The 64082-nt window shown below is 36.3% G+C and overlaps 1 protein-coding gene across 3 annotated transcripts; it reads left to right on the forward strand.

The window, feature by feature from the left end:
• On the forward strand, positions 30295-60729 carry LOC109821585 (protein DETOXIFICATION 46, chloroplastic). Of its 3 annotated transcripts, XM_020387768.1 has the most exons (16): positions 30295-30750; positions 30846-30913; positions 30984-31010; positions 31999-32107; positions 32408-32463; positions 43631-43686; positions 45277-45415; positions 45840-45977; positions 46065-46133; positions 46247-46357; positions 47614-47742; positions 56369-56446; positions 58744-58815; positions 59962-60024; positions 60178-60286; positions 60410-60729. In XM_020387768.1, the coding sequence occupies exons 1-15, from the start codon at positions 30369-30371 to the stop codon at positions 60277-60279; spliced, it is 1599 nt and encodes a 532-aa protein (XP_020243357.1). In that variant the 5' UTR covers positions 30295-30368; the 3' UTR covers positions 60280-60286; positions 60410-60729. The 3 variants fall into 3 exon arrangements, with proteins under 3 accessions (XP_020243357.1, XP_020243352.1, XP_020243363.1); XM_020387763.1 differs by having other exon boundaries at positions 30296-30750; positions 60178-60729; XM_020387774.1 differs by lacking the exons at positions 30295-30750; positions 30846-30913; positions 30984-31010 and adding an exon at positions 31020-31080 and having other exon boundaries at positions 60178-60729.

A 64082-nucleotide genomic window follows, 5' to 3' on the forward strand; every position in this document is an offset into this window, starting at 1 on the left:
CCGGCGAGGAGAAAGCGTGCTTGGCGAGCTCGCTGGGGAGGATGAGGCTGACGGAGGTCTGGATCTCGCGGACAGAGGCCTCCTTCTTTCGACGGCAGCCTCTTCTCGGCCTTGGGCTTCTTGCCGGTGGGGGCCTTCTCCGCCTTCTTCAGCTCCTCCTCCTCCTCCAACAGGTTTATCAGGGCAAAAAGGGGAGCCTGTGGGGTATTTGATTTCGGTCGCTTGGATGAGTAGAGGACGAGGCTCGAGGAGCTGGTACTTTATACAGGAAGGGGATAGGTTTTGATTTGAGGGCTGTAGTCGCGGATCGATGAGCTGGACGTCTTGTGGCCGTTGGCTCTCATTGGGATAGGGCTAAGAAATTAATTAATTAAAAAAACCCCTAAATCACGACGCCGTCTCCGCCAACGCGATCTCTCTTCTTTGCTGCCTTCTCCCCGTCGATTCTTCTTCTTCTTCTTAGTTGTCTCCACCCTCCAACTCCAAGCCAGCCTCCCGTCTCTTCTTCTTGCTCACCGCTTCGAAGCTCCACCGCTGTCAAGGCCCTATCACCATATTAGAAGCTTAAAAAAATTTTGGGGCCCCCAATTTCAGGGGACCCTGTGCGGTCGAATAGCTCGCACGCCCTCAGAACCGGCCCTGCTTGGATCTTCTCTCCATTGTTTCTTTGTGGCTTTCGTCACTGCAAGTTTTATGTTATATTACTTGCACAACAAAATATTTAACCACTCGTAAATCAAACATAGTATATATAAGGATAATTTTTCAAAACCAACCTGTTTAAAAATTTAAATGCAAAAACCAATCTATTTCCAATTTATTTACCAAATTCGACCCGGTTTCAGCCAGTTGGTTGAAACTTGGTCGAATGGCGAAAAATGTTAAGTTTCGTGAAGTTTTAGCGCGCCATAACGAAGTTGATTAGTGGCCCAAAACTTCACGGGACATGAAGTCTCGTGAAGTTTTGTGGCTTTGCCAACTTGACAGGACTTGAAAAACGTAACAAAACTTCATGAGACTTGAAGTCTCGTGAAGTTTTGTGGCTTCGCCAACTTCACGGGACTTCAACTCCTGTGAAGCTTAAGGCACAATAACACACCTCACGGTATAAAACATAATAAGGCAAGAAAAAGCCAATGATAGTAGAAGCACACTAAACATTTGATAGGAAATTTGGAAGGGGAGTTTATGGAAAGAATGGCAAAAGGGGTGGGTGGGGTTAGGCACCAGAGAAGACATCATGGGGAAATTCATGGAGGAACTATAGGCTCCATCCTTGAGTGATAGTGCGTGGGATTTGCATAGGATCCTCAACAAGCTTCTCGGTCCTGTGGCCTTGTTTGTGGTCCACGATGGTGACCAGATTCTCCTTTGCCACAACCTCCATTGTTGGCTGCGCCGCAACAAGGTTGTACCTACCCTGTGATTTAATAAGCAGAGTTTCTGATCATCGATTTATTAGTTTATTGGTTGATGGAAGCGAAGAAGAAGAGAAGGAATAGGAATAAGAATGAAAGGAGGAGGAGGAATCTTATGACATTGGTTCCATGAGAGGCCTGCTCAACAGACTCAAAGAGGAAGTTTGGAGCATCGCGATCATCCATGAGAGGTCATGCCCTCTGGAAATTACGCCTTAATCTTCACAGGACTTGAAGTCCTGTGAAGTTGGTGAAGCCACAAAACTTCACGGGACTTGAAGTCCCGTGAAGTTTTGGGCCACTAATCATCTTCGTTATGGCGCACTTCAACTTTACGGGACTTGAAGTCCCGTGAAGTTTTGTAACTTTTTTCGTCAAATTCGACCCAGTTTTAACCGACTGGCTGAAATTGTGTCGAATTTGGTAAATAAATTCTAAACATGTCATTTTTTGTAATTAAGTTTCTAAATAGGTTAGTTTTGAAATTGTCTTATATATAAATTAATAAAGATTAGTATACACTACATTGGATGTCAGATTTGGGTTTTCTATATGTAGGGTTGTCCAAACTGGTCCGAGGCCTAGACCCGACCTGGTGTTCGGACCGAACCCAACCGGGCCGGAGCCTAGCCTGGACCCGGGCAAAGCTCGATTTTCCGAGCCAAACTGGGCTTCAGGCCAAGGCTCGGGTCACCTCGGCAAAACCCGCACCGGGCCCGGCCCGGCCATGAAAATGGCCTGGTCGGGGTGCCCGGGTTCGGGTTTAGCCCGGATCAAGGCCCTGACGGATAGGTCCGGCCCGGACCCGGCACGGTACAACTGTAATATTTTTGACCGTTGCACCGGGACGGGTCCGGACAAGACCGGCCTGGACCCGGTCAGGTCTGCCAAAATAGCCTATAATGGCTTTTTTGGTTAATTGATCAAAATACTCCCAAAAAGATCACCCAAATTTGAGAATATTTTGGTCATTTAGCTAGGGGTTGCCTCTATAAATTGAAGGGTTTTTATTTATGTTTTATTCAAAACTCATCTATTTCTCTCTAATACTCTCTTATACTCTCTAATACTCTCTTATTCTTTCTTATAGTCTCTAATTCTCCAATCAAATAACTTCCTCCTCCGATTATGAAGAGCAACTTCCAACTCCCGATATTGAAATGAGTCTACTCCTACTACAGCTACAGGAGCTACTACTACTGATTTTGATCTCGAATCCAATAGCGATGATGCCGCACCTAGAGCTCTTAAAAGGATGAGATCCGATGTGTGGAATTTTTTCAAAAAGATAGAAGTCACCAAGGATCAACACGATAAATTTCTCACTGTCACGCCTCGCTTCCCAAAATACACGGGAACCGGAACGTGAACAAGCCCGCGACGTATTAGATCAAGAAGAATAAATAAAAATAAATATTTCTCCTCAACCTAATACGCTAAGCTTCTGAAAATAAGTACAATGCGAAGTCACAGGTCCCCGATCACAATCAGCAAGAATATAATAGACAAACTCAGAATAAAATAATATATATCACAAATGAATATCATTCAAGACATAATATTCGGGTCAAACATGCCCTTATACATCTCTGAACAAATGAATACTGGAGAAATGTAAAATACAATGATCAAGCAGAAAAGAAATGCTACAAAAGTAAACTAAGATCATCGAACAACTAGAGGGAATAACTAAACTTTGGCTTCTTCTGCTCGGTCTGCAAGGCACTCCTGCTGAGAATCCTCTGGCTCCTGGTGATCTCCCAGCTGAACCTGTTCTTCCTCTAAGTCTGACGTACACCAGAGAAAATAGGTGTACGTCAGCGTGTATGGCACACGTCAAGACCCTACAAAAGAAAGAACGAACGAAAACCCAATGCGAAAAAATGATACAATAATAAAAATGACAAAGCAACGTGCAACTGGAAATCCAACAAAATCAACCAAGTAACAAGTCGATCATGCAGCAAGCGATCAGAGTAATCATCCAAGTCACAAGGGCATACAATAGATGGAATTAATACCTAAAAATCTACAACATGAGACGTAGTACGTCAAGCGAAATAATCCAAACAATGAAACCCTCATGTATATACCTAATCATCTTCGTTATGGCGCACTTCAACTTTACGGGACTTGAAGTCCCGTGAAGTTTTGTAACTTTTTTCGTCAAATTCGACCCAGTTTTAACCGACTGGCTGAAATTGTGTCGAATTTGGTAAATAAATTCTAAACATGTCATTTTTTGTAATTAAGTTTCTAAATAGGTTAGTTTTGAAATTGTCTTATATATAAATTAATAAAGATTAGTATACACTACATTGGATGTCAGATTTGGGTTTTCTATATGTAGGGTTGTCCAAACTGGTCCGAGGCCTAGACCCGACCTGGTGTTCGGACCGAACCCAACCGGGCCGGAGCCTAGCCTGGACCCGGGCAAAGCTCGATTTTCCGAGCCAAACTGGGCTTCAGGCCAAGGCTCGGGTCACCTCGGCAAAACCCGCACCGGGCCCGGCCCGGCCATGAAAATGGCCTGGTCGGGGTGCCCGGGTTCGGGTTTAGCCCGGATCAAGGCCCTGACGGATAGGTCCGGCCCGGACCCGGCACGGTACAACTGTAATATTTTTGACCGTTGCACCGGGACGGGTCCGGACAAGACCGGCCTGGACCCGGTCAGGTCTGCCAAAATAGCCTATAATGGCTTTTTTGGTTAATTGATCAAAATACTCCCAAAAAGATCACCCAAATTTGAGAATATTTTGGTCATTTAGCTAGGGGTTGCCTCTATAAATTGAAGGGTTTTTATTTATGTTTTATTCAAAACTCATCTATTTCTCTCTAATACTCTCTTATACTCTCTAATACTCTCTTATTCTTTCTTATAGTCTCTAATTCTCCAATCAAATAACTTCCTCCTCCGATTATGAAGAGCAACTTCCAACTCCCGATATTGAAATGAGTCTACTCCTACTACAGCTACAGGAGCTACTACTACTGATTTTGATCTCGAATCCAATAGCGATGATGCCGCACCTAGAGCTCTTAAAAGGATGAGATCCGATGTGTGGAATTTTTTCAAAAAGATAGAAGTCACCAAGGATCAACACGATAAATTTCTCACTGTCACGCCTCGCTTCCCAAAATACACGGGAACCGGAACGTGAACAAGCCCGCGACGTATTAGATCAAGAAGAATAAATAAAAATAAATATTTCTCCTCAACCTAATACGCTAAGCTTCTGAAAATAAGTACAATGCGAAGTCACAGGTCCCCGATCACAATCAGCAAGAATATAATAGACAAACTCAGAATAAAATAATATATATCACAAATGAATATCATTCAAGACATAATATTCGGGTCAAACATGCCCTTATACATCTCTGAACAAATGAATACTGGAGAAATGTAAAATACAATGATCAAGCAGAAAAGAAATGCTACAAAAGTAAACTAAGATCATCGAACAACTAGAGGGAATAACTAAACTTTGGCTTCTTCTGCTCGGTCTGCAAGGCACTCCTGCTGAGAATCCTCTGGCTCCTGGTGATCTCCCAGCTGAACCTGTTCTTCCTCTAAGTCTGACGTACACCAGAGAAAATAGGTGTACGTCAGCGTGTATGGCACACGTCAAGACCCTACAAAAGAAAGAACGAACGAAAACCCAATGCGAAAAAATGATACAATAATAAAAATGACAAAGCAACGTGCAACTGGAAATCCAACAAAATCAACCAAGTAACAAGTCGATCATGCAGCAAGCGATCAGAGTAATCATCCAAGTCACAAGGGCATACAATAGATGGAATTAATACCTAAAAATCTACAACATGAGACGTAGTACGTCAAGCGAAATAATCCAAACAATGAAACCCTCATGTATATACCATATGTCTCAAATTATAGACAATTAAATATTAACCTCAATCTATGTATGAAAAGAAACACAACTAGCCTACATATCACAAGAAATCATACCTAGCCAAGAAAAAAGGTCATGTAACTTAGCCATTCTATAATAGGTCACTGGTCACATCTCACACAGAGCCAATGCTCATATCACCGGATAATTGACTGTTCACAAATCCCCTACGTGTATCCAAACCCGCAAAACGGTTCGGTGAGAGGACTACACGCAATCCGATTTTGTCCTGGTTCGAACTCAACCAAAACTCGGGTGACGAAACGATTTCACTAACCAAGTGCAAAATGGTTCACTTGGCCCAACAAACTAACCCCAGTGCAAAACGGTTCACTGGTTATAGTCTGGAAGATACATCAACAGTCTTATCTGATCACATGAACCATGACTTCCTCATCCTAACTCTCTTGTATTTTCTAAGTCAAACATAATCTACCTTGAAACTCGGGTTCACCACCTAAACTCAATCAACACACTCACACATGTTACTAAGTCTGTTCATGACACACAAGGCCACTAAGTCACGAGCTACTAATGGTTCTCAATCACAAGATGGACAATACATAGCAGACATGTCAAATACACTAAATAAATACAAAACGTGAAATGTGATCATAAACAGTAACTATGTAATTCAGAAAATAATTCTTTTTCCAAAACAATTTCTTTTAAAATTATTTCTCATTATTAATCTAAAATAATTTCCTTTTCAAAATAAATTCCTTTAAGTTATTATAATTATCAAAAAATGATTCTTTTGCCGAATTAAATTCTTTTAACTTATTATAATTTTCCTAAAATGATTCCATTGCCAAATAAATTCCTTTAAAATTATTTATTAATAATTCAAATAATCTTTTTACAAAACAATTTCCTTTAAAATTCTTTAATATCATTCAACGATAAATCCACACATGATATCACAATATTCACATTATAACTAATCTATGCACGTACTTAATTAACAGTATATCTAAAAAATTATAAAGACGAGTCAATAAGTAGCGGGATCTTGCACATAATTAATTTACGACAAAACTAAGAATTAAATAAAAATAATTGAGGTTCGGGATCTTGCCTTGGCGCGTCGAACAAATCGACGTCGGCAGCACGGGTCGGATCCGACGCGAGGGCACGGCGTCGGGAAGAGCTCCGGTGAGGGGCTGTCCAGCGACGGCCAGCGGCGTTCGACGAGAAGGGGGGGTCTCAAGGCCACGGCGGATGGGAACGGGGCCTGTAGGCGGATCTAGCGGGCTCGGCGGGGGCTGCTGCGCTGGCGTTTGTCCGCGTGCAGCGGGGCGACTAGAGGAGGACCAAGGAGGCGCTGTCCGACGTGGCGTCGGACTTAGGGGAGGGCTGTTCGTTGCTGGTGTTCGCGGAAAAATCATAGCTTTCTTCATTGAAGTCATTGATTACTTTGTTAATAGTTTATCGGTTACAAAGATCCGGTCTTTTTATAAGATCCGGTTACAACGAGATCAAAAGAAAAAGAAAAAGTTACAATCTTCCTTATTTGTTGAACGAATCGCGAGCTCCTGTTTTGCGGTCACTCGCTTTTATGGGTTCTTTGCCTGCGCTGGGGTTAATCCGTGAACCACCGCGCGATCTAGATCCGGTCGGATCTACACGATATGACAGGTATTATTTCGCGAAGGAAATAATAGCCGGGGGGATTAATTCACCAAGGAAATAATCGTTCTAGTAATCGAAATCGACCAAGCGAAATCGAGACTCTTCTCGGGATCAAAAACCAAGTTTTGATCCGGAGGATAACCGTGTAGATCTCAGATCTGATCTCTCTCGAACTCCTGCCTTATTTGGCGTGGATGATCGCCAAAAACCAGATCTGATATGTCCAAGTCTTCAAAGTTCCAAAGCTTCAATCTTTTTAAGTTTTGAGCCTTCAATCCAGCAGAGCTTCGCCTCCAAAAGTTCTAACCCTTCAAAATGAGCCACCTCTATCCTATTTATAGGCACTCTTCACTGTGCCCTGGCACAGGTGGCCGAGGCACCGAGCCACCAAGAGGTGGCTCGGCTTTGGCCGAGCCACCAGGTGGTGGCTCGACCACCGAGCCACCAGGAGGTGGCATCGGGCTTTGCCAGTAGGGCCACCTAGGTGGCTTGGCTTTGGCCGAGCCAGCCTGGAGAGTGGCTCGGTTTTGACAGACGAGCCCTCCAGGTGTTTGTCGTTTTGCCGTCTTTCCGCGGTTTTCGGCTGTTGATTTGGACTCTGATTTGTTGATCTGAACTGCCTGATTTGGCAGTATCCGCTTGCGGTGTTTCGAGTATCGAATCGCGTTCTATGAGTTGGATGACTCGTTGACTCCCCGAACCGTTGGCTTGATTCCGCAGCAGCGAATGAATGCCTATCCGTTGCTCGCGTGCAGATTGTTAACGGACTCGTCGCCTTCGTTAATCGCTTCGTTGCGTGTCACGTGGGCTTCGGCGTTGTGGACTGACAGCTCGGGTGTTTGGATATGTCGCCCGATGGGTCGTTGGTTTGTCGAATCACCGTGCCGAGCTGTGTTAAGGGACCTATAAGCAATTTTATACGCCTAGAGATACCCCCTCCAAAGTATTTCAGCCTCGTTCTTTTATAGAAGAGTCTGGAATACTTTGGATATGATTGTCCCAATCTTCAGTCGGTGTAACAGGACCTTAGAATGGCTTCTGTTCTTGATTCCTTCAATCCTTCAGGCTATTCGGTGCTTTGTCGAATGTCTGTACGGGTTCCGGTGCTGTATTTATTATCTGACCGTTGTCGGAATTTTGGACTTGATGTCGATTCCTGATTTTCTGATCTTTAGCTCGTGCTTGTTGGTTCAACATAGAACTGATTGTTGGCGTTGAGTCTCTATTCGCGACGCGTTGTCCGGCGTAGTGTTGTTGAGTTATCCTTAAGAATATTTTTAGAAAAATATTCTCCAGAAACTTCTCAACCAAAAAATAGGGAATAGTTTATACTCGTATACCTTATTAGAGTATTTTTCATGTCCGAATGGACCGAACCGGCCTAATAATGACCCAAAAAAGGTAGTGATTAGGCTCAAAAAATTTTCCGACCCTTCCGAATGTGTGGGAGAGGAAAGAATAAACAAAGGACTGAACCATCGGTCGATTTGAAGTTGTTTCGATGCTCGTGTGGGAGAGGAAAGAATAAACAAAGGACTGAACCATCGGTCGATTTGAAGTTGTTTCGATGCTCGGTTCAGCTTCAATTTGAATAAGGACTGAACCATCGGTCGATTTGAAGTTGTTTCGATGCTCGGTTCAGCTTCAATTTGAATTCTGGTTTAAATCTGGTTCAAACTGGTTCAACCTGGTTCAAGACTGGTTCAACCTGGTTCAAAGCTAGTTCAGAACTGGTTCAAGACTGGTTCAGACTGGTTCATCCTGGTCTGGTCTGGTACAGTCTGGTTTGGCCTGGTTCAGCCTGGTTTAGCCTCTCTTAAACTGATTTGGACTGGTCTGGTCTGGTTCAAGCTGGTCCGGTCTGATTCAGGGCTGGTTCAGATTATAAAAGGGGTTCTTTTCTTCTTTCTTTTCCTCCTCCTAGGGCCGGCCCCCCCTTGTCCCTCTTTTTGGATTTTCTCCTCCCTCGAGCATCCGTTCTCCTTCAAATCTTCATATTTATCTTAGATCTAGCCTTCCTTTGGATCTTAGACTGAAAAATCTCTCAAAAATCTCCATATAAAAATTTCTCTCAGGCCCCTCGAGCACGTGGTTCGAGCCTCTTTCAAGATCTGATTTTTGTCGGATCGTGGTTCGAGCCTCTTTCGAGATCTGATTTTTGTCGGACCCTCGAGCTTTCTTTCAGGTATACCCTCCATAATTTTAGCATATTTCATGCTTAATTTAGTACATGAATTTGCGGTATTGCATATGAGGGTTAGGGTTTATGATTTGGCGCCTCGAGCTCCTCTTTCAGGGTGTAGAATTTAGAGATTTGAGGGGCTTAATTGTAATAAATAAGGATTTTTTTTTTGGATCTGATCCTCTGATTTATTTTGCAGGTCACCATGTCTAGGAAGATGGTGAGACCCGAAATCATCCTAATATCCGACGATGAAGGGGAAGAGGATCCCATTGCTGCAATTATGCCTGGCCAAGAATCTGTCCTCCTGGTCTCCGAATCCGTGCAGGGCATCCTCCAAAAATTAGAGAAAGTTATGCAACAAACGCCCACCGCCATTAGTTTTGGACGGGGAAGATTTTATGATTTGATCCCTTTCATAGCAGATAGTCTTAAAAACATTCTGCGTATATGTGGCATCCGGCTAGCTAGACGATGTGAGTTAAGGTTGACTTGTTTAGAGGAACTCGTGTATCGTTTGGAAGAGCTAGTATACTCCGACCCACATGATGAGGCCACGTCGCTCATGATCGATGCTCAGATTCAGAGGATGCACGAGCGTAAGGCCCGAGCGAGACGCATATCGGAGCAAGAAATCATCATTGCGAACTTGTACGAACGGCAACGTCATCTACGGACTAAGATAGATGCTTATAACAACATTGCTGATAGTACGGGGATTAGGACCGTCCAAGGGGAGAGGACTCTAAAAGATTTTGAGCTCGAGAGCACCAGAGTTCAAAATGTTTATAGAGGAGAGCTGGAGGCTCTTCACGCGTTGCTGACGCTGCCGCCGTTCTTGCTTATGCCAAGCTTCAGAAGGAAGAAGAGGAGAAGGTTCGAGCGGAACACGCAGAGAAACTTGCCGCTGTTAAGGCTAAAATTGCTTCCTTCAGTTTGTTAGATCTGATTTGAGACGTCTTCTTGTATCTCCACTTGGTCTGATTTTATTAATGAAATAAAGTCTTTTCTTTAGCGCACTCCTCTTTTTATCATTATGTTTCTCTGTTGATTGTGAACCCAACGGTCATAATACTTACAGGATTTTTGGCAAATCCTCAGCCATCAACGGGTTTGATAAACCTTTACTGACTACCGTTTGAGTCGGGCTATCATGCGGATTGTCTAAATCCGTTCCGCATGTCACGTTGTGCTAAGAGAGTGAATTCTCTGAGACTTTGTGCTATGATGTTGAATACATAGACTTCGCCATTGTTACGGGAATAGGCTACCCGGCGACACGTGTTAGGTGTTGACTTTAGAATTTTTGGCTAACCCCCAGTCTTCAACGGGTTTGATAAGCCTTTACCGACTACCGTTTGAGTCGGGCTAGCATGCGGATTGTCTAAATCCGTTCCGCATGTAACGTTGTGCTAAGAGAGTTAACACTCTTAGTGCTACGATATTGAATACGTAGGCTTCGTCTTTCTCACGGGAATAGACCACCCGGCGACGCGTGTTAGGCGTCGCCATTGTTACGGGAATAGGCTACCCGGCAACACGTGTTAGGTGTTGACTTTATCCCTACTTAGGTTTCGGGATAAAATACCCCAGACTGGTCTTCTGGTGTCTTTTTCTACGGCGAAAGACTAAACCGGCGACGCGTGTTAGGCGTCGGCATATCCTTTCTTAGGATTCAGGATGAAATTCCCCATGCGTGTAAGGCATGGATTTTGGTGTTATTAATAACGACCTGCCACAATGTTGAATATGTGGATGGGTGTTCTTTTTAACGGTTAAGAACTAACCGGCAGCGCAGGTTAAGCGCAGACTTATCATTGCTTAGGTTTCAGGATAGAATACCCCAGAATCGAACTCTGGTATCTTTTTCTACGGAAAAAGACTAAACCGGCAGCGCGTGTTAGGCGCAGACTTATCCCTGCTTAGGATTCAGGATAAACTTCCTAGGATGAATCCTAAATTAACAAATTCTTGGAAAAGGTTAACGTGAGAAAGGAAGAATTTTATATTCTATTTCCCGGTCTTCTTTTAGGGTGAAGGCGAACCCGAGCACAAGGAATGAAGAATTTTATATTCTATTCCCTGATTCTGGAAAGGAAGAATTTTATATTCTATTTCCAGTTGGAAAGGAGTCTCGAGGTAGGATCTCCACCCCCAGAATCCGGAATGGTGAAACTAGGAGTGGGACCTCCATTCCGAGAATCGAAAGATTCGGATAATCCTAACTGTCAGAAGGTTTGATTACCGAACTAAAAGTGAATTTCTCGTTTATCGAGAGTGAATTATGGTTTTGACCCTAACTGTAGGAAGGTTTGGCCAAATGGGAGTTTGAGGTGACCCTAACTGTAGGAAGGTTTGATCACTCGATTTGAAAGTGGACCTCTCGTTCATTGGAGGAATCGAGAGGGGAATTTGACTGTGGTCCTAACTGTAAGAACGGACCAATTGGGAGGTTTGAGACGATCCTAACTGTAGGAATGTTTGATCGCTCGATCAGTGGACCTCTCGTTCATTGGAGGAATCGAGAGGGGGATTTTGGTTGTGGTCCTAACTGTAGAAAGGTTTGACCAGGTGACAGATCAAGATTTATTATATCCGGACTCTAACTATGAAAGTGTTGAGTGCACGAACATAGCGTAAGTTTGATTGGATTAAACTTGATCGAATTTGGTGGTCCCACCGTCAATTAGTCTGATCGGTGGCTCCCACTGTGGTCGCCAGATTGTTCGCGGGAAAAATCGTAGCTTTCTTCATTAAAGTCATTGATTACTTTGTTAACAGTTTATCGGTTACAAAGATCCGGTCTTTTTATAAGATCCGGTTACAACGAGATCAAAAGAAAAAGAAAAAGTTACAATCTTCCTTGTTTGTTGAACGAATCGCGAGCTCCTGTTTTGCGGTCACTCGCTTTTGTGGGTTCTTTGCCTGCGCCGGGGTTAATCCGTGGACCACCGCGTGATCTTGATCCGGTTGGACCTACACGGTATGACGGGTATTATTTCGCGAAGGAAATAATAGCCGGCGGGATTAATTCACAAGGAAAATATCGCCTAGTAATCGCAATCGACGACAAGCAAGAATGCGAGATCTTCTCGGGATCAAAAACCAAGTTTTGATCCGGAGGATATAACCGTGTAGATCTTAGATCTGATCTTCTCCGAACTCCTGCTTATTTTACGTGGATGGATCGCCAAGAACAGATCTGATGTTATGTCAAGTCTTTATAATTCCAAAGCTTCAATCTTTTTAAGGTTTTTGAGCCTTTCAATCCAGCAGAGCTTCGGCTCCAAAGTTCCAAGCCTTCAAATGAGCCACCTCTAAGCCTATTTATAGGCATCTCTTTTCAGATATGGCCCTGGCAACAGGTGGCCGAGGTACCGAGCACCAAGAGGTGGCTCGGCCACGCGAGCCCCTCCCTGGTGGCTCGGCTTTGGCCGAGGCCACCAGGTGGTTGGTCGGCGCCCACCGAGTGCCACTCCTAAGGTGGCTTGGCTGTTGGCCGCAGCCACCTTGGGAGTGGCCTCGCGTTTTTGACCCGGCCATCAGGTGTTTGTTCGTTTTTCCATCTTCCTGTTTCGCTGTTGATTTGGAGCTCCGATTTGTTGATCTGAATCCTGATTTGGCAGTCCGGATCCCGATATGGCAGTAAATCCGTTTCGGTGATTGAGTTCAAATCCGTTCCGTAGTTGGATGACTCGTTAACTCATCGACCCGTTGGCTTGATTCCGCACGCGAATGGATGCATTCCGTTGCTTGCGTGCGATTCGTTAACCTCGTCGCCTCGTTAATCCGCTTCGTTGCGTGTCACTTGGCTTCGGCGTTGTGGACTGACACTCGTGTTTGGATATGTCGCCCGATGGTTCATTGGTTTGTTGAATCACCGTGCCGAGCTGTGTTAAGGGACCTATAAGCAAGTTTGTATAACGGCCTACCAGGTACGGGGGTGCGGGCCTGGTGGTCAGGCCAGCTGGTTGGGGTAGGAGGAGGAGATGGCAGGCGGGGCGGTGTAAGGTGTTTGAGGGGGTTTTAAGGCGTCGGAGCTGCAAGTGGAGGGGATGGCGGTCCAGTCGGGTGTGGAAGGGCTGCTGGCGGGTGTTCAGGAAGTGAGGGCTTGTTCGGCGACGGGAAGAGGTGCCATGGTGTTGCGGCCAGCGACCGATGGAGCGGCGGCCAAGCAGCGGAGAAGGGCGGCTCGGGCGCGGGATCCTGGCGGGAGGCCTGGCTGGTGATTGGGGGCCGGGTGTGGTGGGCTTGGTCACTGAGAAGCTCGAGATCGTGGTGCGAATTGGCGAAGGCTGGCCAAGGGAGGAGATGGTGGTGGTTTGTTGAAGGTTGGGGCGAGTGTATGGAGGCGAAGGGGGGAAGAAGGAGGCGGGTAGGGGAGGGGCGCATAGTGGCTGGTCGGGTTTGGGTTCGGGCGAAGAAGGAGAAGAAAAGGATAGAGAGGGAGTAAGGCGACATGGAGAAGATGGTGGAGGTGGTGGGCGTGGGCTGAGGAGGCGGAGAACGTGGGTGGAAGAGAGAGAGCGAAGAAGAAAAAGATATGTTGGGGGCGGCGTGAACAGGAGAGGAAAAAACGAAAAACATAAAAAGAAAATATAAATATATAGGGTTAGGTTTTAGGTATTTAACAAAAATTAATTAAAAATAAATAATTATTGATGTTTAAAAATTAAGATAATTACAGAATAATTATCTACAAATAAAAACGTACATGTTGTGCTAATACAACAGTTGATACGAAATAGTCAAAATATACACATATTGTACAATTAAACGAGAATAATTAATAATAAAAATATATTTACTTATATTTAAAATCAAATAATTATGTGACAATTATCTACACGATAAAACGTACTAGTTGTGCTAATACGACAGCTAATACGCAATAATTAAAATAATACAATAATTTACACAAATAATACGTAATTAATAATTCAACATAATATAAGAATTAATACGTAATAGTAACAATAATACGACATATTATTTAAAATAATACGTAATAGTATCAGTAACATAACGGATAATTCTAGAAATTTTCACTACACTAAATAAATTTATAAATATTTAAATCATTTAAATAAATATAAAACCTTGACTTTAAATTATAGAAAATTATAGAAATTCAAGAAAAATATAAATACTCTTTTAAAAATCATAATTACATATTTTAAAATACTAAAAAATTTATTTTAACTAGTATTAAAATTCATGGTCCTTATACTCACTCAGAAAACTGAATGTGCGTTATGCAGCCATATTTTTCAAGCTCATCGTATCAGTGGTACCAACCACCTCAAACGTCATTTGGAAAAACACAACAGAGTTCAAGTGGCAATGTTGTAGGAGACATTCGTCAATCTCTACTCTCTTAATCATCCACCTCCGTTAGCCTCAGTTCCTAGAACTACGACACAATTAAAGCTAGGAAATGCGTCATCAGTTTTATTATTCTTAAAAACCTTCCTTTTAAATTAGTTAAAGATGGTGAATTTGAAGATATGATTAGAGATGGTTTTTATCATGCATTTAAAAAAAATTTCGTCAATCTTGTCAACGAGATATTTTAAAATATTATCACGAGGAACAAATAAAAATAATTTTTTATTTTTAAGGCTTGAACAGTTAATTTTCTCTAACTTCTGATATTTGGACATCTAAAGCTCAAACTGGCTATTTATCTATCACAACACACTGGATTGATGATATTGGCAAATGTTTAAAAGAGTTGCTTTTTATTGCATTTAAAGATTCACACACTGAACTTAATGTTGCAAATTTAATAATGGAAGAACTTTCTAAATTAGAAATTTTTGAAAAAATATTTTCTCTTTCACTAGATAATATAAGTAATAATAATGTAACTGTAGATCATATCAAATCATCTTTGCTATTGTCATGCGATAGTGAAAATTTTCATATTAGATGCATGTTTCATATTTTAAATTTAATTGTTCAAAGTTCATTTAATGAAATTAAACCCATGATAGAAAAAGTTAGGGTTATAGTTTATGTTCATAATGCTTCTGAATAGAGATTTAAAAGATGGAAATAATCATGTAAAAGAAAAAAATTTAAACCCAAGTTAACTCTAAAAGATGTAGACCACAGGTGGAATTTCATTTATACAATGTTAAACGTAGACAGTTATATGTAGTGTAAAAGAGATGCTACAAGTTTTTTATGAAGCTACTATTGCTATTAGTTGGTTGTTATTATCTAACTATTACTCAAGCTACTATACAAATTTTAAGTATTTCAAACTTTTTTTTACTAATTATCATTTGGATAATTATTTTGGAAATATGATTTTTCAAATGGAAAGTAAATTTAATAAGTATTTTAGACCTAATCCTATTATTTTTGTTTTTAGAGTTCTTATTGATCCATGTTTGAAGGATGTTGGCCTTTAAAATTTATTAAATTCTATATATGAGAACATGATAATAATTACTGATGATGGTCAGACTTTTACTGTTCTTACTAATTGTAACACTATTAAATATTATTTTTAAAAATTATATGAGGAATATGCAGGTAGATATGGTATAAGCACACATTAACCTACAGCTCTGCTTTTACGAGTTCAAGTCGGGGCAAAGATAAGAGTTTTGATAGGCAATTAATGATAGCGAGGCTAACTGGTAGCCGTGAATCTTGATTTGGATCATCATCGAGGAAAGTTTCTGAAATTGAACAATATTTATCCGTACATTTAGTTAATGCTCAAAATAATGATTTTGATATTTTGCAACGATGGAGAGTATACTGAATAGTTTCATATCCTATACTTTCCATCATAGCTTGTGACTTACTGATAGTGCAGGTTTCTATAGTAGCTTTGGAATATGCCTTCAGCACATCGGGATGTTTGATTGATGACCACAGAATAGGTTTCTACAGTAGCTTTGGAATATGCCTTCGGCACATCGGGACGTTTGATTGACGACCACAGAATGTCGCTAGATCTATCTACTGTACCGACGGTAATATGCCTATAAGATTTGTGGAGGTTCGAGAAAAGAACTCAAAGCATCGATCGGATATGTAATATTGAAGATAGAGTTGATGAATTGACAATATGACATAAAGATAGAGATTAGAAATTACTGATTAGTTTGTAATTTTTATTTCTTAGCTGTAAATTTGTGATAAATTATTTTGGAAAGAATTGCAAATGATAGTGATATAAATAAGTAAGTGTCAACCTAGTTGGGATGTATTCATCTATTGTGATGCGATAATTCCCAAAAAATTGTAATTGTTAGTGATTAATAATAAAGAATTTATTTTCTTATCATTTTAATTTCTATGATATTTGTATTTGTAAATTGTATAATTACAAGTGATTAATAATATGCTTGATTTTTTTTCAAAATTTTGTATTTTTTAATTACTCTTGAAATTTCATTTTTTTTGTTAAAAAACTAATTTTTTTTAAAAAAAAAAAAAACAAGCCAGCCCGGTCTAGCCCGGTGCCCGAACCCGAACCCGGCCTGGGCCCACCCGGGCCCTGGGTCCGGGTCTCCCTTTTTGCCCGACCTGGAACCCGGGCTAGCCTGTTTGGATAGCCCTGTCTATATGGATCTGAACTAGTCAGGATTCATTTTAGTTTATGATAATTACGAAGCATGGATCTAATTACTTTATACAATAGGTTCTGGATTCAATATCATTTTACTAATCCGAAAAGTCTACGTATGTTGTGTGATTTTCGCTGTCCATCATGGAAGTTTCTCCACATATGAGTCCTTTTTTTCAGACCATCATCTTTAGATCTATTAAGAGTATCCAAATCATTAGATTTTAATGTATATAAGCTAACAATGAAAATAAATATGAGCATCATAGACCACCCAACAAGTAATTGAAGAATTTTTCTCTCTCCATACCTTATATATCCATTATTTTCTATAAAGAATCAAAATAAGTACCATTATACTCAAATAGAGAACTTCATACGGAAAAAGAATAAGAAAGGAGAATAGAGAGAAAAAAAGAGAAGTTCGTAAGATTTTGCTCCCGAATATCAATCTTTGAAAGTCACTTTAATTAGTAACTGGGGCAAGGTGACCAAGAACTCTATTAACTAATTAACTAATAATTCCAAGTAAAATTTACCTATGAAGATAAAAGAGAACAAGGAGAAAATAGAGAATTGTATGAGTGGAATCATAAAGATTAGAAAAAATAAAAAGATTAATCTAAAATCTTAATCTAAATGTCACATTGCACCGCGATAGTGTTTTACTCTGGCGTAGGATAATATTGTCATCGAAAAAGAACATGATCATATAATCAAGTGAAGAAGAGGGTTTATCATGAACAACCTCTCATCCATATTCATTCGAAGGATGAGATATAATGGATTTTCTGACACCAAAGATCCCAAAGTACTGCGGTAGATGATGATAGAAGTGGTTTGGAGTAATAGCCCCCCGGAATATGATTCCAAATGTTTACAGTGTAAAACAGTAAAAGCAATGACGCGCGAATTTGACACTCTTCTATAAGATTTAAGTTGTCTCGTATTCTATTCTTCCATATTGGACGGAGTAGTGACCTGAATTCTTAACAATTGTTGTACCATCAACTATATGGATTTGTCATGGCCGGAGTTGAAGCTCGCAAAAAGAAAATTTGTTATACTTTTGGCAAAGCAGTGAAGCCTGGTAAACATATTATTTTTGCTAGTGAGTTATGTGATAATTGTTAGATCTGAATAATAAAACTTGAGATCTAAATCATAAAACCATGATTTAATTCAAAGAGATTAACAAGAATCAAAAGGTGCGGAAGCATATACCTGAATCCATTGAAGAAAACTTGATTAGGGTTTTGATGATCTTCTAACCTTAGGGTTTCTCTCTTATGGATCTCTTTAGATGGGGATAAGAGAATGAGAGTGACTAACCCTAGATTAGGGACCATAACTGGGGATAAGAGAATGAGAGTGACTAACCCTAGATTAGGGACCATAACCCCATATATATAGGTATTGTACATTTGTAATTTAGCCCCTCATCAAATTACAGTTACAACCTGGTATCTGCACATATAACCCCATGACTTATTTAAAAACTCATTAACCTAAATTAATTGATCACTTTAGTGGGTTATCCTGAAAGATAGCAATACACATTGATTAATCATATGTGCCCACAAATAGATTTATTAGATTAAATCCAACAATCTCCCACTTGGGCACCATATGATTCCTTAAATTGTGTATAACCTTATGAGCTCAAAAACTGCTATCACTAAAAAAAAGTACTTCCGAACAATCTCGTCTATTGACTATATCAATGTAGGATCAAAACGGCATTCGTCACATTTATCGTAACTAAACCCATCAATGGTCACATATACCAATACAATCAAACGACATAGGTCAAACATGGATGTGCAGCATGAAAATTACATGCAATGTGATCAGTACATGTCTATTTTCAACTGGTCCTCCTTTAGTGAGGTCAAAACCAAACATAATGTAACAGAGTGTCTTAACTGAATACTTTATTCTGATCAGACAATACAACCAAACATAAAGCACCACAATTACAAACTCCCACCAAATCATGATATCCTCAAATAATACCACACTCATATGAGCAGTATGCTCATGAAAGACCTTGGGTGGTAATCCCTTAGTAAGAGGATCAACTATCATGGAGTTTGTCCCAATGTGCTCTATAGATATTTGTCCACTCTATACCCTTTCTTTCACAACCAGAAACTTAATGTCAATATGTTTTGACTTGGTTGAGCTCATGTTGTTATTGGAATACATTACTGTAGATTTATTATCACAATATAACATTAGTGATCTTTCAATATTTTCCAAAATACGCAGTCCCGTGACAAAAATTCGCAGCCATATTCCCTGATTGGATGCCTCATAGCAGACAAAAATTCGCAGCCATATTCCCTGATTGGATGCCTCATAGCAAGCTACAAATTCTGCTGCCATAGTAGAGGAAACTACGAGTGTCTGTTTAACACTTTTTCATGATATAGCTCCTCCTGCTAATATATAAATATAGCCTGATGTAGACTTTCTGCTATCTTGGCATCCAGCAAAATCAGAATCAGAGTACCCAATGACCTCCAGCTGTTCTGATTTTTTGTATGTGAGCATATAATCTTTTATTTTCTGAAGATACCTCATAACCCTTTTGACTGCTATCCAATGATCCATACCAGGGTTGCTTAAGTATCTGCCTAACATCCCAACAATGTACGTAATATCCGGACGCGTACATACCTGAGCATACATAGACTTCCTACAGCCGAAGCATAAGGAATCTTCTGCATTTTCTGAATTTCAAGGTTATCTTTAGGGCACTGGTTGAGACTAAATTTGTCTCCTTTAGCCACAGGGGTGTCTCCTGGTCTGCAGTCTTACATGCCAAATCTTTTAAGTACCTTATCGATATAGCTCTTTTGTGATAATCCAAGAATACCCTGAGAGCGATCTCGATGTATTTGGATTCCTAATATAAAAGAGGCGTCCCCAAGATCTTTCATTTCAAAATTCTTTGATAGAAATCTCTTGGTTTCGTGCAACATGCCTATATCATTAGTGGCAAGCAATATGTCATCGACATACAGAACCAGAAAAATATACTTACTCCCACTGAACTTGTGATATACACAGTCATCAACAATGTTCTGTTGACCTTATAGTTTTGATGATGATTTGGCAAACAATTTATTACTAATAAGTTCTCTAGTGTTTTGTGTTTATGCTCTCTTTTCAGGTATTTCAACACACGTCAATCAAGCGTTAAAGATTCAAGTTCATTCATGTGGATTTACCTAGGTATATGTTTAGTACACTTACATATATTGTATGATTATATCTAAGCTCAATATATGTACACTTAACACGTTTTTTGACGTTTTCTATCATATAAATGATTTTTCATCAAACGTTGTTACAATAAATTTTATCTCATGTTTACAGCTCTTTCGTACTTTATGATATACATATAATACATGCACAATACATATATACATATCTACAAGTCCTATATCAACTTTCACTTTCATAAAAATACAGGTTTTCTAAGCATTTTTCAAAAACAGGTAGTTTTCACAAACGAAAATTGTTTTTCCAAAAATTCATTTTCAAACATGTTCATTTCATCATTTAGAAACTTTCCCCAAAGTTTCATTATTTTTGAATGTGATTTGATATTTTTAACGAATTTTCAAAACTGCCCAAAACCTGTCAGTATTGCTTATATCAGTTTTCGGTCGACCGATCTGGTCGACCGACAGTGGTTTGTTGAGCTCATACTCGCGGTCGACCACACCGGTCGACCGAGAGAAAATCCGATCGATCGAAAATTCCGTCGGTCGACCGCCAGCTCCAAACCCTCATTGTCGATGTTTTTGAACTTAGCGGTCGACCGGATCGGTCGACTGACGAGCTGTCAGAACCTTTCTAACGGCTAAATTTTTTTAACCTTTTCAAACTGGGTTTTTTTTTTCTTATTTTTAGCTGTTGCAATGGGGTGCTATATATACCCCATTGCTGCTCTTCCTCTCTATAACTAAGAAATCCAAGTTTGTGTTTAACAAAATTCCTAAGTGTGTTTAAGAGCTGTTTAAGGTTGATTTCATCAATCTGTTTTCAAGAAAAGTTTTTCATCAACAAGAAGTGGTCTTCAAATCCCATTGGGATCATCCTCTACTGTTCTTCTTGCTTGAGAAGTTTTCTAAACTCTTATATAGCTTGTTATTTCACTTTCATTTCATTTAGCCATATTTATAGTTTCATTCACTATTATCACACACATATTTCAGCTTAGTATTTTCATATTATATAGTGTGGGTTGTGGGGTGTAATTTAGTAAGTGTGAGCTTCATTGTGTTCTCACTTGTTAATTGAGAAAAAATCATTGTATTTAACTTTTATTTGTGAGAATCACTTGTAATACACTTGTACACCGAGAGAAGTGTGAGGCGAGAGATGGGGTCAAATCCAATAGGAGTGGCGTCGATTGACGAACCTAGGGAGAGGTTGTAATCGAGCACTTGAGGAGGAGGACACGGGCTAGGTTCCTACACTTAGTGTGTAAAATGTTATTGCATAGTGTTTGTGTAGTGTGAGAGTTTTCGGTGATCTTGTAAACCAAGTGTGTAGAAGTTCCGGCTTCCAAACCGGATTGTGATAGTGGATATCTCCTCGAGGTGAGGAGCGGGGACGTAGGTCGTGGGGACCGAACCTCGTAAACATATCGTGTGTTTGTGTTTTGCTTGTCTCATATTTTGTTTGTGCATATTCTTATTGTTATTATTGTTCATATCTATCTCTTACAAGAACATATTGATCTATATAATTTTAATTGGCATAAAATCGGATTAGATTAGCATAAGACCCTAATCACCCCCCTCTAGGGTCTAACATGTTCATCTCAAAACCGAACGAGATAATTATTTGTTGAAACTTATGATACCATTGACGAGGAGCTTGCTTGAGTCCATAGATGGATTTTCTTAATTTGCAGACCATATTCTTTGGGTCTCCCGACACAAAGTTTTCTGGTTGCACCATATAGATCATCTCATCAATGTCTCCATTGAGAAATGCAGTCTTAACATCCATCTGATGTAACTCAAGATCATAATGAGCAACAAGTGCCATGATTATTCTGAAAGAGTCTTTCGATGAAACCGGAGAGAAAGTCTCTGTATAATCAATGCCTTCCTTTTGAGTATAGCCTTTAGCTACAAGACGTGCCTTATACCTCTCCACATTACCGTTTGCATCCCGCTTGGTTTTAAAAATCCATTTATAACCAATTGGTTTTGTACCTTCTGGTAATGGAACAAGTTCCCAAACCTTATTGTCTTGCATAGACTTGTACTCTTCATTCATGGCATCAATCCATTGTTGAGAGTTAGAACTTTTCATGGCCTGGAGAAAGTTGATTGGATCATCTTCCAACATTCCATTACTTTCCTCATGTTCTTGGAGAAATACAATATAATCACCCAGAATAACATTTCTCCTTTCTCTCGTGGATCTCCTTAATGGCACTGGTTCTTGAGGTTATTGAGTTTGTTCTTCTGGAACAGGGAGTTGTTCAACATTGTCATCTTGAGGTTCCGGATTTACTTCTTGAGCAACAACAGGTATAGGAACCTGAATATTGTTAAAAGTAACTGTATGAATTGGATCTGAAGCCAATTCCTCCTCAAAAGCAATGTCTCTGACCTTATTTCTCCCCCCAAGCTCAACATCCTCAAAGAATGTTGTTGTTCTCGTCTCAAAAACATTCCTTAGTGTGGGATCATAAAACTTATAGCCTCTAGAGCGTTCAGAGTACCCAATAAAGTAGCTGCTAACTGTTTTGGAGTCCAATTTCTTTTCATTTGGCCTATAAGGCCTTGCCTCAGCTGGAGATCCCCAAATATGTAAATGCTTTAAACTGGGCTTTCGACCAGTCCAAAGCTCATAAGGTGTTTTAGCAACTGCTTTACTTGGTACTCTATTCAGAATGTAAGCTGCTGTCTTTGGTGCTTCTCCCCAGAGAGACTCTGGTAAAGAAGAATGAGCAATCATACTTCTTACCATATCCTTAAGAGTCTTGTTTCGTCTTTCAGCTACATCATTCATGCTAGGTGAACCCGGCATGGTATATTGTGGGATGATACCGCATTCCTCTAGGTATCTAGCAAATGGTCCTGGACGTTGTTCACCTAAACCATCATATCTGCCGTAGTACTCACCACCACGATCAGATCTAACGATTTTAATTCTTCTGTTGAGTTGATTCTCAACTTCAGCTTTATAGGCTTTGAACATGTCCAGAGACTCAGATTTTTTATGAATAAGATATAGGTACCCATAACATGAGTAATCGTCTATGAATGATATAAAATATTATTGACCATTCCAGGATTCCGTAGGGAATGGCCCACAAATATCCGTATGTATCAATTCTAAGACATCCGAAGATCTGTTAGCACCTAATCTCTTAACTTTAGTCTGTTTTCCCTTGATACATTCAACACATACGTCGAAGTCCGAAAAATTAAGGGAATCCAAAATGCCATTAGACACAAGACGCTCAACTCTACCTTTTGAGATATGACCCAAGCGCTTATGCCATAATGTCGCCGAATTTTCCTTATTTAATTTACATTTAGTACAACGTGATTCCACATGTAAGGATTCATTATAAGAAGCAATTGTATCGAGCAAATATAGGTTGTCATAAGTACTCAAGTAACCAGTTCCCACAATATCTGAATTAAAAGATAATCTGAATTGATTGTTTCCGAATGAACAATGATAACCTGATTTGTCCAATATAGAAACAGAAACCAAATTCCGTCTAAAAGACGGTATACAAAAGTATCTTTTAAGTCCAAATAAGAACCAGTTCCTAATAGCAACCTAAAGTGCCAAATTGCTTTCACATCTACCGATTGTCTGTCGCCCACAAAGATGTGTCTTTCAACATCACTTGGCTTTCGGTAGCTCAGGCAACCCTGCATAGAAACACTTATGTGAGTAGTAGCACCAGAGTCTAACCACCAAGTGTTTGTAGGTACTGAAGCTAAATTAACCTCAGAACAGACCAAAGCAAGGAACGTACCCTTATTATCACGCCAGGCGTGATATTTTGTACAGTCCTTCTTTACATGTCCAGGCTTCTTACAGAAGAAACAACCCTGATTATCCTTATGTTGTTTCTTCTCAACTGGACCCTTAGCAGCTTCCTTATCATTCTTCCTTTTCTTGCCCTTATCCTTAGAGGCATAGGCCAAATGAGCACTTTCTGTCTTATCTTGCTTCAACCTGTCTTCTTCTTGCACACAGTATGAAATGAGCTCATTTAGAGTCTATTTCTCCTTTTGGCAGTTATAACTGACCTTAAACTGATTGAATTGTGCAGAAAGAGACAATAAAACCAGATGCACCAATAACTCATCACAAAGATCGAGTTTAAGTGCCTTAAGCTTTGAAGCAATATGAGACATTTCCATAATGTACTCCCTGATATTTCCTTTGTCCTTATACTTCATTGAAATCAAACGAGATAAGAGATTGCTTATTTCTACCTTATCGTTTTTCGCAAAATGCTTCTCAATTTCGGCAAGAAAATCTTTAGCCTTAGTAATCCCTTCGGATTCTATACCCCTGAAGGCTTCCAGAACGCCACGCTTAATGATCATAAGACTCATGCGATTTGAACGCTCTCACTTCTCATACTCCTTCTTTGCATCAGAAGTGCTATCCGTATTGAGAGGTTGGGGTTGTTCAATTCTTAATGCAAGGTCTAGATACATGCAGCCAAGAACAATTAATATGTTCTCTTTCCAAACCTTGAAGTTTGTCCCATTTAGCATGGGAATTGAGTTGATGTTAGTAGAAATTGTTGCAGCAGATGCATTAGCTGAAATAAAATAAAAATGCTCACATCAATAACCATAATTAGTAATCAATAAAATTCAAATAATGATGAATCTCATCCAAGATATCTGGCACAACATTAATATCAAGTCTTTGGATAGTAATATTAACTTGTAAGTGATACATTGTTGCAATGATCAAATATTGACAATAACTCATGTCAAATAATGAAACTATCTTTGGATCGATTCATTATTCACATGTAAACCTTATAATTGTCACACGCTTATCATCGCAGATGTGTATACAGTCTAAATAAATATTAACCTTCCTTTGGGCCGATTAAATATTTACACGAAAGCATACACACAAACATCTCACATTCCTCATGAACAATCTACACAAAGTGGACCCATAATTTAATATGAGAAGCCGAGGCTTAACCATAGTGAACACGAAGTTCGCTTGACTTTGAACGCGAGGTTCGTCTGTATTGAGTACGAGACTCACCTAAGCACGAACGCGAGGTTCGTCTGAAAATAAACTTGATGTTCAACTTGAGAACGAACGCAAGGTTCGTTTTGAAAATGAACGCAAGGTTCGACTTGAGAACGAACGCAATGTTCGTTTGAAAACGAACGCGAGGTTCGACTTGAGAATGAACGCAATGTTCAACTTGAGCACGAACGTAATGTTCGTCTGAAAACGAACGCGATGTTCGACCTGAGAATGAACGCAATGTTCAACTTGAGCACGAACGCAATGTTCGTATGAATCGAGCACGAAGCTCGCCCAAGAACGAACGCGAGTTTTGTTTGAGAACGAACGTAAGGTTCGTTTGAAGCTTTCAAGCCTCGCCAAAAATTGAGGTAACCACCTCCTTAATTTCCGCACGTTTTCACGCGCACGAACCCCTTGAGGGTTTAATCTGAAACCGCCGCCGCTGAATCAACTCCAGCGAGGAGTTTTGAAGATTGACGACAGATCAAAAACCCCCAAAAAAAAAGATAATTATTTTTCTGTCGATTTTTGAACTCAAATCATTTAGATCCAAACCTCAAAAATTGAATTAAACACAAAAGAAATGAACTTTAGAGTTCATAATTGCTACAGATCCAAAAATCGAAAGAAAAAACCAAACAAACAAGAAATTTTACTATTCATCTGAAAATAAAAACCTTGACTGTTCATCCGAAAATAAAAATTTTACTGTTCGCCCGAAAATAAAGAACTTTACTGTTCATCCGAATAATTAAAAAACGTTACTGTTCATCCGTGAACAGATCTGAATCAAACACAAATTAAGATCAAAGAACCCTAATTTTAATCTTAATCTCTTAGAACAAATCAATGGTGGCTCTGATACCACTTGTTAGATCTGAATAATAAAACTTGAGATCTAAACCATAAAGCCATGATTTAATTCAAAGAGATTAACAAGAATCAAAAGGTGCGGAAGCATATACCTGAATCCATTGAAGAAAACTTGATTAGGGTTTTGATGATCTTCTAACCTTAGGGTTTCTCTCTTATGGATCTCTTTAGATGGGGATAAGAGAATGAGAGTGGCTAACCCTAGATTAGGGACCATAACCCCATATATATAGGTGTTGTACATTTGTAATTTGGCCCCTCATCAAATTACAATTACAACCTGGTATCTGCATATATAACCACATGACTTATTTAAATACTCATTAACCCAATTAATTGATCACTTTAGTGGGTTATCCTGAAAGATAGCAATACACATTGATTAATCATATGTGCCCACAAATAGATTTATTAGATTAAATCCAACAATAATTTGAGGAAAACTTAAAATTTAACAAGATGAGAGTGCATGAGGGCAATATATGATCCGTTGCTTTCTTAACATTTTAAGCACCTTAAGTTTTGTATGATCCGTTGTTTTCTTAACATTTTTAACCACCCAATTTTTATTATTTGGTTGTAGGACTGCAAGGATATCTTTTATATCCAAGCATCTGTCCATGTATCTTCTTCATCCAATATTGTAGTAGATTTTGTTATAATGTCCCGACTTGAGGGATTATCATATATATACTATTTTACAGTCTAGTGTTATTTGAGACCATGTTGTTATTTGTTGAGATCTTATCTGGAATATTTGTTATGATTATGAGATAGACACCCAAATAAGCAGTTGGATAATATCTTATCTTAGAGATAAGATATTCATTGCTCTAAGCTCTTATTTACAGATATAGCGTTTTCCATTATGGATGAGAGAGAAATAAATACACCATAGACCTTCATATAGTCGTCATCTCCTTCTCCATTCGAATTCGTACTTTATGCGGTAGTTGTTGTGTGATATGCGGAGGCTTCTCACTGGTTGCTCGGTGTGGTCGTCATCCGGCCATTGATCAAGAAAGGCATGGTGATCCTATAGGAATGATCAAGAAAGGCATGGTGATCCTCAGTAGGAATTGAAAGCCTCTTCTTGCTGTAAAAAACTTCTTTTGAAACAGACCAACAAAACCAACTTAAACACTTGCTAATCTTTTGATAAAAACTCACTGTAAACAAAACTCTTGGTATGTTGAAAGAGGAAGGCACTGGGGTATTTATTCTCACTCAAGACATCAGCCAAAACAACATTGAAAAGACCAAAATACCCCTAGAGAATCAAATCAAAAAATAGCCGTTGCAACACAACGTTCAATACGGCAGTCGATCGTGAAAAGCTGGCGGTCGACCGCGAGGAACAAAAAACAGTAATATGGCTTTTGAAAGCAGGCGGTCGACCACGAAAGTCTATGGATGTGCTACGGTCGACCGTCACAGTCGACCGCGAGCCATAAAAAAGGCAAGCTGGGTTTCTGGACTGCAGGCGGTCGACCGCAAACTGACACATAATTTTTTATAGGTTTTGAACCTGTTTTGGCTGACTTTGAAAATACAATAAAAATGTTAAATCATTTCCAAAAATAGTAAAACTTTGGGAAAAGTTTCTAAATGATAAAATAAACATGTTTGAAAAAGAAATTTTGGAAATGCAATTTTCGTTTGTGAAAACTCATTGTTTTTGAAAAGTATATATAAAACATGTTTTTCGTGAACACAAAAATTGAACTATGACTTGTAAACATGTGTATTTATATTATGCATACATTATATATATATTATGAAGTATGAGAGAGATGTAAACATGAAATAAAAATTATTGTAATAAAGTTTGATAAAAAATCATTTGTATGATAGAAAAAGTCAAACTTGTGTTGTGTTTACATATTGAGCTTAAATATAGTCATACGATATATGTAAATACACTTCTCTTATACCTAGGTGAATGTGCACATATGAACTTGAATCTTTAACTCTTGATCGCCATGTGTTGAATTCCTACAAAGAGAAAAACAAACCACAAAAACTATAAAACAGATTAGCAATAAATTGTTTGACAAATCATCATCAAAACCATAGGACCAACAGATTTATGTAATCTATAAATAGGTGTAGAGATTGAGGGTGAGAAATGTAAAATTTTTTGTAGATCCTCTTTTATAGGATAAGAGGGCTACTTTTTGGGAAGACCTTCTAAATATTGTAAAACTTTAGTTTTACAATAAAAATAAATTTTTTCCTCTTTTTAATTTTCTTTTCCTCGTGAAACTTAAAGAAAATTGAGTCTAAACAAGGGGGGCAATCCCTTGCAATATGAATTTATTTTAGTTTTTGAATTTTCTTATTTAATTAGAAATGTATATTTATGGAATAGTTTCCATTTAATTCATGCTTTCGTTTTGCTTTTTTTTCATGCTTAGTTAGTTTTTCTTGCTTAATTTAGCAGTAGTTTTATTTTAATGCTTAGATAGTTAGTTTATTTCTTGATTTTATTTACTTTTTAAAATTAGTTTCTTTTTTATCTTTTTATTCATGCTTTCTTTATTTTCTCATAATTTAGGAGTTACTAAAATGTGTGACTAAAATTCTTAGGATATTTAGAATTAGAGGAAACTAGTATAACTTATATATTAGAATTAGAATTTCTCTTGTTTATGCCTTATCTATTGATGTAGAGATTAATTAATTAAAATAATAGTTGATAGAATATTCTAATTTGATAGGTTATACCTTCTTAAGTGGTTTGATACTCTATGCTTATTAGTATCCTAAGATTATTATTTTCAATTGATATTATCAATGCATAAATTTCAATTTTATTTCTTAGAATCTATCTTGATAAGCTATGTTATCTTTAATTAGACTGACATGTTATGCTTTTTAATTCTGATGAATATGCATAAAAAAGAGAGTAATTTCTAGATCTAATAAATAGTTATCTAGTGGAATCTATCCTAATTTTCTATTTTAATTCTCTTACTCTCTCTCTCTCTCTCTCTCTCTTAGTTTTTACTTTTGTTAGTTTTCATCTTTTCTTTTGTTTTCTAATTCTTTTAATTTTTGCAATTTATTTCTAGTTCTTTTACCTCTCCATTTTCCCCCTTTTCTCTTGTTTTTCTTTTTTGTTTCTTTCATTTTCATTTTTTCATTTTTTTCCTTTTCTTAATTGCATTCCTATTCTTAACTCTCCCTCTTTCTAGTTTTCATTTTGTTTGCTTTGTAAAATAAACCCATGAACCCACTTTCAGCCTTTTTAATAAAAAATTATTTTGAAGCAACTTCATAAAAAATAAAAGGAAAATCTCCAACTTAAAAAAAATCAAAGAGACCCCTCCTTATGGTTCGACTTTTTCTATACCATAACTTGGTTGTGCGCTAGCAACATACATATTGTCACACACAACACTATCACATGGGATCTCCAGCTTGTCCTCTCCTCAAAACCTCTCCCCTCTCCACCCTCCTCTTGCCTCCGCCTCTATTCTTCTTCTTCATTGATCCCTTTCTTCGAACAAAACCAAAATACTCTAACAATCTACTTCTCAAACTAAGTCTCGAGGTTGTGACACATTCCTTTCAAAATATAGGGTCATCAAAGAAATTTTCTCTTTATAAAATATTGAAAAAGGGTTTTAGATAATAGTCCCTTAAATCTCCAATAATTGCGTATTAGTCTCTCAAATCTTAAAAATTACATATTAATCCCTTAAATTTTCAATAATTGTAATTAGTCCCTTAAATCTTGAAAACTGCATATTAGTCTCTCAAATCCTATAGGGTCTTGCGAAATGGTCACTCTGTTAGTATTTTAGTTAAAAGACCTAATCATGGTCAGGTTAACTCCTAACTTAAATTCTACAATCTCCAAACTCTTCTCTCCAATGTTTTTTTACCTTTGTGAAGCTCGATTTTGGGCTAGGATTTTTTTACTAACCATTGGAGAAGAACTTGGTTCAGGTGAGTTTGGATTTATTTTAAACATGTATTAGTTTTGAACCTATCAAGAAATAGGTTGAGGAACATTATAGAGGGGTAAGATGGTCATTTGCCTATAGCCGTTAGATTAGACGGAATATTCTCCCCAAATCAATCTATTGTGATTTAACTTGAAGGACTATTTTGCAAGACCCCATAGGATATGAGGGACTAACATGAAATTTTGAATATGTGAGGGACTAATATGCAGTTATTGAAGATGTAAGGGACTAATATGTAGTTTCCACGACTTGAGGAACTAATATGCAATTATTGAAGATGTAAGGGACTAATATCTAAAAGACCCAAAAAACTTATTAAAAAAACCAATTTAATATTTTGGATGACATGTATTGCGCACGCGCATATACCAATACCAATACCAAGCACCCAAAAAGCGGCCCATTTGGAGAGCCTCCAACTAATACCGCCACATTTTTCTTTCTTCTCCATTTCCCTTTCTTTCATTTTCGTCTTCTTTCTTCAACCGTTCCATGGGTCTCCGCTTCGTCGCCTCCTCAAAACCTCTCCTCCTCTTTCCAGTCTCCTCTCGCCTTCTCCTCCATTCCCCTTCTCCGTCTTCAGTTCCTCGCTTCAGGCCAAACCCAGAGCCCTTCAGCAGGCTCAAGCTCAGACCTAGGGTTTCTTGCTCTTCCCATCCCCAAAACAATGCCGTCGAACGAACCGACTCCGAGGTCGGAACCGAGCGAGAACCGAGCTCAATCTCGTCGGATTCGCAAAGCATCTGGAAGCAGATGAAGGAGATCGCTCTCTTCGCGGGGCCCGCCACTGGTCTGTGGATTTGTGGGCCCCTCATGAGCCTGATCGACACCATGGTCATTGGCCAAGGCAGCTCTCTGGAGCTCGCTGCATTGGGTAGTTTCAAGTTTCATTTAAGGGAAGGGGAAAAAAAAATCCTTTTTTCCTTTTTTGGGTTATTGATTTTGTTTTTATTTTTGTTTTGCTTGAAGGTCCGGGGACGGTGTTTTGTGATAATTTGAGCTATATATTCATGTTCTTGTCTATAGCTACTTCCAACATGGTTGCTACTTCTGTTTTGTGATAATTTGAGCTATATATTCATGTTCTTGTCTATAGCTACTTCCAACATGGTTGCTACTTCACTTGCTAGAAAGGTCAGTTGTGAAATTCATGTTCTTGTCTATAGCTACTTCCAACATGGTTGCTACTTCACTTGCTAGAAAGGTCAGTTGTGAAATTTTGAGCTTATTGGGTATGAATAAGGATAAAGTGGATAGCTTTTTGTTTAGTCAGGGTAGGCGAATATATAATGATGGAAGTTTTGGTGTCTCCGTTCTTGGGGACATTGTGAATTTAAAGACTATATATGTGGAACATAAACTTCATAATATATCATAGGATCACTTTTCGTCTATTCCTGGGTTGGTAGTTGCACCACATTGTCATCACATATTCATGATTATGCCAACTCATCTTCTAACTGAGCTTATCGCCTCATGATAGTCCTTAATCTTGCGAAACTTACAAATAATTATGTGAATGAGTTAGGTGTGTGAATGATCATTAAACATTAGTGCGTGTAATCCTTGACATTCAAAGGGTTTACAGATGCTTCACTCTTTACCGTCTTGAGAGGTTAACTGTGCCAATCTGCAACAACATCAACAACAAAGCCATATCCTTGACCTTTATGTTTGGCTGCATGAACTCCTCAGCTCTGTTAAGCATCATCCCTTTTATAGGATTTATCTTGATTGCTTATATAATTACTTGCACAGAAGCCACATTTTAACCATGCTAACTTGTGTCTTGAAACACTACATCTACAACATACACCCAAGCCTGTAAACTCTTAACTTCCTATAATTGCTTGACTGTTGGATATGCAAAATCTTAGTTATGTTTCCTATTTACTGACTGTTGGGATCTCTAACTGTCCTGCTTAATAAGATACATGCTCGTTTACGGATATTTTTATTTCAACAAATGCCTGGAATCTCTGCCTTGATTTTATGTCTGTAGACATGGTATTTACACAAAGCAGCTGCATTTCAGAAATCTATATTTGGCAAAAATATTATTTCATGTGTGTCCTGGTTATTTCATGTAACTTTGCACTTAACATCTCTAATATGGATGCAGGATAAAAATTTGGCGCAACATCAGATATCAATGTTGCTGTTTGTTGCATTTGCTTGTGGCTGTGGAATGTTTCTATTTACAAAGTTGTTGGGTGTACGGGTACTAACTGGTAAGCAAAATCTTATAGAAGTGACCTGCTTCCACCAAAATAATCTTCTTTGAAGTCATTTAACTTTTCTATTGGTGATGTGTCAATCTTGCAATATAACAGCTGATCTCATGAATGTTAAAATGGCCTGCACTTTTGAAGTTTGGGCCAATAGATGTTATGGAGTTTTCATAAATGAATTCAGTTAGCCAATTTGAATTCACTTATTACTGGTTTTACACAAAGCATCAGTATAACCACATTTCTGGAGTCATGGTTATATTTTCACACTTTGTTTTTTTGGTTCCTTTCTATGTTTAGCTTTTACTGGGTCTGAGAATTTGCACCTTCTTCCTGCCGCTAACACATACGTTCAGGTATGTTCATCTTCAAGCAACTTTTTATGGATGCTTTCAGGAAGTAGCTGTCAGTTTCTAAATTGTTTCTAATTGTAATAATAGTACTCAATTCTGCAGGTTTTTAAAAATAACTGTTTACTCTTTAATTATAATTACTATATATATTTTTTCTAAGGAATATAGGGCTTTGTTAATGTTATGTCAAGTGTGAACTTCTCATTTATTTTATGATTTTTTTCCCATAAAGTTATTGAACTCTACGACTTTTGTAAAGCATTCAACTGTTCTTATGAGCGACTTCATCTACATATGGTCAGCCTTAGTGTGATACCTAATTATAACTTTTCCCAAAAGTTTCAACTTAGCATTTTGAGTTTTCCTCAGAAGTACTTGCTTATGTAGTTATGTGGCTAATTACGCAACTCGCAAACCATTTTTTTATTAGAGGTAAAATAAGATCTCAGTTTTAAAATGGTAAACAAAGGAGAGAAAGATCTTTTACCCTACACAATCTTGGTTTTGATTTGATTAGGATTTTTATTTACTTATCCTTAAGTGTTTAGTTACTTTTTTTTTCCTATAAATAAGAGGTGTAATCCTCCATGGGAGAAAGACATTAATGAATAAAAAAATTAAGTTTGAGAATTCTCTCTAGAGCATGTGAGGTGTTCTTTAGCATGTGATTTGCCTTTTATTGGGGTGTGAAGCCATTGGGTATGAAACCCCTAGGTGTGAGGCCTAGTTATTTATCTAAATTTCTCCACTTTTAATCCTAGCCATTCGATCTCAATCGCAAGTCAAAAAAGTTACTGCTCACGGATGAACGGTGTCCGTCGCAGCCTTGAGATCTAACACCATTCGCCTCTGATGATGCCACAATTGTTTGAATCCGATTGCGTACGCCAACAACGACCCTCACTTGAGTATCGTCATCGCCGACTCTCCTCCGATCGTTCCTTAATGAGTTATGATCCCACGACGCCAAGGTCTTACTACACAACTCTGGAAAGATCTGCGACTAAAAAATTTACTGTCCCCCCCTCCAAATCACGTTCAGATTTGAGCACCCACCATAATTCATAGTATCGAGAATCTTGTGCTTTTCCATTAGATCCGGGTTGGCGCCGAAGGCAACACATTCGAGAGCCATTTACTTTCGGATCGGAGCTTCTTCCTCGACCCCCATCATTTGGTATCAGTGCCGAAGGATCCACAGTTATCAATGGTAAAATACCGCTATCTCCTTCACAAGGGTATGATTTTAATCCACTTAAATTTGATATCCTAGCCTACTTTTATGGATTTGATGGATATGAGGAGCCTTATGAATTTGACGTCTGTATTTTCAATATAGAAGATATATTTTCTATCTATGATATGTCATAATTAGAAATGTATTTATATGTTGAGTGTAGGTTAAAGAGAGGCAAAATATTGGTGGTATAGAAACTATTATCATTCAAACATCCATCATGGACAATTATGAAAGCTCTTTTGGAGAGGAGATACTTTAGTCCACCATCTAGAAGATATTGTTTCTCTTCAAATTCTGAAGCAAAGCCAACACAAATTCCTCAATCCTGACCAGATGTGGATCTTCAATCAAAATTTGATTTCAATCCAATTCCGGAGCCTCAACTTGAGTAGGACGAGAAAGTAGAGCAAGATCAAAATTTTAATCAAGAACCAAAGCCCGAGCTTGAGCATGAGTCAGTCATATTCAGATGTAGATCAAAAGATCAATACGGAGTATGAGCCTGAACTGCAGCCGTAAGAAACAAATCAAAAGATAGATCCATGGCCCAAGCTTAAACAAGAGTTGGAATAAAAAACAAGGCAACAAGTCAATCTAACGCTCAAGCTTGAATCAAAACCATAGCTCAAGTCAAGCCTAGAATCAGAACTTAAGTTCGATATGCGGTGCAAATTTTAAGATAATCTGGTTATTGAGTTGTTATTCCAGACCCTCCACCACTAACTCAATATCGGGTTTTACAGCTCATCTTGAAGATCTTCCAATCTACAATAATATTCTTCTCACCAATCAAGTCAAATATTACGCTATCTCATTATAAAACTCGAGGTCAAGTTTTTTCAAATAAGGGGAGATTTGATGTAGGACAATCGTGGACCCTCCATATAATGCGATTATGATTTATTCTAATCTTTTCTTTTTGGGTAGGATTTTCTTTTATTCTATGCAATCTTCTTTTTAGTTAGGATTTCTTTAGGATTTGATTTAGAAATCTCTTTCTATTTTAGTTAGGATTTTATTTGATTGCATCTTTTAGTTATCTTGGGTTTTGATTTTGATTTGATTAGGATTTTTATTTATTTTCTTAAGTGTTTAGTTACTTTCTTTTCCTATAAATAAGAGATATAATTCTCCATGAGCGATAGACATTAATGAATAAAAAAAATTTAAGTTTGAGAATTCTCTCTTGAGCATGTGAGGTGTTCTTTGGTATGTGATTTGCTTTTAATTGGGGTGTGAAGCTCATGTGTGTGAAGCTTCTAGGTGTGGTGCCTAGCTATTTATCTAAATTTCTTCACTTTCAATCCTAACCATCCGATCTCAATCACAAGTCAAAAAAAGTTAATGTTCACGGATGAATAGTGTCCTCCGCAGCCTCGAGATCCGACATCATTCGCCTCCGATGATGCCACAATCCTTCGAATCCGATTGCGTACGCCAATGACGACCCCCGCTTGAGTATCACCATGGCCGACTCTCCTCCGATCATCCCTTAATGAGTTATGATCCATCGCCACCAATGTCTTACAACACGACTCTGAAAAGTTATTGACGACTAAAAAATTTATCGTCTCCTCCTTTTAGATCACGTTCAGATTTGAGCACCCATCAAAATTCACAGTATTAAGAATCTTGTGCTTTCCCATCGGATCCGGGTTAGCGCCAAAGGCAACACATTCGAAAGCCATATACTTTCGGGTCATGGCCCCCGCACCGTCCCCCATCAATTTGTTTCTCAATTGGAAAATTTTCTAGGTTATTACAGAAATATCAAACGATAGAGAAAAGTTAATGACAAATAAATTGAACAAATAAGATAAACAGGAAATAAATAAATCACAATGAAAGAAATCAAAGAATTAGCGTACACAGATGAAAAATAATAATCCTTAAATCACATCTCTTGTCAACAAAAACATCCTTTTATTGCCCTACAACTGCCCAAAAAATTAGGCTCCAGTCATCAAATTAAATGCCCAAGTAAAATTAGATACAAGCCCAACTCTGACCAAAACAAAACCTGATCCAAATCAATGCAAGAGGAACTCAAATGCAATATTGGTCGAAAACTTAGCAATAGCAAGAGCAGTAGTGAATGTGACCAAGCTTGAACTCGACACAGAGCCTCCATTGCAGCAATGTTGTTAACCATCGCGGAAGCCAACACAACTGTCATTAATGCAAAAGTGAAGAATCTGAGTTTCATCATCACCGCCAGTATTAATAAGAAAAGACTAAATTTTCTTCTTTCTTCAATGAAAAAAGTGAATATAATTAGGGAGGTTGAGATGATGTTTTGATGTTTATATAGGAAATGGATGAGGAAAAGAAACTTGTATATGAATGAATAAGGGAAGTTAGAATTTTTTTTGTGGGTAAAAAGAAATCAGCAAAAGAATTTCAAAGGCCTTGCTGTCTTTTGGACTTTAATCGGTGGGCTTTTACGTTAATGATTGGCTTTTGAGCTTCATCTCCACCCCAAGATTAGAAACTCCAAATAGCATAAAGATTAATGACACCTCCAATAGTGCAATCCATTAAATATCTAATTTACCAATAAGAGATTTTAGGTTAAGCATTGATATCATGTAGTTCAATGGGTTTTGGATTCTAGGGAATTATGTTTTTGATTGACCACTAAATTATTATTAGCTAATAGGAGTGTTAAACAAATTTTGCATAAAATATATTTTATTTAATGCTTAGAATATGACACATAATAGTATAGATTAGGAATTATTAAAATTAAAGGGCCATGCCAACTCATATCAATCGGTATTATTAGGTAAAATCTAACACATAATTAATTGCAATATTAATTCTTCATGAGGAAGATACCTAGCACAATAAATTTGAGTAGGAAAAGTGGGATTACATATAAAACAAATGTCCCACAGTTGCCTCTTCTAAGTGATCCATTTATGAACATGCATAACACACAAAAATCACTACGAACAAGAGCAATGATTTGTTATCTCTCTTCTTAAAAGGTTTACATATTGCACATCTTATAATTTACAACTAAGTTTTACATAGAGCATTAGTGTAAAATGGAAAATAAATGTTTGTTATAGCATGGATTAACAAAATAGCTAGATGTCTTTTAATAACAATATTTACCATAATTCAATTTAAGAAAAAAAAGGTTAGCTACAAATGCACATCTTGAGATTAGTCATTTATTATCCCTAAACTTTTCTATTGGCTTAATGCCTCAACAGAGTTCTCTCTCCACCAATCGTACCTATAAGAGAAAAAGGGGGTCTCTACAACACACTGAAATATATGAGAATCTCTCTGCAATACATATATGAGAATCTCTCTGCAATACATTCGCATCACATGACAACTATGTAATGAGTCTAAATGATAAAGGGATAGGTTTATTTGGGTATCATAGGGTGTAAGTGCTAATAAAATAATATGGGTAATGAGTGTTTTGTCACATATAGTATAGTGGATGTATCTACAATGAACCTTAAAAGAATTTGACAAAAAATAAACTTGATAACTATTACACATGATCATATTTTTGAAACATACGACAATTCCAAAAAACAATTAAATGGCGCTAACAAACATACTGAGAAATTAGACATCAGTTCAAAATCCAAATTAGAGGCATCCTAGAACATCTACCAACAATCATGCATACAAGAAAAACACACACATGCCTTATTATTCTTAGCTGATAAGGATTGCAAGTAATGCTGGACAACATGATTACTATTCAAGTTTTTGATGAGATTGAGCAAACTTGGTTTAAGAACCACACATTGTTATAAATAGCAACAAATAGAGTCGTAATAGCAGCGCTAATAGCGTTCGTTAGCAGCCTCTTTGAAACGATACTGCCCAATAGTGACATATTGTGGAACATTTGCTTTTCGCTTACAAAAGTGGCCAATAGCACGCTATACCGGTGGGTAGCAAACGATTGCGAGTAAAATTTGTTTTTTGACTGCTATTTAAAAGCGGCTTTAAGTTTATTTTTTAATTAAACCTGACCAGCACCAGCAAGACCCAATATTTTAAGTCATTACCAATCGTGGTCTTTTTTGTCTCTTGAGTCTCCCTTTCGCGATCTAACTCTAAAATAACCCTAGCCCCTAAAAAGGTCGTTGCCTCCCACTGCATCCCACCACCTCCCCTCGACTTTCGGCATCTTCCTGCCGCTTCCTGCCGCTCTCCCAGCCTCTGACACCCTCAGCACCTCTCACCACCACAACACCTCTCACGTCCTTTCGTTGTGAGCTCCTCCTATTATAGTCCTCTCACCACTCACCTCATCTTCTCGAAGACGACAACTCTTCAACTTCTCCAGTCCTCTTCAATATTATGTGATAGTTATATGTCTATTTCATGCTTAGAATCTCTTTAAATAATCAAATATGCATTTTTAGATTTTCCTATTTTTTAAATATTTATAGATATTTAAATTAGACCCATTATTGACTTTGCGCTTTTTGCCACCATTTTGCCGCAATAGCCTCAAATAGTCTTAGTGGTGCTTGATTTGTTGCTGGGTTTTGAGAGTCTCAATTAGCATTTGCACTACTCTTGCCCTGAAGCAATATAAGCATTTCACATTCTAATTAGATCTAATAAAAACAATTAGACATCCTAAAACTAGTAAGTTTTAATATTCGGTCAAGTTAATAGTATGAAAACCTTGAGGGGTAGGAAAGTATGAATTAAGAAAGAACAGATCCAAAAATATCCAAATAAACACTGAACTGAACGTATCTATGAGTTATTAGAAGCATTCAATAAGGAAAATGAAGCAACATGCAAACATATAAACATCAAATGAAGTCAATGAATCTATGGGAACTCAAACAATGAAAATGCACAGCTAGAAGACAAACATCAGAACTATAACTCAAATTAGACAATCCTAAAACAAGTAAGTTCTAATACTCAGTCAAGTTGACAGTATGAAAACCTTGAGAGGTAGGAAAGTATGAATTAAGAAAGAACAGATCCAAAAAGATCCAAATAAACACTGAACTGAATGTATCTATGAGTTATTAGAAGCATTCAATAAGGAAAATGAAGCAACATGCAAACATATAAACATCAAATGAAATCAATGAATCTCAAACAATGAAAATGTACAGCTAGAAGACAAACATCAGAACTATAACTCAAATTAGACAATCCTAAAACAAGTAAGTTCTAATACTCAGTCAAGTTGACAGTATGAAAACCTTGAGGGGTAGGAAAGTATGAATTAAGAAAGAACAAACCCAAAAAGATCCAAATAAACGTTGAACTAAACGTATCTATGAGTTATTAGAAGCATTCAATAAGGAAAATGAGGCAACATGCAAACATATAAACATCAAATGAAATCAATGAATCTATGAGAACTCAAACAATGAAAATGTACAGCCAGAAGACAAACATTAGAACTATAACTCAAATTAAAAAAAATTCATGAGTTTCCAGATTAATAATTAGAATCTAATAGAATAGTAAAATCTAAAGGAGACACAGACCTATCGAAGTATCAGATGAATCAAAAAACATGTCCATAAGAATTCAAGTTATGGAAATAAAATTTACATGCAGAAGAGGGAGCTTGGAAAAAATTTCACCTGATATAATATCAAAATAATCCACATTGTTCAGGGTCCGCATTGAACATAAGAATTTAAACTAGGCCAAACGAGTATAATATTCCGCTGGAAGCTATAGTTAAATTTCAAATAGAACTTTAGCATATATAAATATTGACTAAAGTCAACAATTATCCATCAACTGTTCAGTGCTGGAACTTGAGGCCTAGCATGCAATCGTTATATACCAAGTCAATAATATAAAAAGTGTGGCAATTACCATGAAAGTAAAAGAATTTTATGTAACATATACCCATTCTAATACACTTAATTTACTGAAAACTTAGTGATTAGCAAAGAATGTGCCTCTATAAAACAATCCAACACGTGAAAAAAATGAAATGTAAACAAGAACAACTCAACAATTACTCATTAATCATTTGAATATAAAAACACCATTTACATGTAATACATGCAACGTAAATTAGAATAAATCAGCAATTACACATTAACTAAATCAACATAAAACCATCAAAGCATGTTATAAGATACAATTTAAACAATAATAAATCAACAATTACCCATTAATAGTCTATAAATCATAAAAACATAAAAAAACGAAAAGCATGTGACATGGTGTAATCTGAAAAAACATAAAAACACCCAAAAAAGAAAAATACATGAGATAAAGAGCAACCTATATAACATAAAAATAAACTCTAAAAAACATATGGGAAAAAAATGCAATCTAGACAACATAAAAAACATGAGACAACACAAAGAACATAAAAAGCCACATGAAAAAATGCAATCTAAACGAAATCAAAATACATGTGACAAAATGAAATGTAAACAACAAAATCACCAAGAACATGTGACATAATGTAAGCAACATAAAAAACGACCTAAAAACAAGTGCCATAATGCAATTAACAAGTGGGATTAGTATCACCCATGCGTATTCAACGCGACCCTACTGATCTCCGACGGATCTTGTGTAAGCTTAACCACAATCCTCATCCTCTGTTACTCAGTGCACATATCAAGCAACTTCTGAACCAAGTAATTCCTAAACGGGTTCATCATGAGATCGGCTATGTGCCCGATGACTCCATTAAAGATCCGATCCACATCTTGCCTCCTCTCCTAAAACTTCCTCTGCAAAAGCCTACATCCACTCTAGTTCTTTGCGCAGTGATAAATGTAGTCTGGAATCTACATCAGATTCTAGAACCTCACTGAATTATTTGTCCCATATTCTAATCTTTTCTTGGTGTTGGTGCTAGTGCTGGTGCTATATAATGTCTAGTTGAGGTGATTGAGGTTCGAACCTGGTTGGGATTGGAGGCGGGCGAGGAGGGCATTGATGTCAATGTTATCTTTAACGAGTGACGGTGCATGATGATGTTGTGATGGGCATAGATGGGATGAGTGTAGTGGGAGGGGATAATGGGTGCAGGATGATGATCATGTTAGATGATGATAATGAGACATGGGGATGGGAGGAAGGGGTGTGATGACGTGACTTTCAGAATATCTTTTAGAAGAAGATCCATCTCCTTCTCCAGTGCGCTTCTCAAGCTTCGTGGCTTTCTTTCTCTTTTTGTGATTTTTTTTTTGTGGGTGTTTAAGAGATTTTGCATACAATGGAGATTTAGGTGTTGAAGAATGGAAAGAGGTGAGGAAGAAGATGAAGAGAAAGGGAGAGGGATAATATATAGTGTATTGGTTTTATAGAGTTTTTTCTTTTCACATCGGGAAAAGAATTATTTACGGTTTGTTGAGGGAAAAAATAAAGGCATTGATATATTATGAGATTTTGAGGGTTAAGGTTACCATAGACGGTGGGTTGCCCTTTACCAAGGTTCAAAGGATGTAAATATACAATGCAATGATCACCCTTACAAATTTGAAGATTTGCAAGTTGAGGAATGTAGAGAAAATAAAAAAGATAAGATTGAATACCGGAACAAGCCTTTGGATAGAGTTCTAATAGTTTCTCGTGTATAGTTTTTCATGATGGATATTAGTTTGAGAATTATCATAGTTTTGTTGGTAACTATATAATTCTCCATGACTAATTCAACATTTTCTTACATGTATCACATTTCCACCTAAATAATGTACTCGGGATAGTAGCCAATTTTTCACAAGGTTCTCTATTAGGATCCAGATCATTAGATGCTATAAAATGTAATACAATTTGATGATCCAAACATTTATGACCAATCATGCAGACTTCGTAATCTGAGCGAAAAAGTAATTGTCACAAACAAATGACTTTGTGTTAGCATAGCGTACGTGTGTTGCACGTGGGTATACTTGTTTGATGTTTTGAATTTGATTATATAAGAATTTGTGTAATAATGTGCATAATTGTAGTTGTTGGCCTGTGTCATGCACATGTACTCCAATATCATTTACTCGTAAACATAACTGTAAATGATTCATTATTATTAAAATATTGAAGGGTTTGGGATTTATTATAGATATATAGAAAGCATATGTAGAAAAGTAAAACTTCATAGAAAAATGAATAAAATAACTAAAAATTGAAAAGATATTATGTCATGCTTTTTCAAATCATGACAATGAGAAAAATTGGATACAAAAGCCACTACCAATATTTAATGGAAGAATTAGTAACATTAAAACCAGCAATGCTACTTTTCTTTAATTCATTATTAAAATTCATTTTTATTAAAGGGAATAAAATTAAAACCTTAATTGAATTGTTAATAGAATAAATTCATGATTAAAATGTGATGCCTTAATTTATTGCAAACATATGAAGGAAGAACTAATATCAAGTATCTATATGATTTGAGAAATTTAAGAAATACTATGATTTTTGAGAATCTTTTAAATTAAAGCGCAAGTCAAGTGACATTCTACTGAAAATGACGATGCATGTATTTCAATAAGTATCAGAACGGACTGCATGAATCTTGTTCTTTCATCTGATTAGCTCATTAAGTGATTTGTACGTAATCAAATCATCTTAGTTAATTTGTTTCTCAATTAGAAAAAAATTCTAGGTTACTACAGAAATATCAAACAATAGAGAAAAGTTAATGACCAAAAAATTGAACAAATAAGATAAACGAAGAGAATAAATAGATCACAACAAAAGAATTAGCCTACAAAGATGAAGAATAATAATCCACAAATTATCTCTCCTCTTGTCAACAAAAAGATCCTTTATGCGCCCCCCCACCCGAGGCCCACAGCCCACCCCAAGCTGTCCAAAAATTATGCTCCAGTCATCAAATTAAAGGCCCAAGTAAAATCAGAACCAAACCCTGCTCCAACCCAAACAAAACCTAACTCAAATCAATGCAAGAGGAACTCAAATGCAATGGCGGCCGAGAACTTAGCATCAACGGGAGCAGCCGCGAAGGTGGCCAAGCTCGGGCTCGACACAGAGCCTCAATTGCAACAATGTGGTCAACCATTGAGGAAGCTATAAATGAATGAATAAGGGAAGCTGAAAATTTTTATATAGGAAATGGATGAATAAGGGAAGTTGAAAATTTATTTTTATAGAGGAAATGGATGAGGAAATTGTAAATGAATGAATAAGGGAAGTTGAATTTTTTTTTTATTGTGGGTAAAAAGAAATCAGCAAAATAATTTCAATGGCCTTGCTGTTGTTTGGACTTTAAGCGGTGGGCTTTTAGGTTGATGAGTGGCCTTTGAGCTTCATCTCCACCTCAAGATTAGAAACTCCAAATAGTATAAAGATTAATGACACCTCCAGTAGTGCAATCCAATAAAGATCTAAATTTCCATTAAGAGTTTTTATGCTAAGCATTAATATCGTGCAGTTCAGTGGCTTTTGGGTTCCAAGGAATTGTGTTTTTGATTGAGCACTAAATTTATTATTCGATAGGGTATGTAACAAGTTTTGCATAAAATATTTTATCAGCTAAATATTTTATCAGCACTAAATTATTATTATCCAATAGGAGTGTTTAACATATTTTGCATAAAATATATTTTATTTAGTGCCTAGAATAGGACACATAATAGTATGGATTAGGAATTATTGAAATTGAAAGGGGCAAAATAGACAATCAAAAGTTTTGACACACATGTCCTCTTTTATAAGTAGTATAGATTCATGTTTTAAACTCAGTTCTTAGAAGCATTACATTTTCTTTTTGCCTACAATTGTACAAGCACCTGAAACTGTTTTATATCATTGTTTAGCATTTAAGATATACAATAATATGCTACTCTCTCACTTGGGATATTTTTTCAACACTCATTGCATTCTTGAAAATATTGTACCTTTGGTATCTATTTTGCCTTTTCCTTTGAAAATCAATAGTTTCCTGATGCATATAAATGGATTGATTTTTATTAGATTCGTGGGTTTGCATGGCCATCAGTTCTCGTTGGCATGGTTGCTCAAAGTGCTAGGTATTTTCTTTTTATTATAATTATATGCCTATAACCTGTTAGCTTCACGTTTATGTACAATATTTAATGATGGATTCTTCCAGGTTGTCCTTGAAAAATGATAATTTGTGTATATATTGATAGCAATTTGAACTTCATTAATATTGTGGTACCATTAGTTAGACTGAAGTAATTTTCTAGTCAGTACCATGTGCATCTTCCCACATGTATTTTTATGTGTAAATGCAATTGTGACTTATGTGGTCATAATGTTGAATTACTTGCTGCAATTGCTTCTGCTTGAATGTTTGGCAGCTTTGGCTTGTATTTAATATATTGAACTTGACATATTTCCATTTGAATAATAGCCACATAGCCTTCATCTACTACTTTTGGTAGGCAGAATCAATTGACATGAACTTCAACCATCATAATATGCTCTTTGACATTGTTTCCTCGAATATTTGTGCAGATCTTTGATTTCCCCTGATTAATTATCGGCTATGAAGGAATACATTAGCTACTTTCACTAGAGCCTGTTCGGTTATATGCTGTACATATGAATACCATCACAGTTTTTACAGTATATATTCCCATTAACCAACTCCTATGCCTCCTCTAATATAGAGATTCATTTACCTTACCCAGTTACCCTTTCTGGTTACAAATCTATCCAAACTTTCAGTTCTGCCAGTCACTTCACGTGTATATCCCATCTTTCTTTTAGTGAAGTTCATTTTTCTGTCCACATCTGATATAATGGATCTAGTAGAACAAAAGTATACCCAATATGAGGCTTCAGGTTCTTGGCAACAGCAGATCATTGAGAAAGCAATATTGTTCTGAGTGCCACAAGCGATGCCTATATCTGACCCAACTTTTGAAGCGTGAAGGAAACATGGCGCTTCAAAAAATTCCATAGTAATTGACCAACGATTGCATACCTACCATGGTGGCAACTAGAACATAATTGAGTGAGAACCTTAAGATTGACGGAGCGAATCGTGTGATACACGTGTTGTTAGTTTTACACTGTTCCTTGACAAGTCCAAGCATGCTAATTTTCTACTTAAGGCACAGTTACTTGGGAATATGCACGTGCGTATTTACTATTTTGCTGCAACTGCAAATTTCGTCTATAATTTCAAATGTTATCTAGTGATCTGATGGTGGAGGTTTAACAAGTAGATGTGACTTCAGTGCTTAGATAGTTGTTGTTCCAATATTGTTCAAAAGTATGCAATCACTTACGTCAAAGGGTCCATGTGGCCAGTTGCATGAAACTTGAATATAGAAAGCTACTATCTGCCCTGCGCTCAACATCTGCTGTTTCAGATAATGAGTACAAATCTGCATTACAGAATTTTAAAACTGTGCAACATCTTATACATGTACTACATATTCTGTCAAAAGTTGTAGTGATGTTAATTTTGCAGCAGTGTTGGTTTTGCAGTATGATTTACTTCTAATTTACCATTATTATAGTCTATTATTGTAGAAGATGAAAATAAAAAATTGTCTTCTACTGAGTTCATACTATTATTTCCCTTTTCAGTCAGTACATACATGAAGAATTTTTCTAATAATTTATGGGGATTGTTCGGTGTACAGTCTAGGCATGAGGGATTCATTGGGGCCATTGAAGGTTTTAGCGGTTGCGAGCGCTGTAAATGGGATTGGTGATGTACTTCTTTGTTCTGTATGGGGCTATGGTATTGCAGGTGCTGCATGGGCGACAATGCTTTCACAAGTATGACTATTGCAGTTTTCATAATTATATGCACTTACAAGTTTACATATGCATATATTCCACTGGCTAGTCATGTGCTGAACTTAAATCTATGTGGAAAGGGCTAATGTTTTCTACTAGAGAGTTCTCTCTAGAATCTCTGTCTGTCTGTGCGTGCATGAGCGCCACACGCATTTGTGTGTGTGCGTTTGAAATAAAAAAATACATTTTGTCATAAATACAAAGAAGGATTTTAGTAATTTGGTTCCATGTCCTTAACATTTTTTACAAATTCATTACATTTGTGGAAGTGATGTATTTTCGAAAGGGTAATGTATCTCCTTTTATTTTTACTTCCAAATATATAATGTGCCAGGTTATTTCTTATGGGAATTTCCTTTAAAGATATATCATGTATCATTCTTCTTAATTTGTTCATTACCAGGTTGTTGCGGCTTTTATGATGATGAAAACATTAAATGATACAGGCTTCAGGGCTTTTCAGTTATCCATTCCATCACCCAGGGAACTTCTTGAAATTGTTGATCTTGCTGCTCCTGTTTTTCTAACAATGACATCAAAGGTTCTGTGCCATGTTCTTTCTTTTACCATATTTCCCCCCTCCTTTTATACCTAATTCTATAATATGATCAAGGTGTTTTATTCTCAGGTGGCATTTTACTCTCTACTTACCTATTTTGCAACATCTATGGGGACAGTAACTGTTGCTGCCCATCAGGTTCACATATCTGTTTGCAGTTACCAAACGCAGTTATTTTTAGTTTACCAAAATTCTCGTTAGTTGTTCCGAAGGAGTTTGGGCTGTTAACATATCTGGTTACCTAACTGCAGGTTATGATTAATATCTTCTGCATGTGTACTGTTTGGGGTGAACCTCTTTCACAAACTGCACAATCATTTATGCCAGAGCTGATTCATGGAGTTAATCGGAGCTTATTGAAGGTTACTTATCTTTTATAAATATAAATTTTGGACATAACTTTATCACTGTCTTTGTTCTAGAATGACTGTCATTTGCAACTTACACATTTTCATACTCATTGTTTAATAAACTATTGATATGGCCTAATGTATTGACATTTGCCTGGTACTTATCAATCTATTTCATTGTCCTTTATAGGCCTAAAGTTGCTAAAACTTCTATGTAAGTTCATTGATTAAGAATCGGTATATTTTTTCAGCAATAAGGTTTTATGCATTGTCAATTCTAGAATTGGAGATAGTATAAAAAGCCAAAGCTGTAAGAATCAAACTTCCTTCTTTATTTCTTTTTCGTTCTTTTCTTTTTATATTGAAGGGAAATCATCATTCAAGATATTTTCTTTGCTTACAGCCTAATTTAGTTTGTTTTCCTTTAAGTCTGAAACTGCTAAACATCTACTTGAAGTCACTGATGAAAGATCGGCAACGTTTCTCCAGATAAGATCTAAATACCCACTCAAATACAAAAAAGAAGAAAAGCTCTAATTTTTCATTATAGACTTGAAAAAATTTTAATTGCATGTCTCTATTTCCTGAATGTCATTACAGGGTTGAAACACATATTTTCAGTAATTAATTTTATGCAATTGAGAAATTTTGAGTCGTTAAGCTGAACCATTTTAATCGTTAAACTATAATTTTTAATGGTTGTTTCACATTTTAAACTTCTTGATGCTAATGCAGTTAATTGGAATTTATTGGAAAATATTTTGTGTTAGAAAAAGTAAGGAGAAGGATGTGTGGTATGTGAGCGAATGAGGTTCTGTTCTGGTAATTGTATTGGTTATGGAATCCTATTTTTGGCAGCATTCTGTCATGACCTGCAATTTCTAGTTCATCGCCCGGAATTGAATATAAGAGTTATATTGTACAACTACTTTTTTGCTTAGTTTCCTTATTCTTGTAATCATTTGCTTATAGTTTATTTTAATCTTCCATATGGAACCTCAATGCTGTAGTGTATATGACGATAATATTGGAATTTGGAAAAGACTTACGGATTAATACGAGAGGCTGCTTACAAATATTCTAGTGCCATGTTATGTCTCTCTTCTGAATGCATTTCTATGTTGGATGATCACTGTACATATTAATTGAAACATAAAAATTAAAAAAGTTCATAATTACTTTACTTGAAAAGATCTTTCTCTTTCACCATTATTTCTTAAGCCTTTCCCTCGTATTGATTTACTGATTTTACTGGCCCGGCAATCCAGGCAAGGATGTTGTTGAAGTCGCTTGTTATAATTGGAGCTATCAGTGGATTGACCCTAGGAGTTATTGGAACATCATTTCCTTGGTTCTTCCCCTCTCTCTTCACATCGGACCGCATGGTTGCTGGAGAGGTTGGTTATAATATATTTTTAAAGTTCCACTGGATTTTACTTTTGATTTATGCTGTTAGCACCAGTTGGCAATTTTTTCTTTCATTCAACTGCCATCCTGTTTGATTATGGGATTTAGTAGACAATGTAAATATCCTCCTTTTTTATTTTATTATTTGTTGATAACATACATATCCTGTTTCTTAAGATACTGTATTCTTTGCTTGTAAGGTGACTGGATAAAATAGTGAGTATGCTCAAAATCAGAAAATACGTATTTTATTTGACGTATATCTTATGAGTAGCTCATTGTTAATGGATTTAAGACTTGTTAAATAATAACATTAAACAAGTCTCAATCCCTCCCTCCCCATCCATCCATCCATTACGAATCCAACAGTTTTCTGATTTGATTCTTTACCCTTTATGATGTTCAACCATAGGCACTTGAAACCCTTTCTGTTACCAAACTGTCACTGAATTAATCTCATTATCTTGTATGGCTGTTTTATTTAACTTCTTTCCTGATCTGGAGGCAGGATCCTGGTCTACATTGAATTCATGGGTAAAGGAGAGATGGTGGAAGTGGAATAAGCAAATAGGAACTAGGATGTAAAGGAAGGTGGCTAGCATAAACATCTTTTAATTCCAATAATTACAATAGCGTGAATTCATTTTAGTACTGGACACTGGAAAAAAGATGCCCATTAGATTTTGTTTTGTTGTCGATCTCTTACTGATATTCTGAGTCTAACCACATATCCTGGCAAGTAGGATGCAAACATTCTAGATGTTGACTTATTAGTTTTATGCACATTAACAATTGATGGAAACATTCATTTAAAAAGAAAAATTATATATAATTGAACATTTACTCATTCATGTAGTCTAATGACTTCCGCGGTGATTTGTATAGGTTTTAATCGAGTATCCATTTCAAGCGACATTCATACTTTTATGAAGTGTCTGACATTTTTAGTTCACATGCAATGTGTCACACCGTAAATTTAGACATCTTTATAAGACCCAAATAGTTTAAGACCCATGCAATGCACGGATTTGTTCAATATTAAATTGAATTTTTTTCTCAAAATGAAATATGTTCCATTCTTTTTTTTCCAATTTTTTTACGTGCAAAAAGAATCACAATTAATTATATATAACTTTCAACAAAAGTAAAATAATATAGAACCGGCCATCCATTATACATTCGCACGTCTAATGATGTTACCTAATGCTGATATATATTTCAGTAGCTATTGGTTAGTTATAAAACTCATATTCTTATTTAAGAAGGAATCAAGGATCAATGTTTGTATTTCATGTCCCTACATCCAAATATGGAGAATTCCTCAAACTTATATGCATGATACTATGCCAAATGACCAACTTCTCAAAAAGTTAGGTGCAGTTATCTTACATCCAAATATGTAGCTTCCCTATACAAATTACTCGGATTCACATCTTCAATTTTGATCTGTTTATGCTTTTGTTGATTTACTAACTTCTTTCTCCAGATGTGCATGTTAAATTTTCAATCATTCCTAAAATTATGCTGAATATTTAATTTAATTACTATAGAGGAAATAAGATTTCTCTTAATACTTGAACATTTATATATTGAATGAGAAAGGCCTTGAAACTCCTGCATAGCAAGATAATTTAGGCAGAATTTCTTTTACTAGTCCCGCGTTCAGCATCCCCCTCCTTGTGGTTAATGTAACCACTTCGGGCATGACCAGCTCCCATAGTGTGACGGGCGGTGTGTACATGGCCCGGGAACGAATTCACCGCCGTATGGCTGACCGGACAGAAGTACTTTAGTATAATAGTATCGAAGTACAAATAGTATTGATTATGATAGTTAAGTTGATAATACTTTTGATCTGCAATAAAGACCTGAATATGACAACTTGCTTGATTTTAGAAATAATTCAACTTCATGTAAGGAGGAGGATACCATATAGTTCATATTTCCTTGGAGGACTAAGAAATAAAACAAAATTGAAAAATCCCAATCCAACCAAACCATTAAATCCAAATATATGAAACAAACAATTAACATGGAAGTAATTTATTTGCAATTGAACGGTGGAATTTTTTCACAAGTGGTACAAAATTTATTACAAGATTTATGATAAGTCATTCTATAAAAAGTAGCAAAGATGTGAGATGACAAATTATTTTATGCCTCACTATTGAAGTCTTGAGCACATTGCTGGCAAGATCAAAGCTAGGAAATAGTTCAATATGCTGCAGTAGAAAAGAATTTTTTGTTAGGTTAATTTTGTAGAAAATCAAGAAGCATATGACATTCTGTAGAAAGAATTAAATTATTTAACACGATCCAGAGGAAAACATATGCAAAAGTCTATATGCAAATCATCAGATCTATTAGGACTACAAAGGTTAATGAGTTGATGCAATGACACAGAAAAACACACTCCATTTTATAGATAAAACTAATTGGACCATGCTATTTGCCTGATGTGAGTTTTACACACGTGATATATGAACACGGGTTTCAGGTGATTCTAGGGTGTTGTCATAAGTTTGAAGAGGGGAAAAACATAAATATAGATCACGCACATGACTTTGCTCCCACATTCAGTGGATGCTGGATATATGCTTTAATGTTTAGAAGTAAATGAAATGATTTTGAAGTCTGCAAAAATAAATGAATCTGAACATATTAGCCATAAAAGGTTAAGCCAGCAAGGAATCTTCCAAGGGAAACATCTAAATTACAAAGTATAATGTAACTTTAAAAATAATTGTATTTGTAAAAGATGAGGCATAGTATAGGAAACTTTAATAAGAATATAAAAATTTACAAAATTGTTACCTTGAAGTCGACCCTCAAGTCTCAACCCATTGTTTCGAATGTTGCAAAGCTGATTAAAAACCAAAAAACAATGCTTAATAGTTTCCCCCCTACTATTTAGCTTTGTATACTAAGATATATTTAAATTAAGGGTTTTTTGATATATATCCCCAAAATTACATATATTTTTGAATTTTCCCTGAGAAATTATTATAATTGTTTATTTACCCTCCAAATAGTTTAATTCTCCCAAAATTACCCCTAATCTAATTTGCAATAAAATTTTAACGGTATTTAAACTTATATCCTTTTTTTAATGTTTTAGGATAAAGAAACATCAGCCACAATATCCAATACTTTATTCTTAATGTTTCACGATCTTGGTCCATGACATTGCAAGTGTATCCATAGATATTAATCCTTGGAACATTGCATGAATCACGAAGTTCAATGATCCAATGATGAGTGTACATTTAATGCCATGAACAACTTCCTCCTTTGTGTGCCTCTCCGTTTTTTCTACCGTGTGAAAATGTGATAAATTGCAAATAAACCCAACCACTACTCCTTAGATGAAGTCCATTTCAAAATCCTGAATCATTGCTCGTAATTGTTCTCTCATGAATCCAAAAACGAACCACATACTTACTAACACTGATTAAATAAGTTCATTAAACAGAACAACAAATCAAGTTCAAGAATCACAAATCAGAAAAATAAACATATCGCTAAATATGAACCTAACTTCTCTACATCAAGAATATTTGAATGTGTTGTTAATGTAGGTACTACTTGATGCTCTCACACTCGCAGAGAGCGAGAGAAGTGTGCGCATCTAAATAGAGAATAATGATAGGAGGGAGGGAGGGAGGGAGGGAGGGAGGGAGAGAGAGAGAGAGAGAGAGAGAGAGAGAGAGAGAGAGAGAGAGAGAGAGAGAGATGATAATTATTGCTATTTTTAATTTAAAATTAAAGACTAATACATTAAAGTATAAATTAGTTATAAAGTGTTAACCATTTCAGCATAATATTCTTTATAGATTTCCTATTAGCTCTTTTATGGACGATTCCCTATTACTTAAGCGGGATGGTAAAAGTAGAGTAAGAAAATAATCTGGGGGCAAACTTAAAAGTACATACAATTTGAGAGGTATATATATCTTAAAGACTCTTAAATCAAATTTAAACTATCATTTACCTCATAATTGATAGCTAACTATATGAAAGCATTTAAATTTATATGCAACTCCTACGTCTCTTAGGGAAACATGAGAGACAATCCAACATGAAGTAGTAGAGTTCAGAAAAAACTGACTAAAATAAAACATTTTAGTTGATCGACATTTCCGCTTCAAACAAAAAAAAAAGAGTTAGGGTATGGAACTGCAGGAAAAAGAACTAACTAATCCAAATTTGAAGATCTTAGCAACTTTAAGGAAGTTCAGGATGACGTGGATGGAAGATATGCTCTTCGAGATGCAACAATCTTTCTTCTCTTCTATATACTAAACAACTTATAATGTAGTTAAGTTAAAGACAAGAATTAAGTAACTCAAACCGCAATGGGAATAAACTCAAATGTTAATTCTAAGGTCTTGACAATATTTAATAATCTTGAAGAGCTTAACAGGGTAAGAATAAACTATGAGGCTATTGGTCTCTTCAATGCGATCCTCTCTAGCACGTCACTGCGTATTTCTTCAAAGCTATTTGACTTGTTAGTTAATGCGTTGGCATATACTCTCCTCTCATTGTTCCTCACCGTCACAAGCTCACTTCGGTGTCAAGTGATCAATGACAGACAGACAGAGGTATTGAGATAATGAAGATTAGGGACTTTGGGGCAATTTAGATAATGAGGATGATGGGTTTGAGGGTTTCAAGTAGCACCCATTTTCGAGAGATATTTCTGGCATTTGATGTAGTAGGAAAAAAAATGAGAAGACAGGAATAACAAATTAACAAAAAAGAGATTTGCGGGATAAATGATATTTATTTCCTAAAGGTACATATGGCTGTGGAAAGATTTAATAGAACCAGTTAAAACGAAATGGCTTAAATTTTCGGTTTTCATTTTAGTTTAAATAAAAAAATTAGAATTATCACTTTCTCATTTTTTTTCTTTAGCTTTTTAATTTAAATTTAAAAAACAGAATTATCTCTTTTTAATTTCAGTTTAAACTGAAAATTTAAAAATTCAGTTTTTCCTTATTTTCTGCGTGGTTTTTTTAGGCGGGATAGATAAGAGCTAAAGGGTTGCGTGTTGCTGCTTAGCTGTATTAGTAGTATAATATAGATTCAGAGTGTGAGGAGTCAAAGGTTACACGATATGAACAACCAACTTCTTTTTATTACTGCTATTTCAATATATATTACATGACATGCTTCTCTTCCTTGAGCTTTATTTACAGTACAAAGTTTCATCTATTCTTCGCATCAAGGTTCTCTCTATACTTCTGCTATATATATATATATATATAAGCTATAACAATAACAATCTGAAGACTTGAGCATCACATAATCCGGATATATGCCAATCAACCAAGAAATGTACCAAACTAACATTGACGATTCATTTTCAGTCTTTCCGATCAATATGTGTGGTACTGAGATTGTCTGTAATATGCATGTGTATGTCAAGTGATAGTATAATAACGTCTTGTAACGATTCGATTATCCAAAAGAAATACAATATTTACTTTTATCCTTGCAGGATAAGATTTAAGGCCCTCATCTTATGAACTTATGAACATAACAAAAATTTGTTAACATAAACATAATAGAAAATTATTTAAATAGAAAACAACCTTAGACTTTCATTCTAGTGACCAATAAAAACACTAGCCTTTGATAGGACAAAGTGAGATGAATGTACAGCTAAAATTTAATTTTAAATCATACGGGAATCTCACTTTTTGGGGTTTTCTAGTATTTCCTCTAGCTACATCTCGATTTCTGTTAGGTTTTCTTTGGGCATACGTCCTATTGACATATAGGCTCCTATTTATAGTTATAACTTGGACATGTTTTTTTTAACTAAGGCACTAAGTTCTTACATATCCAATTGGATAGAACTTATCTCTAAATGGATACACGTACATTCCTAGGCTCATGCATGAGTCGGGTTTACAAGTTTATTTGGTAAGTGAAATTTTTTCATATAGAATGAAGTACAAAAAGCTTAAGCATATACATGAGAAGATACATTAATGGTTAATGACAACAGACCATAACTTAGACTTATCAACAAGAATACTCAAAATTTACATGAGGCGTTGTAGCAATGAAAAGAGATTTTCGCATGAAAAATCCTAACAAACACTTCTTTCTTTATCTGTTGAACAATCATTGTAGCGTGTGAATAGCTTTGAGGAAACATGCTTTGAAATCTTTATTGCCATAAATGATGGATACAGCACCAAAACAAGTAAGAAAGATTTTCTTTTTTACCGACTTACCCCTAAATTTGGAGACCCTTAAACCAAAACTTGTGACCAGACATAAGAAAAATCGCCATAGCATAACTACTCCATCGCTGCCTCTAAATCTGAGCAGCGAAATCACATGTGAACAGGAGATGATTGACATTTTTAGGAGGATTTTTATATAATATTTTTATTACGTGATTCTGAGTGAGCAATCTTAATCTTGCAGCAAGTCAAGTACTGAAACAGTGCTTTGGCTTGGTCAAGGAGTTCCAAACTAGAGAGCACCAAGGGGGATAGTTATGGGCATCATACAACAAGCTATAAACCTGAAATATCTTCTATGTATCCTAGGGACAGAATCATGTGGATCCTTATGGGGGCACTTGCTCCCACACAAATTTTAATTTTTAACTAATGATTATAGAAATTTATAAAGGTGCCCCTGTATAATTTATATAAGTGCCCCCATAGTTGTGTAATTCCCAGAATCCCCCTTGAAATTGTATAGTTATTGCCAACCGATTCCTGATACATTTGAGAAACTGATTCCCCTTGATACACGAATTGGTTCCCCAAAATTAGCGTACCTCTTGCAAGTATGTGGGAGCAAGTCTCTGCAAGTGCACATGTGCAAAGCGCAATGCGATGTGCGCAATTACGTGAAGAGAGGTGCACAATAGAATATACGAGTCAATGACTTTTCTATAACTAAATACCTATGTTAATAAACATGAACTGAAACTATCATTCCGACACCAACTATGCAAAAAGAAAAACAAAACAAAAACGAACTCTATAAAACAGAAATAGAAAAAAAAAGAACTCATTGGAAATGCAGAGAACAGACTCAAAAATATTGAAAATGGGTAGTTAGCTTTCTAGTTTTGCAGCTATACACTTTGGAAAATGGTAACCGCATCCAAAAAAAAAGTTGCAACATATATAACTAACATGTGTAACGAAGTAAGCTACTCCACCTCAAATTCAAAATTTCAAAGTGGCGAATTGCGTAACCAAGTTCATACCACAACCCTCTACATGCTACATACTGTGTAGCTATGGATACCCCCATAAAGTTGATAACTCTAGATTTTAAAGAACTTTTGTTGGAACTTAGTTGTATTTTTGTTAGTTTATGTGATAAAAATTAAAATGATAATGTGTTGATATGAAAATAATATAGAAAATTATTATGTCTTTAGATCTTTCCAGTTGTTTGAATAAATATTTTAATTGGTAGAATATATATGTATATGTTACCCATAATAATTTTTTTGGGATCCATCCCTGTTGTAGCCCCAACCACGCATGGGGATATTGAAGATACATGAATCAATTCCCCTCCCCACTTTTATACGCATAGAAATCTCTTATTTTGAGGAAGCTTTTCCATTGCCAAGAGTCTCAGTTCTTGCAAGAACATGCCATATATCAAGTATCTTTAAATAAATTTCATGTACCCATTTGATATAAAGGTTTTTGTTGTTGTTGTTGTTGTTGCAATGAACATCCCAAAAAAGCGTCACAAGAGAAGAAATATTCCTTTCCTCAGAATGATAAAAGCCTCAGCCACCACAATTTTTTAGTTTACAGAAATCTTGCCAAGAGACTAATGGAATTTTGTGAGAACCATCTCTACTTCCGCAAATAAATTTCCTGAAAGCAGTGTCACTCCCTTCAAAATTGATTTTGGAACAAGAAACCCTCCAGTCCTAAAAGCTTGCACACCAAAATGTACAGAATTGACTAAAGCCACTCTACCATCATAAAAAGCTTTCTTTCAGCCCAGTTCCCAATTTTGGCAAGAATTCTATTAACCAATGGTTGACAATGACCTTGCTTAGCTTACTACTAGAGATGGGGAGGCCCAAACTTAGCTGCAAGATGAGCCTTAATAAACCCAAGCTCCAGTTGGATCTCTTGCTTAACAATATCATCCACTCCACCAAAGAAGACGCTACTCTTGGAAGCATTAGCAGCTAATCCCGAAGGATTAGCCAAAAGCTTACAATTGTTACCTTAGTTGAGAATTATCCTATTGATATCTAATAATAAGGTATGCTAAAATAATTTGTATAGTTTTATAATTGTAAGTAGACATATTATCTTAAATTTATATATTTATATGAAATATCTCTTGTTTAAATTCAAGAGTTCAATCTCCTTAAAAGAAAATAATTCTCATTCCTTTATACTAATCTCAGGTTTTGATATTTCTCAAATTTTCATATTTTCAACTTAGTAGGATACTACCTTACTTGTGATGTTAGTGTAAAAGATTAAATTGGATCCTGTTCTTCAAGTTATTTTAAGTAAATAACACATTAGTGAAAAATAATTAGGTGAAGCGTCATATACATCGTCAACATTTTGAGCTAACAATTTATTTGTGCAGATGCATAAAGTGGTGTTTCCATATTTTATTGCATTGATGGTGACACCTTCAACACATAGTCTCGAAGGAACTCTCATGGTAATGTTTATCTTATTTACTGCTATTTTGCATTGTTCTTCATGTTAAACTTAATCTAATTATTTAGTTATAAATATTAAATAAAACGTCAATGACATGACATCAGCAATTGAATATAGAAAATTAGTAAATGATTAACAAATAGGATGGCCATCCTGTACAAATACCAAAAAAAGAAAAAGGATGATCATCCTCAATTTAATGTATACCCTATAGTAAAGTGTCAAAGTTTTCATATCTTAATTTTAATTCCATGTGCATTTGCATGTATCCAGAAGCCTCTGCATAAAGTTTATGTGTGGTGCATCGAGCCATGAAATGGTACAAACTTGTACCTTTTGTCTATACACTAGGCTTAGCTTGTAATTTATTTTCTGATTTGCTGTTAGAGAAATTAATAACCTAATTCTTGTGTCATCTATTGTTGTAATTTTTATTTTGCAAATTTCAATGCAATGTAAACCAATAACCTATGTTAATTTTGTTGCTCTCTTCCTCTATATTCCCAATTTCCTCATGGTAATGATTATCTACTGCAAGGTAAATACCTATAGCAAAGTGGTTTGCAATATTATAGTTTCTATGCAACTTATACCCGATATTATAGAGCAGTTATAATGACCCTATAACTGCTGGTCATATAGTTCTCAATTACAACAATTTATAACATAACTGTCACATGATGTAAACATTTTCATTTTATAAGTCAACGTGAGCTAATAAGTAATGTTATTTAACTTTCATGCTAATGGTGTATGCATGTATGTATGTATGCATATGTATACAAGTAACACTTAAATAGAGCATGTTGCGCCCTAGGATATGGGAAGAATAATGTATTGGGGTTTTTGCCTTTAAGCCCAAAGTTTACCCCAATTTATTTTTAAACCCATGTACTTTTATTTGTACTCATAAACCTTAACAAGTATCGATATTTACCTTTAAACCCAAGAATATCTGAAACAAGATTACATACATGGCATTTCTACAAAATAGCAAAAATTCTATAATGTCGTCCTTTCTCCTCCTCTCTCATTCGCTTTAACACACCCATTATTTTTAATGGGATCTTTCTCCCTCCTCTTTCCTCTCCAACCTTCATCGCATTAGAAATAATGGAGAGAAAGAAGGGAGGAAAAGGATGAGGAGGGAGGGGAAGAGGAAGTGATGGTGGTAACGGGGGTTGAAGAAGAGGAGGTGGAATAGGGAGGAAGATCCCATTAGAAATAATGGGTTCTTTGTTGCAGAGAATGAGAAAAGAGAAAGGAGTAGGGCGTTTTGGGATTTTGCTATTTTCTAGAACTACAGTGTTTGTATATCTTGTTGTAGTTACTTTTAGGTTTAAAGGTGAATACTGATAGCTGTTGGGGTTTGAGTACAAATAAAAGTACATGGTGTTTAAAAGTAAATTTGGGTAAAAGTTCAGATTTGAAGGACCCCTCATAAGGATTGAGAGAAATGCTTCAACAAAACTCTCGATAGTCTATTCAAATGAAAATCTACTACGTTAACTTGATCTTCGATACAGAATGGCTTAAGATCAAAAGTCAAGCGTGAGTGACTCATCTGTGCTTCGAGTACTAGAAAATGGACATTCAAAAGTAATTGTGTTGCTTGAAATTTATGATTAAAGCATAAAAATTCTTGTTCAAACATTTAATCATAATATAAAGTATAAACTATTAAAAACCATTGTAGACTAGTTTATATTAGGTTGAGACATTCTAAACTATCAAAGCAAATCCTATTTCAGCTGACCAATTTTGTACCCACTTGACGCGCAGACTAAAAACTTAAAACTTAAACCACTTGATTTTTGGGTTACAGCCATTCTAATTAATGTAGATCAGTTTGAACAAGTGGATTCTTAATCGGTTTATCTTTCATTCAATTTGAAACCAAATACTTCCTGAAAATGTGTGCCTGTATGTGCATATCCATGTTGATGTGTGTATACATGGACACATGTGCCCGCGTCCCTTTTATTTAAGTTTCTGCATGGGATAATTCTGGACACTTGTGATACTAATGTCCTGTTTCTGGGTAACACTATTTTTGAGATTGCAAACCTCAAATCAATGCTCAGCCTTTTTATTCTGCTTAGTAAATGGAAAGTGTATACTTGACTTGAAAAAAATTGTAAAAAACTTGGGTTATCTGTATAAATGTTATCCCTATTGATTCCAAAAAGAATGACTATGATTGGGATGTATGCGAAGAGAGATCTGCAATAAATAAACTCACATCATCCCGCATATATACAACTATTTATGTTACTGAACTTTGTTTATATGCAGGCTAGCAGAGATCTTAGGTTTTTGAGTTTATCAATGACTGGTTGCTTTTGCTTCGGTGGGTTTTTACTACTGGTATGCTTTCCTATCATTTCCATTTTATAAGGTTATTCGTTTATCAACATTAATTAATTGGTTTGAGTATTCTATTTCTGCAATTTGGAATATGTAATTTATTTAGTCTGATAACAGATAATGTGGACTCGAGTTTAATTTGATTTTGCTTGTAAATTTAGATTTAAATACAGTAGTTTTTCTCTTTTAAACTTCCCCATTATTTTGATAAACTTTTCCTGATACTCTAGTTCATGGAAGGATTATATTGTGGTTTCCATGTATTTTATCTTTGGTTCCAACAGTTCGCTAACATTGTAGTTTAAACTAATGAACGATTCTTTCATAAGGTATGAAATGAACACTCGTATTCAAGACATGTCTCTAGGACATATCACAATAGAGCATATAACTCCACGGAAGATCCATTGACCTTAACAGTAAGGTTAACAGCTTTGATGCATGAGACCAATCACTAGACCTTTTGACATAGAATTTTTCAATTATGATTACACTCACACTTCTCAAAATTCAGCATGGGCCGTGGCCCACATTTGACAGTATGTACATCTGCCCCTTCGTCTGAGGGAGAGAGACATGAAAATTGGGATTTTGTTCTCTCGTATTCTCTATATACAGAGCATGAAGGTCTTCTTCACTGCATGTGTTTGTTGATGGTTTAACAGCACATCTTTAGAAAATATTAAGACCATAAACATAATTCCTTCAACCTTCACCACAACATCGCAGGTTTTTTGCGCTAACGAGGGATGCATACCAACTAGATCAATGTTATTTCAAAAAAAAAAAAAAAAAAAAATCTCACAAATCAACATAACATGACCAAGAAACTTCTGCTTAAATTATTCTGTGCTGTATCTGGACATTACCTCTGCTACATTTGATTGTCATCTTGCAAGGAATACTTTATATTCAATACCACAGTTACTTCGGAAACAATCAAGGAGTTTGAATCTTCCTAGACAGTTCCTTCACTGTTTTCTATAATGTATATATGGTCAAGAAAATTTCCCACCTACTATAGTTTAGCTTGTACAAAAAATTAAATCGTATTATATCAGAACTGTTTACATTTTCATTATCTTACTGATATGTAACTTTGAACGAGTTCCCCCCTATCAACAAGTTTACAACTTTTTTTTTCAGCTAATAAGCAATGGAGGTGGTAGTTTTGCCGGCTGCTGGTGGGCCCTTGCAGTTTTTCAATGGGTAAATATAATTTTCAACTTATAAATTTTTTGTCTGAATGATATTTGTTATATGTTTTAGTTTCTGTTTATGTTCTCCAACACTCCCAAGGGTACCAGAATTTAGATGGTACCTGTGATATTTAACTGATGCTGATTAGTATAAGCTATACAGGCTCGGTTTTCGCTAGCTTTACAGCGGCTAGTCTCTCCTCGTGGGATTCTTTATCGCGATGACTATCAGCAACATGAGCTTGTAACTGGAAAAGCCACATAACAGATTGGTATTGCATTAACTTCTGTTCAAATGATGACATTGGTCTGATTGTGGGAAGCTTTCAGTTTTACTTCCAAACCTACACAATACTGGACTCATCTACTTGGAGTATTGCTTTCTGTTTATATAGTGATCAAGGAAAGTTTCGCTCTTAAGTAATTAGGAGGTCGTAGGCTGTAGCTGCTCAAAGAGTTCGAAGAGTTCGAGAGCAGAGAAAAACTGAAGCTTGTCAAGAAGTTAATCGATTGATTATTCTACACAATTTATACATGTCGATTCATACTCCCTCAGATAAGGGAGGAGGGAAAACTATACATGTAGCATGCTTGTAATCGTTTTACATTTTCAAGAATGTACCCCTATTATACGTGTATATCAATCATTGGAATCATTGGAATAAACTTTACCGGTGAATACATGAAATGTGTTTCCTGTTTCAGAAATTGATCACTTTCTGTATGTTGCATTAACAATGTTTGAACGACGAATGCGGCCATAAATATCGGCTAAAATGCATATAAATGCATATTAGCATCTTCTTCACTATCAAAAGCAGTGGAGAGACATTTACTTTAAATTCTAACCCATTGATTATTTAATGGGTGGTTGTGGAGGATTGTGATACATCGAAATATAATAATTATCCTATTTCCATGAATCACATCAATTTCTATATTACATTTAAGAAGACAAATTAATATTATACACTAAATAATCAATGATTGGAGTAATTGAATTAGTGGTCTCACCTCTACCTTTTTGCAACAGAGAATCTGAATCCCTTAAACACCTTATGTTTTGCACTTATATGCCCTACCTGTTTTTTGATGTTCAAGTATCCTATTGGAATGTTTTCCTAAAATTGGAATATCCCCATTAAAATTGGAATGTTTTCCTAAGCTATGCCATGTGACTTGCACATAATAAAAAATGGTTAATTATATTCCAAACATTCGTTGAATCAATTAAAACCCCATTTAAATATCCCCATTAAAATTGGAATGTTTTCCTAAGCTATGCCATGTGACTTGCACATAATAAAAAATGGTTAATTATATTCCAAAAATTCGTTGAATCGATTAAAAACCCATTTAAAGTTTATTTACTCCCAGTCAGAATCCATTAAAATCCAAATTAACAACGAAAATTTTCAGAAAAATAATATTTTCATCCCTTCTTGCTCTAAACCACATGAGAATCCTCAACTAACAAAAAGAATAAAAAGCCACATGAAAATCTAGTTTTGAGGATAATTTAATAAATTACGTTATAGAAGATCAGACTGTAACCCAGAGACACAAATTCGCACAAACCGATATTGAAGATGCAACTCTTGAATGATTCTTCCAGATCCTAGTGGGAAATCAGAGTTCATTTTCTAGGGTTGTGCAAGTTTGGAGAGATTATAAAAATTAAGTGGGGTTATTGGTTGAGGACTGTTGCTTTGGACTTGGACTTTTTCTTGGATTGCAATTTAAGGTGTTATTCGTTTCGGACTAGAATTTGGATTTAAATTTAACGTGTTATTGGTTTAGGACTAGGATTTGAATTTGAATTTAACGTGTTATTGGTTGTCTAGGATTGTTTTAAGAACTAGAATTTCAAAAACCACAATCCAATCCAACTCTATAGTTTTTAATGAGAAATTTTTAAGAGAAAGTCCAAATTAAAATTGATGAATTCTGATGTTACTATGTGGATTTCCTCTCTCATCTTCTCTTTACTTATTTAAATATTTAATATATTCTAAATTAAATATATTTAATTTTACAATATTCCACATTTCTAAGTTATATATATTATCATTGAATGTACTTATTTTAAAATATTTTTAATCAAACTTTTAAAAATTTATTTAATTCATTTAAAATGAAATATATTTAATACTATACAGTCACTTTATATATATTTAATATAAGGGAAAAATGTGTCCAGGCCCTAAAAGTGGGAACTTCGTGTGACTAGCCCCCCTGTACTTTGCCCCATGTGGAATAGCCCCAAAAAATGGGCTTTAATGTTTTAAGCCCCCTCCACGTCAGCTTTATACTAAAAGCAGATGGTATTTTACAAAAAAACCGAAACTGTCCTTCTCTTTCTTCGCCAGACGAGTCCTGGAAGTCACTTCTCATTAATGCGATATGATGGGGAAAATGGAGGGAAATTTCCCCCGCCCTTTTTTTACTCCCATGCGAACTAGTTAGTTGCTCCATTACTCCTCCTGCCTCAGAGCCAAAATTCTGCTCCATAACTCTCTCGCATCATGAGCAATAACAGTTAGTTCTGGCCATTACTCCTGCCTCCTCAGATCAAAATGGCTGAAAAGGACATCATCTGCATTGTCTCTTCGGCAGTATAAGCGTATTCTTGAGATTAATTCTTCAACACACACCATCTTGGATGCTCAAGTTTGATGCGCAGAGAGGTTAGATCTTCCATAGCGAGTCATTAATTTTGGGGCATACGAAGATACAAATAACAAGTTGAAGCTTAAAATTTCCTCATTGAGACGATGGTGATCTGACGTCTATGTGGAGCATTGCCAGTCAATCTTGGACTGAAAGAGGTTCACGTGCAAGCTTTTAAAGAAGGAGATGATTCTTCGAATAAACCAGGAAAACGAGCAAGTCCGACAAGACTGTAGGTTAACTGTAAAATGATTAACTTAAGTTCTAATCGTCTCTTGTTAGTATGCTATAGCTAGGTTAACTGGACTTCAGTTCTTAAATGTTTTATTGTCATTAAGCAGTTCCTTTGTTATGCTCGCATACTAGAGTTCTAAATGTTTTATTTGTTCAAGTTTAATCGGCTATTTTTGTTAGTTCTCTAGAAGTTATTGGCGTGGTTGCGCACCTATAGTTCCATATTGTTAGTCGCTAAATGTTATTAAATTAGATTATAACGTGGTATAAAATTAGACAATGTAGGTATAAATAGAACTAACAAGGCATCAGTTAGAGCTGACACTAAACAGCATCTACATATTAGAACTAAAGCAATGGCATATTATTAGAACTAAACAACCCACATAAAAAAATAGAACTAACACTGTGCGCAGATTAGAAACTCCACCTAGCAGACAAGATTACTGAACATGTAACATGATTCAGAAAGAACTAACACTCTACAGAATAGAACTAACACTGTGCAGATTAGAACTAACAGCTCTAACAGAATAGAACTACAGCTGTGCAGATTAGAACTAACACTCTACAGAATAGAACTAACACTGTGCAGATTAGAAACTAACACTCTTACAGAAATAGAACTCAACACTGTGACAGATTAGAAACTAACACTCTAGCAGAATAGAACTAAACACTGCTGCAGATTAGAAGCTAAGCACTCTACAGAATAGATGCTAACATGTTATTAAATTTGAAATAGCTTTGTTATATAGAAAATAACTTCGTTAAATTAGAACTAAGCAGCTTTAATGGGGCTATATTGTTTATGTCTAGATAGCTAATTATGTCAGTTCTAAATCAAAGATGCACTGTGTAGCTCATAATTGGTTATATTGTTAGTTCTTTTAGTTGCTAATTGATTCTAACAGGCAAGCAATTGTCCCGTTTTGGCTTTTTAGGCTTTGGCTAAATTATGCTGTTTGATACTTCTAATTATTTTGTGGCAGTTTGAATCAAAAAGTGTAGACTGTGGCGCGTCGACGTTGTTGGAGCCAGCAAGTGTTCGCATAAAGAATCCCAATGAGCAATCCTTTCGGCGGAGAATGATGTCCATGAAGATTGATGACATGATTAGCAGAATCAGAGAGGATTCCTGCTTGTGGCACACAGCTTTAAACG

This window comes from Asparagus officinalis, chromosome 1 (genome assembly GCF_001876935.1).
Source record: "Asparagus officinalis chromosome 1, Aspof.V1, whole genome shotgun sequence".
Lineage (NCBI taxonomy): Eukaryota > Viridiplantae > Streptophyta > Magnoliopsida > Asparagales > Asparagaceae > Asparagus > Asparagus officinalis.

Bases quoted from the DNA above. Each gene is read 5' to 3' on its own strand.
- LOC109821585 (XM_020387768.1), top strand. From the start codon at position 30,369: ATGGGTCTCCGCTTCGTCGCCTCCTCAAAACCTCTCCTCCTCTTTCCA. The intron at 56,447-58,743 runs GTAATGTTTATC...GTTTATATGCAG, and splicing joins GTCTCGAAGGAACTCTCATG to GCTAGCAGAGATCTTAGGTT. The intron at 58,816-59,961 runs GTATGCTTTCCT...TTTTTTTTTCAG, and splicing joins TCGGTGGGTTTTTACTACTG to CTAATAAGCAATGGAGGTGG.